This window comes from Lineus longissimus, chromosome 9 (assembly GCF_910592395.1).
Source record: "Lineus longissimus chromosome 9, tnLinLong1.2, whole genome shotgun sequence".
NCBI classification, from domain to species: Eukaryota; Metazoa; Nemertea; class Pilidiophora; order Heteronemertea; family Lineidae; genus Lineus; species Lineus longissimus.
The window spans coordinates 7,137,243-7,209,331 of NC_088316.1; the positions used below are offsets into that span (position 1 = coordinate 7,137,243).

Consider the following 72,089-nt stretch of genomic DNA (forward strand, 5'->3'; position numbering starts at 1 on the left):
TGACTGCCCGTTAGGGCAAAAGGAACAAGTGACGGCATGCCTCAATGGTGGAGCTGATATGAATAGGAAGGATTTCAATTAAAAAACACTACTGGAGCTCTGTATTCAAAGGGAAAAACATACCAGTTTTGACCATGTTCCTACCGTGCCCCAATTTGAAAGCACATGGTGATAGTGAGAAGAACAAGTGCTACTGGGACTATTCTATCAAGACTCAGACGGACTTGCTGCACTGTCAATTATATCAATACATAATTGACTAGAAATGAATTGGTCCTAAGCAACATTATCAGTGTCCTTCACTAGGTCTAGCGAGGACATAAGGGTCTTCACCCGCCTTGGCGCATTCTTGGTTTCTCGGATCTTGTAGATGAAGGTCTCCATGAAGAAATAAAATGGCTCCAAACATAGAGCATACTCCATACTGAAAACATATATGGCCTTGAAAAGCCTGTCAAATGCCGTAATGATGTTGTCACCAGCAGGGATGACATAATCGTCAATGATGATGAAAAACTCCTTGGGATCCTTCAAAGAGCCCCCTAAGCAGAAGAGGAGGGGCTGTTTATATTTGGATTTATCCCTTTCCTTCGCTAACATCGCCACATCACTTCCAATCTGCAAAAGAAGAATACAACATGAGATTACACTTTCTAATACTATCACTATTCTATAAAAATAGTGTGAACTAACAAACTCAGTCTGGTCTAAAAGTTCAAGCACTTACAATTCGGTAGATATTTGAAAATCAGATAGTATATGGCTAGAATGGTAAGCTTTAAAAACCTCAATGAGAGTACTTCAAACTCTTTACTGCTGACATGTCGTCTACTTGATTTTGACAAAATAATCGTCCTTAACCCCCTCTTGTTACGAACAGCTGAAGAAAATAACAGTTATTCAGCCGCCTATAAATTACAACACTGAAGTTATCAAGTCACTGAAGTCAAATGCTTACTATTTCCATCCCCATACTTTGTTAGCAGGTCTGTAATTTCAGTTGTCTTCTCCAATTTGGCAACCTCAATTATTTTGAGTGCAAATGAGTGGCGCCACCTAAGAAGGAACCACGCCGCATTATCAGGGAACATTGCCTCAAATTCGGAGTTGATCTGGAAGAAAAAAGTATGATCGTTTGTCAAGCACATTTTTTTTGTTCATGAGGGTGACAGTAACAATAATTAACACAATCTTTGATCTGAAAAGAGGCACACACATGTACAGTACATGTTTCGGTACTATTGAGAGTGATCTACTTTTGGAAAGGTTATTCAACATGCCAACTGAGGCATATCACGGAATCTTGGATATTCCTCAAACACCTCATCCAGAGATTGTTTTGCCGTCACCCCTCTTCGGTATGAATAGGTGTCGATTAGATATTCCCGTAGTTGGGACGGGTTTTCCTTTGTTGGTGGATGAAATTTCATCCACTCAATCTGTAAAAGAACATCAGGTTAAGTGGAAGATGAATCATTATCTATGTGCTTTCAAAAAAGCGGCAGAGATAGTTTTATCAAGTTCGGCATCTGTGTCACTTCGATCGTTCGTCAGTCTGTTGGTAACAGCATCTCCTCCAATACTGCACATTGCATCAATCCGAAACTTAGGTATATTTGATTTACCTACTTTTCAAGGTCGCAGCGCAGTCAAAGTGTCCTGCTTTAACTACCGTCAGACAATGGCAGCATATTTTGTAACCGCTATAATTACAGATACCAATCTTGCTACAGACAAGCCCCTACATGTAGGTGACAGTAAATTTACATACACAATCTTGGCCTGATATCATTCCTTTTTGGCCACAAGGGAGCATCAACTGTAACTCGCTTATTACTGGCCCGGGCAATATTTCTTGTAGTTGATATTTCTAGCAAGGATTCATCACATATCCTCTTGGGTTTCTTTATTTGACCTTGTACTTTTCAAGGTTACAGAGGTCAAAGTGTTGCAAAGAAGTGAAAAACTGCTATACATCGCATATTCTCAGCGGTATTGATTTCAATAACTCTACAAGGTCACAATGGTCAAAGCGTCCCGGCAACGCAGCCATACATGTACACAAAAGCAGAATGTTTCACAAGCGCGGAGATTGGTGATGGGCTCGGCCCATTGACTAGCTCTAGTTTGAATTTGAAAACATTTCTATTCTTTTTGAGCAATATGGACATGCCTACATGTAACAGTAAATGCACCATTAAAGTTAATATTTGAACCAATTATTAAAATAGTTCAATTTCTTGTATGACTGTGAGGGGCGTCAAGTTGGTTTCAACCCAGCTTTTGGTATAGCAGTCATGTAACATGATTCCTACAAACCTTATCCTTGGTATCCTGGTCAAGATCAATAGCTTCAAATGAGGGTCGTTTTGCAATGTGTGGTTCTGTTGGTTCTGCATCTGTTGAAGTCCTTTTACGACTTGAACTTGATGAACTTTCTTTCAAGGACTTTGACCCTTTCTTCTTCAACATGTCACGACGGACTCGCTTGCACCGATCTTGCAAGGGACCTTCCCCATCATGGTAAAAGCTCTCCTAGATATAAGAGAAATATTCTAATCTAATACTGAACTCTCTGTAAAAAAATTCCACAAATCAATCGCTAGAGCTCTCCCAGTCCCAAACTGGTTTTGTGCTTTGTGATAAAGTATTAATTGCATTTGTAATCATGTAGTTGCGCCAAGAGAAAAAAAACCCAGCTGCAATAAAGTAGTTATAACACTAACAGTGATACTAGTATGGGTCTTACAATAGTGAACTTTCGCAACCGCCCGGTTAGATACGACGACGACGTTTATCTATTGTTTGGATAAATAAAAAAACTACACTCATTTGAGCCACTGGTGCAGTTTTTTTATTTTAGCTTGTCATGTTCTCAATCTCATCACAGAGAATTAGTACAATAGTCTTTGGTTGAAAGGAGATTGGCAGCAGTCATGTGGGAACAATACTCTAGAATGTTTCTATTACTTTCCAATTTCTGCATCATTCTATGAATATTAACAGTGTAAACCTTTCAGTTTCGAATTTCAATAAAACGGATAAATCCTGACATGCCACATGTCCATATTACTGATGACAAATATCTCCAAAACATAATATTTTTTAACGTAAAACATCAATGCAAAACATCCCAACATCCATGTGTGCGTACAGCGTGTCATGAATAATCTGTTTTACCAATCTACACGTGTGTACAACAAATATTACTAACTTGTCCTCATATTACATGGAATAGATGCCTGGCTCAAGATTCATTCATACTTACAGTCCACACTTTTCCATAAGCTCTGCCACTATTCCCCTGGTCAACCTCTTTCTGGTAATTTCACTTAAAGGACCACGTGAAAGCTCGTCTTCCATATCTTGCAAAATGCCACGCTCACTTAGGATGTTGCGAATGGAAATATCCTGTAAAATAATCATGATACTTCATCCCATGTTAAGAATCCGGATTTCGGTCTATTCTTACAGGGTCTCCCAGTACTATAAAGAAATGACTTTGCATCTTGTTTGACGACTCCATTCATGCCATTCCACAAACACAATATCTTGTTTTAATTTGTAGCCCTTCATCGGTAATATTTTAAATTATCATAATATTGTAAATTAAAGCAATCTAAAACAATGTAAAATACATGTCGGTCAATGAATAAGGCCAGTTTAGGGCTCATGCATTATCATGTCATGAACAGTTTGCCATACTGTCAACTTACACCTGGTTTACTCCAGAACATCCAGTTTGCTTGCTGGGGAGTAGAAGTTGTGGATACTCTTTGCCGCACTGGTGTCGAAACCGCTTTCGGATGGCTAAATTGCATGTCATTGTCCAGACACTGGTTTGGGACATCCTGAAAAAATGAAACAGCCAGGGGCCATTGTGCTCACCGTAAGAATATTTAGTAGACAACTATTTCATGCTATTGCTAGTCATGGAAAGTGATACTGTATGTGGCCAAATGGAAGTTTTATGAGGTAAACTCAAAGACCCATGTGCAAGTAGGCCTAGTTACTGTATGGTGGTTAGATGGTCCCATGTTTATCAGATTGGTGGTGTAATACTGAATTAAATCAGTCATCAGGTCCACAGATTCACTGTTCCAATCCTTGTGACATTGTTGATGGAGGAAAAGGAAGAAATCAAATATGAGGAAATGTTTATATTAAAATCCTCTGACCAGGTCTACAACATGCATGTTCACAGTTCGGGATCCCAAGGCTCACTCAATTTGGAGGGAAACTCAGTAGACCAGGAAAACTATACAAACAATAATAGCTGATAAAGCATATGCAATGAAATGACATAAGGCTCAGGGACCGTGAAGGCCCAAAATAACCTGAGCTAAACCATTGGTCATAGCAGACTTAAAGGGGGAATAAACTCTTCAAACTGTTCAAATTGAACCTGTTACACATTCCCCTGTCAAGAGAAAATGGCTCCTGACATTTACCAAAGATAAAAAGAAATGTACACCATATATACAAAACATGTAACCCAAAATACCAGGTGAAACTCAAAACGAAACCGAGTTGAGAAAGATGCGAAACCAAAACCTTCAAACAATAAGAAGGGAAGAATGGAACCATCAAAGAGCAGAATTCAGAATCATTAAAGACAAAGACTGAAAAGTGAAAATTTCAATCCAGCATCCTGAAAACTGAAAAACACCATAAGGTAAAGAGCTACAAGAAATGGAATTATTATTGTAATTACAAATTAACAGTAAACTTCTAGAGTTCACACTGAAAAATAATTGTATCGCACGAATCAGAACGAGATTAAGGCGAATAGACAATATACTGAAATATATAAGTTTAGAATCATTATCAGAATACGGTACTGTGAAGAACTATTGTAGTATTGTTTGATTTACTGAAGATCATTGCAAGAAGATATAATAGAAGAGAAGGGGTAATGACCTCCTCAATCTTACCATCACACCACAAAACAACAATCAATAAGATACAAGATTGGGAAAAAAGGAAAATTGTAGGGAAATGACTTACAAAACATCTGGAAGGTATTAATTAGTAACTGTTTGACCAAAAACCCTTAGTCCAAAAGGGATTTACATTGATAAACTGTCAAACAAAACCTTGAATAACTGATATGAGTAGAGATGCAACAGAATAAGTACTGATGAATTATCTATGGAATCTATACAGACTCTAATCATACCGTACAAAATATCAATACCAAGAATTACTTGATATAAATCTCCACGAAATATCGAAACAAAAGAAGAAAACACACACTCAAGTAGAAAACAATCTCTTGATTGACATGGCCTGCCAAAACCAGCCAACATTCAATCAAAATGTTATATATATTTCAAACCAGAAAATAATCACGAGTCTACAGCAAAATTGAAAACCAACTATCATTCAATCCTTCATTAAAGACAGAACTTTGTCAAGAATAGCGGGATTTTGCGCAAACTCAGGCTTGCTTGCAAGCGACATAAAATAATCAACCTTGGATCGCCAAGGCTCAGGCGGCGCGCGCGGCTGTTGCTGATACATCTGATAAGGCTTGAAACGGTCAGGCGGTTTATGGTCCCTCTTAGATCTCCTCGGGGCTGCAACAGGGCTGTCCTCCGGAGCACTCTCTTCCTCGTCATCCTGGGCTGTGTGGAATTCAGCAGAGGATTCACCAGGGGGAATATCTACAGGGACCGTCTCATCCACTGGACCAACGGTTGAAAATTCCACTGGAGGCGGAACAGTACCATCAGCGATCGAAGTCTCGTCAAGCGCAATTCCTGACGGCGTATCGACATCTATCAGTGGAGGAGGAACGGTCACATCTGGAGTTGGAAAACTGGCATCTACGGCAGGCTGGGACGCGCTGACATCAACCGAAGACTGGGACGCAGGCTCAACAGCAGCATGCCCGGACGCACTAACATCAACCGAAGACTGGGACGCAGGCTCAACAACAGCGGGCTGGACCGGAACGACATCTGTAATGGATAATGGTGGGGTAGAATCGGTAGACAAAGTAGACGGAACAATATCAGAAGGAGGTGCAGCATCAGATCTGACGGATGTAAAAGATGGAAGTTTGTCACCATGTGGAACATCGGCGGTTGAAGCGGATGCAATAGAAGAAGGAACTTCATCAACACGCGGCAAAATCATCACATCGACATCCTCGTCATCACTCATCGCAGGCTGTACAACAACTTCCTTCTCAGGGCGAGTACGACTGGACCGGGCCGGAGTCTTCACAACTTCCTCATCTCTAATCTCTCCAACTGGCATCAACAAATTACGGTGTAAAACACGCGGATTACCTCCTTTCGAGGAGCGAACCGAAAATACCGGAATATTGGGGTTTGGTTGACCCACAACAGTATAAACATCGGTCGACCACTTGTCAGCCAATTTATGTCTACCGCATAAGTGGACATTGCGGACAAGAACACAATCACCAGTCTGAAGAACAGAAGCTTTCGCTTTGAGATCATATCTCCCTTTATTCTTACATGAAGCGGTACCCTGGTTTTTCATAGCCATAGAGAATGCATAATCAAGACGCTCCTGCAAAGATTTAATGTAGGAACTATAAGATTCACTAGGGCCAACATCAGGAGTACCGAGACCATAATTGATATCTACAGGAAGAAGTGGCTCACGGCCAAACATTAGAAAATGCGGACTGAATCCAGTAGAATCGTGACGCGTACAATTGTACGCATTCGTCAACGTGGAGAGGTACAGCGACCAACTACTCTTCTTGTCCTCGGACAACGTACCGAACATTGACAAAAGGGTGCGGTTATACCGTTCGCAAAGCCCATTGCCCATTGGATGGTAGGGAGTTGTCCGAGACTTGGTCATTCCAGCTAAAGCACACAATTCCTTTATAACAGCAGATTCAAAATTACGGCCCTGATCACTATGTAGCCGACCAGGAAAACCATAATGAACTATAAAATTCTCATAAAGAGCTTTGGCAGTAGTATGTGCTGTCTGATTTCTTGTTGCAATAGCTACAGAGTACTTGGTGAAATGATCTGTAATTACTAAAATATTTTCACAACCCCTGGAAGGTTCAACTGTGAGATAGTCCATACAGACCATCTCCAGAGGCTGCGACGTGGTTATGCTGGTGAGAGAAGCTTTTTCATTAGTAGGTGTCTTTCGGCGTAAACATCGACCCCAAGTTTGAATGTAATTCTCTATATCACTGACATAACCCGGCCAGAAGAATCTGGACTTTACAAGATCAATCACCCTATCCTTACCAAGGTGACCCATGTCATCATGCAGCTGCTTCAAAGTAGATGTGTGAAGAGACAATGGCAAGACGACACGATCAACAACTTGATCATTCAACATACTTTGTTTTACTAAAATACCTTTGTCGTTCAATCGATAAGAGTTAAAATGACGTAACCAAGGTTTCAGCTCCGGAGAGGGGTCAGGACGAATACCTCTGGCCAGAGAAGCAATGATATCTGAAATATATTTATCCTGCCCCTGATGATACTTAATATCAACAAAATCCGTAGTGAGCGAATCAACTTGGTATAGGGAATGTGAAGAATCAATATTGGCATTCAGAATTTCAACAGCAGAGAGATTTTGACAAGTGAGGGAATGTGAAATAGCTTTTACAACATCCTCATTGATCAGACTAGTTTCTCTTGGAAGACGAGACAACGCATCTGCAGCTGCATTGCTCTTTCCAGCAAAATATTCGATGGTAAAGTCATAAGCTGACAACTCAGCTAACCAGCGGTGCCCTGTGGCATCGAGCTTCGCACTCGTCAATACATATGTCAGCGGATTATTGTCAGTCTTGACTCTGAACTTTGCCCCGAATAAATAGTCCTTAAACTTGTCAGTCACTGCCCACTTCAGCCCCAAGAACTCTAACTTATGAGTGGGGTAGTTCCTTTCTGAAGCGGACAGTCCTCTACTAGCAAAATATATAGGTTTTCTAACATCATCCTGGTACTGGTATAATATAGCTCCAAGGCCATCTCTCGAAGCATCTATTTCTAACTCATATGGCAAAGAATAATCTGCAAAGCCAAGGACTGGGGGAGAGCACAATGATTCATTCAAATTTTGAAATGTGGTTTGTTCTTCCTCTCCCCAGGGAAACGACGGCTTGTCTTTTTGCCTTTTCTGAGTAGAATGACCTTGGAGTAAACAATTCAAAGGTTTAGCTAACTTAGCATAATCCTTGATGAACCTTCGATTGTATGATGTGAAACCGAGATAACGCCTGAGTTCATCAACCGACTGAGGAGGTGGCCAGTCTCGCACAGCCTGAACTTTGTCAGGGTCCATCTCAATGCCTTTTTTGGAAACGTAATACCCTAGATATTTGACTCGATTTAAGAGGAACTGGCATTTAGAAGGCTTTAACTTGAGTCCGGCTTTGTGTAACTTGTCAAAAATGATTTCAAGACGGTCTAAATGTTGCTCTACAGTAGAACTAAAAATGATGACATCGTCCAAATACACTAAACACATCTCAAGATTTACATCGTGCAAAGCCAGCTCAATGAGACGCTGGAATGTACTGGGAGCATTTGTAGCCCCAAACGGCATAACGTTACATTCATAAAAACCCAGCGGTCCCACAGAAAACGCAGTCCTCTCCTTATGTTCTTCCTCTAACTCCACTTGCCAATAGCCTGCCTTCAGATCAAGACAGGAGAACCAGGAAGAACCAGCAATAGAATCTAGAGTCTCATCAGTTCTAGGCAATGAAGATGAATCCTTGATGGTCCGTTTATTAAGTTTCCTCAGATCAATGCAGAATCTGAGAGACCCATCTTTTTTTCGTACTAGTACAACAGGAGAACAGTAAGGGCTCTTAGACTCACGGATGACTCCTGTGTCTAACATTTTCTGTAAATGAACCCTCACATCCTCGTACATGTTCGGTGGAATTCTCCTATGCCTAATCTTAAATGGCTTATCATCGGACAAATCAATACGATGCTTCAAGACATTTGTCTTGCCCATCTCTGACTCTGACTTGGCAAACACATGTTTCCATTTCAACAAACGATTCTTCAATTCAGAGAAATGTTCTGAGTCCATGTCAGACTGAAACTTGAAAAGTTGAAGAAAATCAGAATCAGGCATTTCATCAGAGGTATCGGAGACTTCTGCAGCAGTCTCGATCCCAGATGCAATGGGAAAAGAAGTATTTTCAATGTCCATAGTAGGCGGAGAAATATCTAAGTTGGCTTCTGAAATACTACAAAGAACGGAACGCTTTGGTATGGTAACTGGAGTATTCGAAACATTCTTTAAAATAACCGAGACTTTCTGAGATGCACTGCGAGAAGACACTTTCTGAAGAGAAGAAACAAGCACAAGTCCACCTGGAAGTGGCCTGGAAGATTCAGTAACAACATTGGCAGAGTGACCTAATTTACAACGAGTAATCCCCTTTATTGAAATCTGAGAGTTGCTGTTAATTGTAACGGACTTACATGTTGTAACATTCCCTACAGTAACATTCCCTACCAGTAACTGCGTAAAGTATCACGCCAAACAGAATCCTCAACGTTACATCTCTCCGGAGCCAACTCAGCAAGCACATTAGTTCCAAGTAGAAGTGGAACAAGACGGTTATAATTTGTATCTGGCACAACTAGAAGTGAAATGTCGAGGCGACAGGAACCGAGGGTCAAAGGTAATTTGACATAGCCCATATAGGGTAAATTATCTCCTGTCGCACTCTGTATATCTATAAAATCATCCAAAGGATGAATGTCTTCATCGGGAAAATTCTCTGAAAAATAAGTAGTAGAAATGGTGGAGACCACAGAACCAGTATCGAGAAGACAATCAACATTTGTCTCCTTCAATAAAACAGTGGTCTCAGACGCCTTTCCTATCAGAGAATTGTGGGGGTGGGGCTTTACTCTTTGTCCCCTTGACCGCCCCCGACCAAGGGTGCGTTGGCGTTTCCCAACCGCTTGTTCTTATTCTGTAGTTTGAAACAATCATCGATGTGATGACCCTTCTTCTTGCAGTAACTACAAATACCTGCATAATAGGACTTTCCACCTGAAGAAGAATGTGTAGAGGTGGTAGTAGAATCTGCAAAAGAAGAAGTTTGATCTGCTCTCTTAGCAGCCTCACGAGCTTTCTCTTTCTTCAAAGTGGCCAGCTCACCTTCAAGAGCAGTAACTTTCTTCAAAATCAAGTCAAGCTTGTTTACCTCCGCGGCAGTAGAGCTATTGCTAAGCTGTTGGACCGGTTTAGGTTTCCCTAAACCAATCTCCTGCTCCACCTGCCGGGCCGCCACTAAAAGCTCGCTATAACCACGACCTGCATCGTAAAAGTGCCTAGTTGCCGACTTCACATCCTTTGACCTGAGGCCAGACCAAAATTTTTGTCTCAACATGGCCTGGGCCTGAGGACCGGTACAATATGTGTCATCGGGGCACCTAGAAAGAATCTCCCTAATTCGGCAACCCCAAGCCGCAACGTTTTCATCCGGTTCCTGCGACGATGCGTAGAATTTCGCCAACACCTGTTCAGATGTTAATACCTCCCCAAACATTTTGTCAAACTCCCCAATGACCTCATGCGGGTCGAAGAGCCCCTCCCCAAACTAATGTTTGGCTGTGAGCCACTTCTTCCTGTAGATATCGTGACGCGTACAATTGTACGCATGCGTCAACGTGGAGAGGTACAACGACCAACTACTCTTCTTGTCCTCGGACAACGTACCGAACATTGACAAAAGGGTGCGGTTATACCGTTCGCAAAGCCCATTGCCCATTGGATGGTAGGGAGTTGTCCGAGACTTGGTCATCCCGGCTGAGCCCCCAAATGTAATACTGAATTAAATCAGTCATCAGGTCCACAGATTCACTGTTCCAATCCTTGTGACATTGTTGATGGAGGAAAAGGAAGAAATCAAATATGAGGAAATGTTTATATTAAAATCCTCTGACCAGGTCTACAACATGCATGTTCACAGTTCGGGATCCCAAGGCTAACTCAATTTGGAGGGAAACTCAGTAGACCAGGAAAACTATACAAACAATAATAGCTGATAAAGCATATGCAATGAAATGACATAAGGCTCAGGGACCGTGAAGGCCCAAAATAACCTGAGCTAAACCATTGGTCATAGCAGACTTAAAGGGGGAATAAACTCTTCAAACTGTTCAAATTGAACCTGTTACAGTGGCAATCGGGCAAGTGATTAAAAAAGCAATAATCACAATTCTCAAAGGCATGCGCTGTTCGTTTAAATGTTTGATATTAAAAATTTCCAATTGCAGAAATACGTATTAAATCCAAATTTCAACATTACTACTGTTGTCTAGACTGGTCTACAAACACCGTAAATACCAAGTTTCAGGAAATTTGTACAGGTGATAACTGCACTACGGCACTGTGTACAGGTGGATTTCTATTCATTGGACCACGATTAAATTGAACGGCCTATCCCTTTAAAGCTTTCGGATTTGGACCACAGGGGCAAAGTTGAGAATCAGATTGAACTGAAAATTGAAATGTGCTGCCTGAGGTTATAGGGCCATGCATACCCAGTTTCAGGTTCATAGCTTCAGTCGTTAAGAAACGTGCCACAGTTACACTCTTAACAGCCAATTTTTGCCACATATGTGACCTTGAAGAGAAGGTCAAATCCAAAAATGATGGCAATCTAAAGCACAATTCAGTGCATTTAAACTCACAAATACGGTGTTTTGATGATATTCAGATACTCACCACCACAATATCCCCATCCCCAACTTGTAATATACCAGTGGCATCATTGATCGTGCAGTCTACCAGTAGCGAGCCATCTGGCATGTCTGCTTCACTCGTAATCGCTGTTAATGGCCTTGCTTTCACCAGGGCGAGAGAGAGCTTTCGTCGCACCCCAAATTTAGTAACCCCAAGCGACTTCAGGTCATCCTCATTCATAGTGAGGAGAACCTCCATATCAATTTCATTGTCTGCAAAGAAATATTCAGAACATTACTATTAGTACTATTAGCGCTGCAGTTACAAATAACACAAGATGACAAAGATGTCTAGCTCTCCACCGGTGAAAATGCATACCTGGCACAAACCTAGACAGTCCAGCTGTAAATACTAAGTTGTGTTGTGGCTTACACGTTTATCTCATTCTGAATAATGTAATCATAGATTATATTTACTTCTGAAAAACTACTTTTTGAAACCGGCATACATTATATTACCTAGTGTTTCAGCTAGAAATCTGAAAAGGCAGGGCAGAAAGAAGGGCAGGTGCAGCGCTCTGCTTTTATGGAAAAGGGCAGGGACAGGGTAACCAGAAGTTTTTAAAAGCAGGGTGTTGCGCCCTGCTAAAACTCCTTAGCTGAAACACTTACCTTAGAATTTTGTGCCGGAGAGAGAGGTATATATTGTTGTCATCCCGTTCATAAGAGTTCATTGGTGACAATGGGATGTAGTCCAGTAATTCGTTTGAACTAATTACTTTGTGCACTGGCTGTTTCAACTTTACAATTACAAATGCATGGAAATGATCACTGAAATCACTAGTAGCGTACTCCTCAACAATGAAATACACCAAGTTATTGGGATCTACCACCAGAACATTGTCAATTTCACTGAAGACTGGAAATTCCTTTTCCTCATTCCATCCTGTCGCAAGAAAAGTCCTTGCCCTGTAGGTTGTTCCATACACTCGAACATCGTTAGCTACGAATACCTCATCTGTAGGGCTAACAAGAAGGCGTTCAATGACGGCGGCACTGCCAACCAAAGAACTGACCTCAGTCATGCTACCACTAGTGCATTCGAATTCAGCCCGTATGCCAGAACTACAGCCCCAATTGGCACACTGAAATATTTGGTGCTTAAATGCCACAGTCTTGCAGATGTTCTTAAAATTACACACTACGTGTGCCAATCTTTTGCTATAATTGTGTTTAAATTCATATTTGAGGGAAGACATCCTAGTGAATGGACCAGACATGTAAATACATCTCGGATAGTGTACCATATGGTGATGTTTGTTAATCATTCTTGCATTTGGAAAGGCAGCTCGGAAAGCAGAATGATGTTCTGCTATGGCATACTTTAAACAAACGAGATGACCAGGATCAAATCTAGGAGAGAAAATCAAGTCCATGCAACCAAGCAACAGCAGGAGGACATTATATGCTTCATGATCTGTGTCCACGACATCTCCAATTAGGAATGGTAGATTTCTAATAAGACACCACATTTGAGCAGCCTTTTGACCAACACCATGGTCCCCTGTATTCTTCAGACAAGAAATTGCTATTGCTGACGGTTTGTTTTTCCTGTCCGAGAACCCATATGAAAATGTCTTTAGTCGCTGATTGAATTGCTCAACCGAAAGTTTGTGTTCAATTATGATGAGTTGATTGAGAATCAACTTTACCTCAAACGGACACACTCCTTCAAGCAGATCATGCATGATATCAAGGTTGAAGTTCTCTACCACATGAAAGTTTTCTATAGTATTTAAGACACAGTCGCGCTTAACTTCTGTGTTAGAATCTCCATTGCGCATTTGCTTGGCTCTCTCCACATTCTCATCATGTGACAGGGGTGTTCACATGTCAAAATCATTTTCAAAGAACTTTGTTTGAATATCTTCACGACTTGCATCACAGAGACGACATAACTTGTCCGCCGACGGACTAAGAAATCCAAACATTTCATGCGCAGCAAGTGTGTCCACAGAAACAGATGTCAATGCTGCGTGACATAGAACTTTACCGCCTTCAAGATCAATCTCCACTCCCTGCTCAGATTCTAGCTGTTTCATTTCCTCAATAAAAGGGCGTAGGATTGGAGTGAATGTCCGCGATTTCAAATCAATAGCATGGCAAACAGCTAATAGATGAATACTACTTATCACAGAATTAACTTTGGGAGGCAGGTTGTCGATAGTATAGTAGAAGAGTCCAAGCTTGTGGACTTTTGCCTTGCTTCCAATTGGATTAGCAACTTCTACATCATCGCAGTATAATTGAAATCTTAGGGCATTGGGAAACATTTTGAAAAGTTTATGATTGGAGTATTGGTGTCCATCCCTGTAACTGACAATTACCTTCTCCATGCACTTTTCATTGGCAACAAAGTTCCTTACATCAGGGTTGTTCAGAATCAGCTTTAGAACTTCAATGATAGGAACATATTGAAATGTTTCTGTGACTAACTTTTGAGAATACTGTCCAGTTATCTTGTTCATAGATTGATCAAAACGAACACCTAGTGATTTTGCAATTGGTTCGCCTGATGACATGTTATTTTTCATAAATCTAGATTGCTGTGCTGAAGTTTCAAGGCCAGTAAATGGATTGGAAAACCTTTCAAATTTAAGCATCAATGCCCGGAGAGAATCATCATCCTTGGGAATATTGTGTAAGTCACACAACCGAACCACGTCTTTCTGTAGACTTGACAACGCTGTGCTATAAATTGTCATTGTTCCGTTAATAACAGACTTCACTATAGATTCTGTGACTGATGATGAGCTTCTGAGATTGACAATGAACGAGGCTGTAATTTTTGAAAGGTCCTCAACACTAATATCATCCAAGTATTTGTCATATCCCCCAGCATCACTCATGTCATCACCTATAGCCAGCACAGGTACGTCATCATCATGTAAAGGATTATCATTTCCCTCGAAGTCATGACCACCATCCTCGTCTACTTCATTTTCTAGTTCATCATCAATACAAGGGTGCTTTTTTCGCAAATGACCTAGATACGAGTTTATCAAGGTGAAGGTTTTGCAGCAAGCTTCTTGGGCACATATGATTGGTCTTTTGCTTCCATTGCCATAAATTCCATGCACACCACGAAGATGACGCCCAAAGTCTTTAACCGATTTGGATACGCGAGGACAAAGAGATCAGTGATAATCATGGGTTACGTATGCACAGAGTCACCCATGCTACCAGTACCACTACACCTGAACACTTCGTCTGAAATGATACAAATTGCACCAAAAGGTGTTACTTTTTAAAATTTTGTAAGAGAGCTAAAAACCTGTATCTATTTAGAAGGCATGTATAAGGAGCCCGGGGGGGGGGGGGGTCACTCTATACAACGTGTAAACCCATGTGCGTTCCAGCCTAAGGCCTGCCTTAAGTGTCTGGGGCATTTCAGAATGTGTACGCCTAGTGCAAATTCTAGTAAATTTGCAACCCCTTTTGCACAGTTATCTATTTCTTCTGCCACCCTTGTTGCACACTGCAATGTCACTAGCGACACTCAAAATTAATAGATTTTTCTATGATTTATGACAGATGATGTGTAAAAGAGTTGGCCCTTTTCAACGAAAGTATTTAAAACATCCATTTAAATCCAAGCTGTCTAAATGCGGCATTAAAATAGGGTGCATGACGTAGCAAGAAACACTTCCTGCGTCAGAACAAAACAAAGCAATATTTGGTTGTTTCACTATTAAATTCAACGAAGTCTTTGATGAAATAAATAGTAATTAACTGGAATTCTATGCAACAATACCAATGCGACGCAAGCTGGTGAATAGAATGAAGTCTGGCGTCTATCGCCAATCCGATTCCGATCATAACGCCAACGGGGCCGATTTGCTCCCCATCACACAGCACAATAGCTATAGCCTTTTGCACTGTGTATATATATTATAGGCGCTATTACAAGAAAAACATAGGCCTTTGTTCGATATTGCGGACAGCACTCAGGAGGCGAAAATGACATGCCTAGCCCTAACCGCTTAAATTGGAACGCACCATGGCCTGGGTTAACACTTTGTATAGATGGGTCAAAACTAAGCAACCTACCTTACATGATATACCAGACACTTCCATAGCCATAGGAGGAGCCTACTAAGTACATGGACAGGTAGGTAGGCTAGGCCTACAATGCATTGTAGAATGGTTTGTACATTCAACACTGGTCACTGCCACTATGGCACTAATGCTAATGCCAGTACATGTACTCCCAGGTATTGTCGAGACACTTCACTTTACTTTGTCTAGGAACAATCAAAACAGGCAAATGCTTCGTTTTCACTGACTTTGAAGCATGATGATGTTTATGATTATGCCGAATTTTGAAGAAACAATCGGCCTAACCCTCAATCCTCTCAAAAACGCAAAAACAAACACCCCGAAAAGCAACCTGGTCTAAGTTCAAAATCGAAGTGTCTTGTAAATTCGTACATAGCTAGCTACATCAAGTACCAAGGGTTACAAGTCAAGAACAAATGAACAGTCAGTGCTGGCATATTCCATCTCATCTCAACCAGTCGTGCCACCTGTCCGACTCAGATTTTAAGCGTACTTATGCTGTAGGTAGGCTTCCATGTGAAACTCAAAAAGCCCAAATATTTCTCGCCAACTCCTACTACGAAGGGAGTTATGGCCCCTTGTTGCCAATGGCAACGAAAGTGCCACGCCCACCTTGAAAAACACAAAAATCGTTATTACTCCGCAACTAGAAACGCTACAACATCCCAAATTGGTGTCCTGGAGTATTTTTTCATGCAGATTCTAAATCTGCAAACAGAATTTTTCTGTCATTAATATTTTCGGAATTATCTGTCAGTAACCCTTTATTTTAGGCCCTTTTTAAGACCCTTTGAAGTCAATGAGGGTCAAAATATTTTTTTTTCATTTTTGGGGTGTAGATGTATTTTTGCATAGACTTAATCACATCAAAAAATAGGCTAGGTGTTTTTCTTTATTTCTGAGATATTACGTCATTTGTAGAGTCTTGTATATCGTAGTGCATATACATGTACTAATCACCTACATATACATACCGGTATGTATAAGTTCGATTACACATTCTGCCTGACAGAGAATATAAAGAGCGAGCCACAGAAACCTCAACCTGTACTCCAGATGCTAACAATTCAAGTTAGAAGCCCTAATTTACAGGTGTCTACAGTATTTCTAGATGTGAAATGCATGGAAAATAACTAGGCATAAGAGGTTTGCATTTTGCCTGTTCAGTTCAGATTCCTCTCGACGAACTCATTAAAACACTGACCAATCTTTGAAAGTGTTTCATCACTCAGTCTGTACCACAGTTTAGCCGCTGTGGTTGGGGTTGGATCAGGAACAACACAAAGTATATTCACAACTGGAACGTCAACTTCATACAAGGCACGTGGCCAATACATAATACTATTGGAACCTTTCCGTTTATGCATGAAATTAACTCTTACATCACAGTATTCATCTGACCTAGCCAAAATGCACCCAACAAACCACTTGTCATCAAACACAGATGCAACATATTGCCCTGGTGTCAAATCATTCGGATCTGGATTGCTACTGCGTTCAGTACTTGACCCAACTTTCACACGGGTGCTAAGACTAGAACTATCCAGAGATAATCGTGACATCTTTAATTCGTAGTGTGACACAGGGACAAATCTGTGATGGCTCCTAGTGCCGGCCACAGTTTTAGCTGATGTCATCCTTGTCTCCAGCAACAGTCCATGTGCTGCAATATCCTTCTTTGAAACATACAACATTTTTATCCCTGCTATGTTTTCATCAGCCCACTTAAAAAGGGTCAACGGATCAAGGATGTGGCCATGCTCTCCTTGATCCATTGACCCTTTTTATATGGGCTGATGAAAACATAGCAGGGACAAAAATGTTGTATGTTTCAAAGAAGGATATTGCAGCACATGGACTGTTGCTGGAGACAAGGATGACATCAGCTAAAACTGTGGCCGGCACTAGGAGCCATCACAGATTTGTCCCTGTGTCACACTACGAATTAAAGACGTCACGATTATCTCTGGATAGTTCTAGTCTTAGCACCCGTGTGAAAGTTGGGTCAAGTACTGAACGCAGTAGCAATCCAGATCCGAATGATTTGACACCAGGGCAATATGTTGCATCTGTGTTTGATGACAAGTGGTTTGTTGGGTGCATTTTGGCTAGGTCAGATGAATACTGTGATGTAAGAGTTAATTTCATGCATAAACGGAAAGGTTCCAATAGTATTATGTATTGGCCACGTGCCTTGTATGAAGTTGACGTTCCAGTTGTGAATATACTTTGTGTTGTTCCTGATCCAACCCCAACCACAGCGGCTAAACTGTGGTACAGACTGAGTGATGAAACACTTTCAAAGATTGGTCAGTGTTTTAATGAGTTCGTCGAGAGGAATCTGAACTGAACAGGCAAAATGCAAACCTCTTATGCCTAGTTATTTTCCATGCATTTCACATCTAGAAATACTGTAGACACCTGTAAATTAGGGCTTCTAACTTGAATTGTTAGCATCTGGAGTACAGGTTGAGGTTTCTGTGGCTCGCTCTTTATATTCTCTGTCAGGCAGAATGTGTAATCGAACTTATACATACCGGTATGTATATGTAGGTGATTAGTACATGTATATGCACTACGATATACAAGACTCTACAAATGACGTAATATCTCAGAAATAAAGAAAAACACCTAGCCTATTTTTTGATGTGATTAAGTCTATGCAAAAATACATCTACACCCCAAAAATGAAAAAAAAATATTTTGACCCTCATTGACTTCAAAGGGTCTTAAAAAGGGCCTAAAATAAAGGGTTACTGACAGATAATTCCGAAAATATTAATGACAGAAAAATTCTGTTTGCAGATTTAGAATCTGCATGAAAAAATACTCCAGGACACCAATTTGGGATGTTGTAGCGTTTCTAGTTGCGGAGTAATAACGATTTTTGTGTTTTTCAAGGTGGGCGTGGCACTTTCGTTGCCATTGGCAACAAGGGGCCATAACTCCCTTCGTAGTAGGAGTTGGCGAGAAATATTTGGGCTTTTTGAGTTTCACATGGAAGCCTACCTACAGCATAAGTACGCTTAAAATCTGAGTCGGACAGGTGGCACGACTGGTTGAGATGAGATGGAATATGCCTGCTTGGACTTTATGAGGGCGGGATATTTGAAAAACCTGCCTTGTTTGAAAAGACAGGCTGCACACATGCACACGGGTATTCGAAAACCCTGGATCAACAAACACTGGACTGGACTGGACTGGACTGGATTCAACGTCACTGCTCACCATCGCCTGCATCAACATGGCGACAACAATGTATTGAGAAACGACGGGGAAATGGGACATGGTATCAGTCTGATAAACTTATAGTGGCCAATTCCATCTTCGCCGTGGCTATGCCATGTGCTCGAGTTATTATAAGCTCGGAGGTAAACCTCCATGTTATAAGGGCAGGCGGTATTTGCACCACGCCACCAAGGGCACCACGCGACCACCACACGAACAGGCGGAGCGATCATGATGACGATATCAAAACAGACCATCAGACCACAGACACTTGAGAGTTGTGGTTACACCTACCAATTATAGATGGCATGTTGGTATACTGCGTTGTTGCCTGACGGGATTTACGAGTATTTATTACTTGTTAATGACATTCGCAAAAAGCAGGGCTATTATTAAGCCGCTATACATCCGTGTCCAACCGTTTGTGATGAGAGATCTTATCACACCATTATTTTACAAGAGTTCCATTACAGAGGGCACCTGTTTTGGTTTGATACCTTTACTTTCTCATCAAACTGACTTATTTTGTAGATGTGTCATTAGTCACAGCTACAGATGACAGAATGCAACTTAGGCTTTGGTGTCCATTGAACAAAGGTCAGGCGGGCGCGTCGATAATAATAATATACAATGTATAATAATGATCACAATATTGAAGATAAGAAGAAGAATTCCCAAGCTTGTTGGCTTGCGAAGCCTAGTGATTCACCTTCCCTAAAGAATGCATAAGATTCGAGACATGTCCATTAAAGGGGCACTATAGGCAGCATCTTGGTAGGCAACATAAAGTTACACAAAGTAGCCAGTGAGTCTCTCACCTCTCACAGTTTGTCCTAACCTAGTCACGCCTGTAACAGGGATACATTCAGTGATGAATCAAATAAGACCTAATGCCCTTACTGTTACGAACGGCCACCCCTTTAAAGGGAGACTATATAACCCACTCGTACTCGTATGGTTTTTGCAGGTCAGTCGTCAGTTGGAGTAGGTCTAGTTACTCAACGGTAATTCAGTACGTATTTCCGTAGTTGGCGTACGCCTTTATTCCAATAATCCCAAGAACGGGCATCAGAGAAGCTAGGATAGCAGCCAACGCCATCTATAATTGTTCCAAGAAACCATGATCCAATGAATCGACCGCTATTTTGATATCGTCATTATGATCGCTCCGCCTGTTCGCGTGGTGGCGTGGTGGTCGCGTATGTATTGTGCTTCTATATGTTGGGTATTTACGGTTAATTAGGTATCCTGGGGACGTTCTCGCCAGTTAGGGTAGGACTCGAGGACTAGAAAATTCCACCTCGCATGTGCCGAGTCTTCCTTTTTCGCTGTCAATAGGGACACATACGATGGACAGGTACTTCTCTGGTAGTCCTATATGCCCAGGCCCCTAGTAGTGCCAGTTCAGTTGAAACAGACACCGCCATGCATGCCATGTACTACTTGCACCTCAACATTGATTGGATGTGAGGGAAGAGCTAGCAATGCATCAACAGAGAGGAAAGGGCAGCATTCATAATAATTTGCATTCAAGTGCAGCTGGAATACCAGACTGTCCCAATGAAGAAAGACTAAAATCATAGTTACTAGAAAACAATTGAAAATTACTTCTAATTGTACTGTGATCATTTGTACTTTTAGGATAGAAATACATTTTTAATTGTTTTTTAGTAACTGATTTTAATCATTACCCGGTATAATCATTCTTCATTTGTAATTTGTTGTTATTAAGTACATGTAGTTATTGTTCTTGTTGTTTACTTCTAATTGTACTGTGATCATTTGTACTTTCAGGAAAGAAATACAACAACAAGAACAATTAAAAATGTATTTCTATCCTAAAAGTACAAATGATCACAGTACAATTAGAAATAACAACAAAAACGATAACTAACAACAATATTACAACTGTAAACAGCCAGGGACAGGATCAAAATTAGTTTGACCCGCTTTGAACTGATATCAGCCCAAAATCATGAAATGGATCGGACTAATTTTAATCATGTCCCCGACGGGTAAAATGAACAAGATTACATGAACAGCAACAATAGATTACAATTGACTAACGTTTCAAGTTGACCTACCTTACAAGATAAGTAAAAGGATGAGACATGACAGACCAAAATAATTATATGTTTGCAGTAACCGAATTGCGCACTTTCAGAGTGTAAATGTATACATGTACAAAATGGAGGTTGGGTAACAATTTTCCTGGTCAAAAGGGACGGTTACTGCAAACATGGCAATTATTTTGGGCTTTATGATATTGATAACTGTCCAGTTATCATGGACGCCTCATTTTCAACACTCAATCAGATTTGATCAAGAAAGCTTCGAACACCTTTCGGTGTCCTTCGGTGATGTTCAGGTTTAAACCAACCTGGATATCTAACACCTGGAAATTTGGATGCTTCCTTCTAATACACTCCACATTTAGATGGTAGTAGGTATTCTGTCGTTCAGCAGTCACTTCAAGCTTTTGTGTTCTTGGGGAGAAGTAATGCCTGTAGTCTTTCTTCCTTATCACCAGGTCTTTGGGTGGCATCCTCTCATCTTCTGTGTATTTCCCACCACATCCGTAACAGACGCGTATAAGGCCTTGCAGATACGTCAACTCGAATGGGAATGGATCTGTGGCAACAGGCAGGACTGGTGTGGCTGGACATCTGCTGGCTTTGGTTCGTCGTGGCACATTTCCTTTTCTCCCAACACCTGCTACTTTCACGTTGTTGGTCATTATGGCAGTGAGATTGGTGCTTTTTTTAGATCGTTTATGCCACAATAGAAAGTCCTTCAGTTTCTCTACTTTCTTGGCAACTGCTACGGCATGAGAGCACAGGCTGTGAAACATGTACTGTGTGCATGTACATGTTACTTTACCGATTGGTGTCTGGTATAATGCCACTTGGTGGTTCTCACTAGTATCTGACATAACAGAGATCATTCGTACAGTTTTGTCGATTGAAGGAGCAATCATATTCATACCATCTTCCTCCTGTAGACGTTGAGCCTTCTTCAAAATTCCTGCCAACACTGGCACTGGAAACTGCACATGAGAAAAATCAGCACAAAATTTATCCTCCTCCTTCGAAGCAACATGATTTGGGTTCTTTGCTTCTGTGTGTAGGTCAGACATAGTAAGTGCAGCCTTGGTCTTCACCCATTCTTTTCTGTCTGAAGCTTGTAAATCGAGAAAAGGTTGGCAATGAAGAACAGACTTGAAGTCTTCACGAACTTGATATAAGTCAGAAATTCCTGCGTAAGCTAACCGAACCTCTTCTTGTTGGGCAGCAACGAATTCGTGCATAGATTTGGCAAACGCATGAAGGCCACATTCGATTCTCCCTTGCCAAGCATGAATTTTTTTATTCATGGATTCAGAGGCATTGGTAGTAAACTTCCTGGGTGGTAACCCCAGGCTCGCTGCTGTTCTGACACTGGAAATCATGGAGGATTTCATCATGGGAGCCCTCTCGGCAATGTACTTGAGAAACTTTCTACTTTGGTCACGATGGCACCATTCTTCTGTAAGGGACTCTAGTCGGATGTCCAAATCGGCTGCATTCTCTGCTTCAAGAAGGCCATCAAATATTTCTTTCAAGAATTGTGTTTCGTACCTCTCCAGCCCCAATGATTTCAGTTTCTTCTTTATATTCTCCTTCACGTGTTTGAAGCATCGCAAACGGGTCGAATTTGGCAAATATTTTCTCAATGAAATGTCTACCTCACACTCTCCATCTATGCCATAAGCTAGTATTCCAGTGAGTTGTGGATAGGCATCCACAAGGTCTTTCAACAACTGATTATAGGAGTCTTTAGTCTTAGCAAAATGAATGAGAGTTGGCCCGAGGAAGATCGGGCACCCTCCAGTCTGCATTGACTGGAGGTGGAGGTGCTTATAGGTGATCGGCGTGACGTTGAAAGGTCCCATGGAGAACGTAGGATCGATCGTGATTGGTTGGAAATCTATAGGATCTGTTGTGAATCTCAAGAGGTCCTCAACCTGCTCCTTGTTATACAATAGAAATGTTTTATGATCTAAATTGAGGTCATGTATGAATCCCTTAAGATCAGTTTCCATTGAGTTTGCAATGCACTTTATTTCATCACCCTGTCTGGCGTGTTTTCCATTTGCGGACTTCTGTACTGCTTTGTACAGATTGTTTCTCGATGGTAAATCTGCAAGTGATTTAAGCTCAAGAGTACCACCATTGCTTTTCAAAACAGAAGAAATTGCCTCATGGGTCGACTTCCCAAGGCGTGCCCTAACTGCACTTTCAACAACAGAAGTTTTCACTGCAGTGAAAGGTTTTTCCTTTCTTTTAGCATTGCCATGTGGCACTGGTCCAACACTATGTTCATCCCCATCAAACGAGTAGGAATTGATAACACGATTGTTAACTTTGTTGCCTCGACTGTCCTCCATGTATGTTATACTCCTGTGAAAATCAGATGAACTTTGGAGCTTGTATGTTTTTCTGAAGAAGTGGAAATGCCCAGATGCCAATGTCTTTGATCTCTTCGAGCAAATGATACTGAAGTTGTTGTCAAGAGTAAGGACACGTGTCCCTGTCTGAATGTACACTCCATTACCATCCTTGGTAAGGTCATCAGGATTTACGGAACTAATGTCCAACAAGAATGCACAATCTGTGAAATTCTGTATGGGACCACTGTGGACATAAACTTTGGTTGGATTGGTGAAGTCAGTAAGTCAACATCGTTATTTTTACTGTGTTCAACGTTCTTTAACACTGGAAGACGCTTATCATCTTTATGATAATGGTGAATTTTCAAATTGTCGGAAACTTTAGCGCTGACTGTCACGGCTGAATCCCGAAGGTCAGAATCCCAATCTGATGCTGAACCTGAATCTATAAGTATTGCTGAGGATTTGTCTTCACCCTGAAAACAAAACGGATAGAATTAACAAAAGAGCTCATTTGACTTAGTTCATTCTACAAGAGAGTACATGCTGTTTGTTCGATAGGACAAGTGAGATGCTGTTCTCCTAATCAAAAGACTATGAGCCTTCAACCCGACAACTGTTTAGGTGGCCAAATCCAAATTGAGTGGGTAGCAGAAAAGAGAGGGTATACTCCAACTATGCACACAAATCCTAAGCACTCCTTGTGCACATACGGCTTTGGAGTACAGTACAGTCAGTCTTCAGAAGATTTTCCCGGTTCCCATCAAAAGAGCTATAAACTTTATGCTGGACATAGAAAATGACAACAAATTATTAAATGACCTTACTGTAGTCATGGTATCACTTGATTTTGGAGTCTCAAGCTTCTTCTTCGCCCTTCCTGCTGCATGTTCAAAACCAAGGCTGTCAGAGTTGAGCCTATTAAAAAGAAGAAAATAAGCAATTCAAAAGACAGTGGGTGGTAAAACAGGTTGTCATATTATGTGGTGTGATATTTCAAATTAAGTTGAGGGGTTCGAGTTTAGAAGACTTACCTATCAATGGTATGACTCATGGCCGTGCTTGATTTCGGTTGCGTCCTTTTCCTCTGCTTTCCAGTTGAGCATTCAGAATCGGAGCTGTCAGAGTTGGACCTATAATAAAACGAATATCAGTAATTCAATCAAAAGACAAGGGTGGTTAAACAGATTGTCCTATTATGCGGGCTGATATTTCAGATTAGGTTTTTAGGACTTACCAATCAATATGACTCTGACTTAATTTTGGTGTCTTTTTCTTCGGCCGCCCAGTTTCGCTTTCAGACTCGGAGCTGTCACAAATCAACCGTCTCCTGCTGGACTCATGCTTGATCTTCTGACGACGTGCTTGGGATGAAGGTGCTTTGAGATCAGGGGCAATTGCATCCCGGTAGGCATCATGTTCTACCCTGCATAAAAAAGAGCATGCTATATACTAGGCCTCAAGGGTACAGTAGAAGCTACCAGCCTGTTCAAGCCAAAAGTAGGGCCTAAACTGGTCATGAAATTCAAATCTAAAAATGACTTGAAATAGATTTCTCATTTTTTAGTCATGAATGAGTCTAGTTAGTCTAAGATGAGAGTTGCTTGTGACCTGTCCTGAGGCATAAGCCTAGATGGACTTTATTCCTTTGTATTTTTATGTAAGTAAAACAAGTCTAACCAAGCTAAACCAATCACAATGCATTGCCAAGTGTATTAGGCCTACAGGTGCCTGTGCCTGCACGTGCTACCCCATGTGCGATCCGTCTATGCTACACTGTGCATGATATGTGCATGCTATGTACATGAGTGTAGGCGATACACTACGATGAATTATCGATATTATCAGGCCGGTCCGGTGGCACACATCTGCCAATTTCATCATGTTAATGGCGTGTCAAGACCCACAAATCACTCAGATGTCTAGAGCAGGCACTTGTACATATTTCTGTTTACATAATACATAACCATACCTATTCTGTCGTCGCCAATTATCGTAAAATCTACGATAAAAGCCGGGCGACTTTTCGGGTGACACCATGTTCATGATGTTGATGATGGAATTAGGCGGGAAGAGATTCGGCAGGGTTGTGGGAATTGTATAACTTTTAGAAAAATCCAGGTGGTGGAGGGCGCTGAGTCATAGTCCAGTCCAGTCCAGTCCAGTCCAGTGTTTGTTGATCCAGGGTTTTCGAATACCCCGTGCACACACACATGATGAGCATGCATGCAATGCAATTTCAAAGGAATGGAAAAAAAACGGGCAAAAAATGCCTGAAACAGAAAGATTATAGCAAAATTATTACAAAATCAATACATTACCTTCGAAATGAGCAATTGTCTGCTCATCCAGCCCATTTTGTTGTAGGAAATTTCGGGTTGGAGCGTCCATTTTTATGAGATATGAGGCCAAAAATCAAGCAGATGACATGCAGAACTGCAGCTGCAAATGGCTAAAACAAAAGGCTGGAGGTCATCTGATCGAAACGGCGGGAAAGTTGTTTACCACTTTGGGGTACCGTCTGACACCGCTACGGTGTCACAGTGTAACACCCCGTTGGGCAGCTTACTCCATGTCTAAATAAATGACACCGCTACAGTGCAAAAGATAAACGACACCATGGAGGATCAGAGAGACTTTGATTGACTCTTTTAGAGTCAAATGTGAATCAATATGGAGTCAAAAAAATTTGACACCATAATGGAGCCTAAAATATGACACCCTGGAATTAAGAGAGTAATGGTAGCTTTTCCTTTATATAGGTACACCCAGCAATGAAAAACTTTCAAACAACTCCATAGAATTCTTTGATTCTCTTTTCCCGGAGATGTACCTCTTCTTTGTTTTCAATGAACTTGCGTGCATGTTCACCAATAAAAAGATCTTCATCCTTCCGTTGCCCCAAATCAGTTGCAATATTAACCTGTTTCAAAAAGGATTTTGAAGAAATTGTTTAAACATATGACAAAAATAGGAAATTGGGGTCCATTCAGAAACAATAACATTTAAAGATTTCAAGGTTAGAATAAAAAAAGTATCAACCTGTGTTACAGTTTTCTCTATGGCAGCAGAGAAAAAGTTCCTATAACTTGGGGCAAGGAGGATACCGCGGTGACGTCACGGCTTTTCCAAGATGGCGCTGCAAACTCGATCCACGGCCAAGGGAAAATCAAGTCATCAAAAAAGTTAGATTTTTCGCATCAAATCAGAGTTATTAGTACTTTTCTGCTATGAAATAAGTCTTCAGACAATAAGCTATCATTTGAATAATGAAAAGTGCTGTTTTGATGGGGAAAAATAGGGTTTTTAAAACCAAATAGCCGGGCACCGATCTTCCAAAATTAGCGATGGTTTCAAAACAGTCTCCCAGATATGGGGCAATCTCTTCATTATCATAATGGATTTGGAGGCATGTTTACAGATTTTACAAGTTCGAGACCTGTAATACCTAAAACTCGCATAGATCCCCATAGATCCCCTCTATTTGTCGAGTTAGCGCCCCTGTAAGATCATGCATTTTCGGACACTAGAACGAAATCTTCCTGCAGATATCGCGGTTTCGGTGATGATTTAAGGAGAAATTGACTGTTCTTAGAGTTGTATGGGACAGAAATGAGTTCATACTTCATGAATACATGAATATATTATGATATGGGCGGGCTTCTAAGTCAAAACAATAACAAACTCAACTGCATCTCTACTGTATATTGCGTAGTGCATTGCCTAGTGTATTTCGTAGTGTATTTTAGCGGAGACATTATTTCCGCACTTTGGCCACGCCAAACGTCTTTTTTATTCGTGGAAGTTAATCTGCTCTGTAAATTTTATTTTACACAGGAAGAATCCATACTAGGTATTGCAATATTTCATGTCTATTGGTGTTTTTGTGTACAGGAGCGCACCAGACAGTGAGACGTGGAGATGTGTTCAGTGCTGGTGCTGTCAGTAGACTGAATCTGATTGGCCATAGCGATCACTAATATGGGTCGGGATCACGTGATGTGACGTCACCGCGGTATCCTCCTTGAACTTGGGGGTTCTTTACAGGAGGGAATCAAATATGAATAATTCAAGTTAAGAAATAAGTATATTAACCTGTGTGACAGTTTTTCCTCTTAAGGCAGCAGGCAGTTTGTACCGCAGTAGCAGGTCCCTCAGCAACTTGTGAAGTTCTCGTCTTGATACATGTATGAGCGGGCTCTGGTAGGGAGTTCAATGAGAAAAATGAAGATTGGAATTAAATATCAAATGAGATTTATTTTGAAAGAGGACACTTAGACGAAGCAATACCCACAAGAAAATCGCCCCAGCGGTTCAGTCTCAGCGTGAGATTGAAGATTAAGACAATGGCCCGCCGAGGCCGTTAGACAAAAGGATTAATGCATTGGCATTGTTCTAGTGAATGGCACCCTTTTTAAGAGTAAAGGGGTCTATTTTGAAACTGCAAATACTGTAACAGCCATGTTTCTTGGTCTTTGATGGTAAAAATCGGCCATCTTGAAGAATTTCACCTGACGAATCTAAAAATCAACGTCAAATTTCATTTTGGGAAAGCAGGCGACCATTTTGACCGCCATTTTCCAATATGGCCGACAACCATTTCTAGAATGGCTACCATGATGGGCATTTCCATACCAGTCTCAACTAAATTCCTGTAAAATTGCCAAATAATAGCTTCTCATCTTGATAGTCATAGTCTAAGGATGTACTTCTACCGTGGAAAATGTCATCATGGCAGCCATTTTGAATGGCGGCCATCTTGAAAAATGGCAATACCGCTCGCCATAAGTTATACGGAAGTATGTCATGTTTGGTATCAAAACGCAGGTAATCAAATACATGTACTGATAACAGATATGGAGTCTATTTTGGAAAAAAATGGCAGCCATTTTGAATGGCGGCCATCTTTAAAAATGGTGTCTACCGCAAAAATTGGTTGTATCAAAATACATCGAAATATGTCATGTTTGGTATCAAAATGAAGGTAATCAAATACTGATAACAGATAAGGGAGAATATTATTAGTATGTATATGCACATTTGCTCTGTTCTTAGGACAACCCCCCCCCCCCCCCCCCCCCCCAGTAGATATAGATAATATACAGCAAATACATTAGAGTACGCATTTTGACCCAATTTTTCTGGACCCGCTCCCTCCCCTTCCCTCCATCATCAAGTCCTTTTGAATGGCCTGCCATCTAGAAATATTTCTTCTTATAAGCATCATAATGATCCTTAACATCACGTGTGGTGGCAGCAGTTGGTAGGCACCAAATCCTTAAGCTAGAGTCTCGTGGGACGATATCCAGGTTGTCGGAAATGACGAAGATCGCATCAGTCTTCTCTATATTGGGTGGTTCAGGCCACTGAAAGTACTGGTGTCCAACCCGGTTGAGATACTTAACAGTCGCTGCCTCTGGATTAATTACCTCAGTCACTTGTCCCAGGTACCATGTGTCATTAAATGCCACATCAATGAACGTGTTTTGTGACCTCTCACTGAATGCAAACTTTGGGCCTTGTGGGGTAGATGCAACATCTGGTCTGGACTCTACCTTTCTGTGCTTAGTATTGGCTGCAACTGCAACATCATCAGGAACATTCTTTTTTTCCCGCTTCCCTATGACAGACTTGGCTCTTTTTAGAAGATTTGCTGCAGCATTAGTTTTGGCTTGCGTCTCATGAATGGTTGGCTTTCTTTTAGGTTTGGTACTGTTTGCTTTCTTCGTACTTGTATTTTCCACAAGTTGCTTGGAAAGGAGTTCCTGTCGCTCAGCTTTGTCCCTCAGCAGCACAGCAGGCATACCATTCACATTGGGTGTTGAACTGCTTGTCTCGGACAAGATACCACTAGACAAGCCTACAGCAGATATCAAATTTTTGCAGAGTTCATCTATCCCAAAATTGGTGCCTCCGGAAGAAAATCGAAACAAAGATGCATGCTTGGTTTTTTCATTTTTATGTTTCAACTGTTGTTGCTGCCACCTGAGTTGAACTTTTAGGTTTTTCATCAATTTGTCTTTCTGTTTCATGGTCTTTGCATCCTTCAGCGGAGTCTTGATCTCCAAAGTGCTCCAAACGCCACCATTTTCTTCAATTCGTTCAATGAGGTCTTCTCTCGCTTTGGCAGCCTTGAGTAAACGTCGTTCTTTTTTTGCCTTGTTTTCTTCTAAGAACTGTCTACGTTCTGTCCGGACTTGTCTCTGACGTTCCCGGTTTCGTTTCCGTGTTTGGGGAGCACGGAGTGAACTGATGGCACGCACCATCAGTTCACTTCTCCTTGCATCTGGTAAGTTCTGGAAGTATTGCCAAGTTTTATTATTCCGGAAACAGACGGTCCCAGAAATGTGTGCTGCGGCACGCTGAGGTGCTCTGTTGACTTTGCGGTCAAGGTCACTGAAATCCTTTTCCCCAATTCTATTTGTTGTAGGACAGGATTTTGTTTGTTCTAACAGTAGGGCAGAAGGTTCAGCATACAGTCCTCCAGGGAGCTGGTCTGCCAGTTGACGTTTTACCAATGTGTGCATGTGGAAACAGAGAATTTGCAGGCACTCTTTCGTCAGATCCTAAACATCTTGCGGCACTGGACGAAATAGTTCCTCAAAGACTTGGTCTTTATGACCCTGGAAATCAGGAAACAGGCATGATCCTTCAAGAAGATCTGAGGTATCCTTTGAAAATGCTTGAAGATAAATTTCCAACTGAAGCCACTGTGCATTCAAGTCGAAAACATGCACCTAATCGCGTTCGATCACCCTCCACAATGGTTGGGTAATAAGGACGGCAACGATTCCCAGGGCTCGCAAGCCAGCAATGCAGACAGGTGAGTCGAAGCTGTCCTTAATACACAACAAGATTTTGTTTGTTCCATCAAGGGTATCAAGAAAGTTGACTATATGATCTCGATGATAGTATATGCTAGCTCCATCAACAAACACTATGTTGAATCTATGACGAAGAAATGACAGAATGCGTTTTTTTCACCAAGACCTTCCAATGTTGCTCCCATTCTGCAAGGCGGCCGAAGCGCTGACTACCACTTACTGTCATCGTTTGCGAAATTTCAAAAATCAAATCGAATGTTCTAGAGTTTCCTTTGTTGAGTGCATATTCTGAAATCTTAACTGAGTCTGGCAATGCAATCTCTTCATAAATTTTCAGAGCCTTTGAAGCGGCGGTTCCAAGGTTGGCAAGGACATGAAGCCCACAGAACAGACCACTGACCTCAGTCAACTGACTTCTCTGATCCTCAGGTAATGTATCAAAGTCCTTCAAGTTTTTTTTCGAAGAGATTTTTTCGAAATTCCTCAAGTTTGTCCTTGAAAGCTCGGTTAACAACATGTCTGTCCGTCATAAGGTTCTTGATATTAACCATCGTTTGAGCAGTGGTTTCATTAACAATCCCTATATCATCACTCATTGTCTCAGCTAGGTCCTGAAGGACCGAGGAGAATGTCTTTACAAAACTCTCCGAGTCTCCGCGAGTCATTTCCCGTATGCCCATTGACAAGATTTCCTTTTTTGTCGAAGTAGGCTGTAGTGTGTGCGAAGTTTGGAATGAGCCATACTCCCTGAACTTCTTCTTTGGCTCATCCAGGGAGAGTGTCATGTTTTCGTTTTGGACTAGTACATCTGCGACATGCATCTGTGCCACAGTTTCACATTCAGACTGGAAACCACTGACTGTGGTCTTACTAGGAAGTTCTTCAACTTCAAGATCTGTAAGACCATGCAAAACATCTCTTACCACACCACTACATTTAGCAACATCAACACCTGATGACAGTAAATTCATATAGAGTAGGCAAACATTTTCCTTATAAACTACATGACCATTGCGAACTTCAGTGGTCTTCACAATGTTGGCGCATTCATCACAATCCTTGTCCTTGGGTTCAGTATGAGAAGACAAATCTTCCTCCAGGCTATTTTTCTCATCTTCCAGTACCCGTACAGAATCATTTAAATCAGCAATTTTGGAAGTTTTCAACTGACACTTGTCACAACGCAGTGAATTTACTTTCATTTTCCACTTTGACCTTTGCTTTAGAGCATTGTCTCTTTCCTTCTGCAAAGTAGCCATCTCCTGTTTTAAGTTTTCAAGTTCTTTGTTTTTCAATTCAAGACTATCCCTAGCTTTCTTTGCCCGCTGATCACATTTGTACACATTCTTTGTGTTATATCGACCTACCTTCTTTTGCATTTTATCAACTTTTGCCACTGCACTCTGAATCTGATTTTGCAGAATAGGCAAGTGCACTCTACCCATTTCAAATTTGTGTTCTATTTCATCTAAATTACTATCATTGACCACAGCTACCCTTCTAAAAGCATAACCTGCCAACTCTTTCAGCGTTGGGAAAACATTTTCACACTGTGTGCTTTGGTGAACTTTATCTTTGGTTACAGTAGATACAGGTTGTACAATGGGATTGTCATTAGTGTCAGAAGTCACATTTGTTCTTTCTCTCTTTTCAGTTTGATGTTTCGAAGCAGCCTTGGAAGGTGGCAAGTACTGACGTAGTAAGTATCGTTCCCGCTCCTCCTTGTTTCCTCGGATGTCTCGAAAATGTACGGAAATACTCTCCCACTGCAGGCGTATACTTGCATGAGGAGGAGTTGACTCTAGGCTACATAACCGCTGCACCCAACATGCACTCTGAACATCACTGACACCTTTAGATTTCTTAAAAGCAAGTAACTCCAGTATCATACCGTAGGTGCACTGAACCTGACCACTAGTAATGTCATCACTATGAAGCAACCAGTCCACAGTGACTCCAGCTCTTTCACAAATGTCTCCTACAATAAGCCTTTTCGGTTTCAAGAAGTCAGAAACCTCAGATAATTCAGAAAAGCGTTCTTTTCTAAAAGCCTTTTGTACATGATTCCTAATAAACCGTAAGAATGACGACATGTGGTCTGGAACACCAAGTCCTAACTTCTCAATGAAACGGGGTAAATCGTGTCGAAGATTCAGCCATTCAGATGATTCAATGATTGGCTGGACAGGCAAAAAATCAGTAATGCTCCGATTATGTTTGGCAGCACTAGCCCGATATTTATGTTTTGCAGAAGCTTGGTGCTGCTTACTGTCATAGGCCCCCGAGTGAGAGATAATAAAGTCAACATTGCAATATGCACAGTGTGCATGGGACCTACCGTGACGGGATGGTTTTATACCAGGAAAGTCCTTCGTATAAGATTCAATATAAACCTGGTGTGCTGCTTTCCGCTTCTTTCTTGGAGTTTCAACAATATCATCGTCACTATCATCTAAAGTTAGGTCCATAGATCAATCGACAGCATCCTCGGCACCCAGTGGTTTTCCATATGCTCCAGCTCTCGCTATTACAAACCCCTGGGGAAATCCATGCCCTTCAGACGGATTGTAGCGGTAGAAAAAAGCGCCCAATCAGAGCGTCGGTTGTATTTGAGTCTCGGAAATTCGTAAACCACGGACCCAGGAATTAATGCTCTCAGATGCACTATCAATTGTATAGTCTTTTGCGCCATAGGGCTCGGGTCCGAGGTAGGTTAGTTAAATTTCCATGAAACGCGTATTTTCATTAGCTGCTATTTTTAGAACATCCGGGTATTTATGAAAATTCTGAATTTTTCAGTGCTGTTCCTTCGTATTGCGCGCACCCCGCTGCAAATTTATTTCATTACTTAATTCAAACACAATTGCACGTCTACACAATGTTTAACAGCATAGAATCGATGAAGTATAAAACGATTTAACGATAGGATTTCTTAAACTTTATTCATATACATTTTATTGTCATATAAAACACTATATATACATACATTACGCACAGTGTATCAGGTTATCAGAACAGCCATCCTTCGCTGTCGATTCTAATGGATTTTCTCAGGGTTTTGTATGGGACGTAGGAGTATCAAAAACCTGAAGCTCAGGATGGATCGACAGGAGCAGATCCGTCGGCAGAACCACGATTGCACTGTAAAAAAAGGTTGGGTGAATATTACCCACGCAGAAGGGTAAATGGCTTGTCCCCAGTATTACGCACGTCACGCGGGTCTTCATTTCCTGCGGCAATGTATAAATAGACCTCGGGATGATATGTAATTATTGCCTAGTTAGTAGGTAAGACGTCAATGACTTTGGGTCAAGTCTATGGGCGGTTATTACCGCAAATAAAGACAAACCAAAGCAAAGACACTTGTGTAGCATATCAAGGACACGTAGATTGATACTCCTGGGCGGTTATTACCGCAAATAAAGACAAACCAAAGCAAAGACACTTTTGTAGCATATCAAGGACACGTAGATTGATACTCCTATGTGTGCCACATCAAAGACATCTGAACCATACACCACGTCAAAGATAACGATGCGAAGTCAACAGACGGCGCCACTGTAGATTGCTGGCGGCCGTATGCCTGTTGACGTTGTTGTTATTCGCCACCTCTCTCCCCATTATTCCAACAACTTGTTGAAGGAGGTTGACACAGTTTTCTAACTTATCTCTATCCATGGTTATGATATACTAGTATGATTGATGATGTTGAAAAGAAAGGGGATCTCAAAATACGACAGTCTACTACGAATAGATGCAATAGTGACATAACAACACATGTTCATTTTCCCGCTAGTCGCTTATATCAACAAAAACCTATAGTTATCGAAATCGTTTTTACTTTTCCCAAGACGGTGGCGCCGCCTGTTGACTTCGCATCGTTATCTTTGACGTGGTGTATGGTCCAGAGAGGTATTGCGGTCATGTCTTATCTCTGCTGTGTATGGCTCATGAAAACAACTGTCTATCCCAGAGAGGTTGCGGTCTAGTTTTATCTATGCTGTATCAAACAAAAACAAAACATGCATTCCAGATGTCTTTGATGTGGCACACATAGGAGTATCAATATAGGTGTCCTTGATATGCTACACAAGTGTCTTTGCTTTGGTTTGTCTTTATTTGCGGTAATAACCGCCCAGGAGTATCAATCTACGTGTCCTTGATATGCTACACAAGTGTCTTTGCTTTGGTTTGTCTTTATTTGCGGTAATAACCGCCCAGGAGTATCAATATACGTGTCCTTGATATGCTACACAAGTGTCTTTGCTTTGGTTTGTCTTTATTTGCGGTAATAACCGCCCATACAAGTCCACCTGTGTGCATGGGCTGATTTTACCCATACTCCCGAGTAAGAAGTTACTACCAGTCGGTGAAGACCACCCATGGGCACGGTTTGATGTTACCTGAAGTCATGAAGAAGAAGTCTATACCTTTGGGTAAAGACCACTCGTGGGAATGGGTTAAGATGATCTGATGTTTCAGGTAAGAAATCAGTACCTTTTGGGTCATAAACACCCGTGGGTACGGGTTAATGTTACCCACAGTCCCCGAGGAAAAAGTCAGTATCTTCGGGTAAGGTCCACCCGCCGGCATAGGTAAAGGTTACCCCAAGTCCTGGGTTGTCATGGGTTCACTGCACCCATCGCCATGATATCCAGTAACTTGATACCGTGGGTTATCTCCAACCACAAAGACGGTGTTTCTTTCCACATCAACCCCTGTGTAATGTTATCTTCACCCTTGGGAATGGGCTAGCAGTACATATTTGGGCTGGTTAACGGCTTGTCCCCAGTATTACTCACCTCACGCGTGTAATTGTTACCCCTGGGAGTGGGTGAGCCATACTCGTTTAGGTAATGTGTTTTCCCTATATTAAAATGGGTAGTAATTACCCATGGATATGAATGGGTAGTAATTACCCATGGATATGGGTGAAGAATGCCCATTGCATGGATTTAGGAACTGGTGCTCATTTTTGGCTCACCGTAGGGGAGTCTATGTAATACCGCAGTGTCCGTCGTCCGTCGTCGTCGTCCGTCGTCCGTCGTCTGTCGTCCGTCGTCCGTCGTCCGTCGTCGTATCCTATTTCAAAAAAAGTGGCACGTTTCTTAACCGCTAGGGCTATGAACTTGAAACTTTGTACACAGCACCCCCAAGGTCAGGTGACCTCTGACACTGAATTTCGGTCTGATGTGATTCTCAACTTGGCCACCAGGGGGCCAAATGTTGATATCTAAAAAGTGTGATATCTCGCTTATTAGACCATATCCACAACTCCGTGGATATGGTCTATTGTTTTTACTGAGCCGATCGCCAGGACCCGAGGGATGTGGTTTTCGACACGTATCTCCGAAACTGCCGCACGGAACGACCTGAAATTTGGTTAGGTTACGTTTCATAACCTGCTAACGAACAACGTGTACTTTATTTTTGCAGCCGTTGCTTACTTTTTTAGTTTTCGAGTGATTTTTGATGAAAATCGCCGGTTCTGAACCGTTCCGGTAATAACACTGCCTCCCGCGTTTTTACCGATTAGGCAAGTTGCTCAACGTAGATCTGTCCCGACCTGAACAGGTGGGAGAATACCCGCTACATGGAAGAGCCAACAGACATTTTGTCTCCGCATTCTAGACTGGGTGAGTGTGAATTTTTCGTGATTGTAATCGCCCTCAAATTTGTGTTGAAACACTGCATCAGACAAAATTAACTCATCAGAGGTCAAGAAAAGGATCTTAAGAATATATATTCGCTGTTAGTTTGGGTGATTATAGGGAGCACGTCCATTTTTTTAGGCAAACTTGTCATCCGAAAGTTTCCAGATCCCCGCAATGGCGGATATACATTCATCAAAAAAATTACGAATTCGGGCAAGTTTAATCAAACTGTGCGCCTTAAACACCTAAGAATGTCTCAAAATCACCCAGACTCTACACATGAGATATACCCTCACTGAAAATAATTGCTGAAACCTCGCTTAACGTGTCGCGAGTGCTGAAAGCAACAGTTTTGGAGATCGTTTTTCTGTACATCCTGCTCACTCCTGTAGAAATGTACAGTAAAGCACGTATACACGTGCAGTGTAAATGGACACACGAATGTATACACACCTTCTGAAAATATTGTCAGCAAAGGTGATAAGTGTTTGTTCTGAATTATGACAATGAAATTCATAGACTATTAGCAGGTAGTCAGTGTCTGTTGGTCTGAATAATGAATGATAAAACTTCTGGTGAAGTTAAAATATTTCCTCGCTCTGTTTTACAGCCTGACGGGGATGATCAGCATCTGTTCTGTTCTGCGACCGCATCAGTCACGGATATAGGAGCCTTGACCACGAGGAGCTGATGAGGCTAAGTCGTATAACCGTCTTAACCTTGACATCGGTGCAGTGCTGAATTTGCCGTCCGAAGACAAACCAGTATAATATTCCAGCCGTATTTCGTTCTTTTTCACTGTAATACTTTTACTTCAAAAAGACTGAATAAATAAACCTACTGTGGCAGTTAGTTTAAAAAGATATTATTGCATGTTACGTTTTTACTCTTAGTGCTGATCGGTCATACCCCTTGGGCCTGGCCGCAACCTTGCATACTGGTTGTCTCGATGCCGTATGCTATGACCATGTATATATCTACTGGACTGGTTTGTTGCACCATGTCGAAGGAATTTTATGTAGAGATCAAGACACTTCCCTCGCATCACAATCTACACCTCAAAAGAATGGTTGTAAAAATCCTTGCCATGAATCCCGGTTGCCCCTATGTTGTGACCATGCATGCATCAATGGCCTGGGATGTCGCAACCTACACTTCAAAGGAATGCGAAGTCTAAATCACATTTATTTTTTGTCCCCAGGTTGTGACTTTCCTAACAGCAATTGCAGACCATATCCCTGGTGATAGTGTTTTGTCATCTTAAAAATGAGCACCAGGACAAAGCACCAAAAACCTGCCACTTAAGATCAGATCAGAAGTTACCTACGTGGTGCCAGTACCCACAAGTGCATGATTGACACCTAGATCATTTGAAGAAAAAATTGGCAGCAGAACCATGTGTGCATGGAGGGAGGTATTATAATATAAATACTGTGGAGACGCTATGTATTATTGGTCGTCCCAACATTGGGAGCTTTCATCCCCACCAGCCATATCGGATGGCCAACTGGTTTCCCTCGCTCGACCAGAAAACTCATCAAAAGATACGAAAGATGTTGAGATTCAGATTACATTTGCTTGTTGTCTGCTGGATTCTGACCATCCATGCTGAGTTGTTGCAGTCCCAGAACCATCGCTAATTCTAGTATTTATGATGCACCTACTGTCACAACCTAATTCAGCTGGTTATTCAGGTTATCTGGTTATATCCTGGTGCAAACCTAATTTCTCAACATGACAAAATACTTTCACCAGGGATATTATGGTCTGCAATTTGCTGTTAGGCGAATTGCCCGATACTAGTTAGTGACTTGTTTTCGATGAAACTTGTGTTGTAGGTACTCATAGCAAATATACATCTTATATCATACGGGTTTTTAATTTGACCTACTTTTCAAGTTCACAGAGGTCATATGGCGTGTAAACTATGGCACGTTTCTTAACCACTAAAGCTATGAACTTGAAACTTAGTACATATAACCCCCTATATCACATAGCCTCTGGTGCTGAATTTCAGTTTGATCTGATCCTCAACTTTGCCACCAGGGGGCCAAAAGTGGAAATCTAAAAAGTGTTATATCTCGCTTATAAGTGACTTGTTTTCGATAAAATTTTTATGGTAGGTACTCTTAGGAAGAATACATCACATATCATACGGGTTTTCAATTTGACCTACTTTATAAGGTCACAGAGGTCATATGGCGTAAATTGGCCGTTAGAGTGTAAACTATGGCACGTTTCTTAACCACTAAAGCTATGAACTTGAAACTTAGTACATATAACCCCCTATATCTCATAGCCTCTGGTGCTGAATTTCAGTTTGATCTGATTCTCAACTTCGCCACCAGGGGGCCAAAAGTGGATATCGAAAAAGTGTGATATCTCGCTTATAAGTGACTTGTTTTCGATAAAATTTTTATGGTAGGTACTCTTAGGAAGAATACATCACATATCATACGGGTTTTTAATTTGACCTACTTTTCAAGGTCACAGAGGTCATATGGCGTAAATTGGCCGTTGGAGTGTAAACTATGGCACGTTTCTTAACCAGTAAAGCTATGAACTTGAAACTTGGTGCATATAACCCCCTACATCAGATAACCTTTGATGCCGAATTTTGGCCTGATCTGATTTTTTATTCGGCCACCAGGGGGCCATAATGGAAAAAGGAAGAAGTGCAATATCTTGCTTATTTGAGTGAATTGTTTTCGATAAAATTTTTATGGCAGGGACTTCTAGCAAGGATACACCACATGTCCTACGATTTTTGGATTTGACCTCCTTTTCTAGGTCACAGAGGTCAAATGGCGTAAATTGGCCATTAGAGTGTAACTATGGCACGTTTCTTAACTGCTGAAGCTATGAACTTGAAAGTTGGTACATGTAACCCCCTACATCAGATAATCTCTGACACCGAATTTTGGCCTGATCTGATTCTTGATTTGGCCACCAGGGGGTCAAAACTGAAAAAGTAGGACGTGCAATATCTCGCTTATTAATGACTTTTTTTCGATGAATTTTTTATTGCAGGGACTCTTAGCAATCACACGATATTGATCTTGTTGATGTCATAGACAATTATTGGTTGGATCATAAACTTATATATACTGCCCTGTCTTATTACTTGACATCAATACACATCTAAAAAAAGTCTTCATGCCTGATTGTGTTCACCATATTCACCTCTAAACTAAGCATGATCCTGCCTACTAAAAGATGTATACGGTGAGCACAATGGCCCCTGGCCGTTTCATTCCCATAATCGCAGGTCAATCAGATCTGTTGTCATGGGTAATTTACAATTCTAATGGTAACAGTTACACGCTGTCATAGTTAGGCCTATCCCAACAAAGAACACATAAGAATATACTGTGGCCGCTCAGTTAAGCGGTCTTCTAGTCTAATACCTATTTATAACATCGCCAACCCATAGTTCCCTTGCTGGCAGGGGATTGGGCACATAAGTTGAGTAGGTATGGGTCAGTGCCCACGGATTACATTAACAGACGTGATTAACATTGTGAGTGAAGCTTGGGCTGACGTATCACTTGAAGCGCCAGATCGTGCCTTTCAGGCAGCCCAGTTGTTAGGGGATGCTCAGCCTGCTGAAGATCTGTTGCTCGCGGAGGAAGAATTGTCAGATGATGATGAGGACACACGGTTTGATGTTGAACCTGATATGAGACAGTGAAAATGAGGACTTGAGAGAGTGCGCTTTGATATTGATATCAATAAAGGTTGTATTAATATGGATTCATTGCATTAGGTGTTTTTGTCTTCAATTGCCAAATTTTATTTGTTGAGTTTTTGTAGGAGCTACCCAGAAGCACCTTATGTTTGAAACGATCTTGGTCAAATAGCAACAAAACGTGACACATTTGTGGAGGTTTTCGAATGTGACTTCTGACCTTAAAAAGTAGGTCATATCAAAAACATAGGTAATGCTTATATCATTGTTCTCATGAGAGGAACCCAAGAAATCATGATTGTCGCTAGCATCATTCATGAGACATGAGATTTTACAAAGCGCCCCCCTACAGGCCAAAGTGTGATTTTATTTGCCTGGTTTCTGGTTTGCAAGTTTTGGTGTTACCATAAGGTACCCTCACACCAAGTTTTAAGTTGATAGGTCAATCGGTTAAGAATGTGAACAAGAACCCGTACCTCAGCAGAAAACGAATTCGAAGTAAAAATGCTGCAGCTGTGATTGAAGGGTTAATTTGTCGAAGATTTTGTTACGGAGGACATGGATTACTCCTCCATGACATTTGCCACAAACCTCACATGGCCAATTGTATGGAAAACAGGGCCCAATTCCATAAAAGCATTCTAACTTAGCATAATATTAGGCCTTATAATGATTCTAAAACCCTAGTTACATACTTGTTAGCAATCAACTTATTTCTATTCCATAAAACCATTCTAAGAAGCATTCTTACTAGTTGCTTGCTTAGACTTGGCTAGAATGGTGTCTGCATGGGACAACCACAAAACCACAGGGTCAATTTCTCCGAACAATAGGTAGTGACAGGGAGAAAGCTAAATTTAGAGCAGGGTGAGGGCTGTGTTGGTCAAGGCATTTCAGTGTATTCTATAGGCCCTGTACAGAAAGTGTTCAAAATGGCGACTTCAGCTAATGCCGCATCAGGGAAGAGACCACGAAAGCCAAATTATTCGGCGCAAGAAAATATGTTTATGGCCGAATGTTACGAGGAATTCAAGGACACACTAGACAGCCAACACAAGGATGCTAACACCAATGCCCGGAAAAATAAAGCATGGGAAAGCATACTTAATCAGCACAAGGCAAGATTCCCTAATGTGTCGAGATCTTTGGATGACTTGAAAACAAAACTCTCCAAACTGAAAATGGAGTATCGTACAAAGCTGAATGAGCAGAAGAAGTCTCGGACCAAGACTGGTGGTGGAAAGCCAACAGCCCATCCCACCCCCGCCCAGCAAAAGATCATTGATCTTTGTGAGGAAACCCCGGGGTTCAAAGGACTGGAAGGAGTCGAAACGCCAGCATGCCAAACTGCTGCAGCATCAGTTGCACAGGACAGTTCAGGTAGGAGTGTTTGCAAATACATGTAACACAGTTTGGTACCAAGTAGGCATTATTTAATTCAAACCTGAAATTTGCAGAGGTCTATCAGGTAACAGCATCAGAGTAACTTACAAAGCGCTAAATCTAATTACTCCATCCTTGCAGTATTTACATTGATACTGTGTTCATGAGTATCATTTTGAATGAATTTTAGGCATGATACTCAGTATAACATTAATTAAGAATGCTTTGAACCCTATCTTTTACACTGTAGGTGATGATGATAGCGGCCTCTCTAATCCAGCCATAGTGCCGGCAGTTCATGCAACAGTGTCATCTGGCAGTTCGGAAATTCAACCAGGCAAGGTTCCAAGGAAGTATGCCTCATTTGATGATTGTGGATATTGAGAGAGCAAATGCACTTCTTAAGCAAGAAAATCTTCGTTTAAAACAAAAGAAATTAAAACTGCAGATTGAACTTTTGGAACGTAAAGTAAATGCAAGCACGCCTTAAGATGACAGTGATAGTCATTCACCAGTATATTTCCAATTGTAATGTAGGAAGTTTGCCTCAAGTCAAAACATTAAATCACTGTCAAATCATTAAATGTTCTTTTTCATTTATCTTCATTATCAAGAACCTATTCCAGAATTAAGTTTGGAATCTATTTTGTATAAATAATGCTCGTGCTCTATGTCCGTTTAACTGTCCTGCGTATTCGACCAAATCCGGTTGTGGCTGCCCTGGTTCGATATCCTCAACCTCTGGCTCATTTCGATCGACTGCTATGTTGTGAAGCACTGCTGTTGCTGCTATCACTTTGCATGTATCCTCAGGATTCCTCAGACGACTTTCAAGGTGTAGTGTGTGGAACCTTCTCTTCCATCTTCCGATAGTTTGCTCTATCAAAACTCGAGTACGCTTATGAGCTGAATTATAACGTCGTTCAGATGCTGTTTGTGGGTTCAGAAGAGGAGTCATGAGCCAGCTGCGGCAAGGATACCCGCTATCTCCAAGAATGAAGGCATCAACAGCCCCACCCTCCATTAGATCCCATACTTGGCTAGTTCTCAATATCCTGCTATCGTGAGCTCCTCCAGGCCATCGTGCCACAATATTTGTGAATTTTCCCTTGTGATCACAGATAACTTGTACATTAATCGAATGATATCCTTTTCTGTTCACATAGTCAGCTTCGTGAAGGTGGGGAGTGGCGATCCAAATGTGAGTCCCATCAACGCAACCAATCACACCTGGGAAGTGTACGTTTCTCATCCTGTAGAATCCATCCTTGATGTGGGCCGTATTTTCTGCATTAGAAAATTTCACATAATCAACAATCCTTGCTGCAAGAGCATCTGATACACGATGAATCGCACGCCAAGCAGTTTGCTGGGACACTTGCAAAGGGTCCCCAACAACATATTGGAAAGTGCCCGTTGCGTAGTATTGCAGGGCTATCATTACCTGTTGGGATGGTAATAAGGCATGATTTCTCCTGGTAGGATGGGTAATGTCATTTTTTACAATGTCACTTATCAGCAATATGCCTTCTCTGGAAGATCCGGTATCGTTTTACCAGTTCCGCATCATCAAAAATGTCCAACGGATTCCTTCTATCACGAAACACTCGTTCCCGCCGCATTGCTCTGCGGAGTTCCACAATTTCTAAGATTCTCCTGGCCATCCTTACACCTCGGAGGTATGAGCAGAAATGACTTAGAATGATACCAGTGATTTAGAAGTACTCCAGACCTACTCTAACTTTAGCATGGAACTTAGAAATATACTAGGCTTAGAATGGTTTTATGGAATAGATATAGTATGCAACTAGAGATAGAATGAAGTTTAGCAACCAACTAGGGCTTAGAATGCTTTTATGGAATTGGGCCCAGGTCAACATACGGCCACAAAGGCCCTAGATGTTAATTTCATGATTATAAACCAAGGGCAGCCTGTCCATACTAAACTGTGTCAATTTTCGTGAGGCCGCCTGCCAATCCATGTCTTCTATCTTTGACCAATGTCTACTCAAATAATCTGCCCAATCCCGTGCCAGCAAGGGAACTATGAGTTGGCGATATTATAAATAGGTATTATAGATTAGAAGACCGCTTAACTGAGCGGCCACAGTATTACTTTTCAAGGAATGAATTAATGTTTTTAACCAACTTTTAACATTTAAACATATAAGTGATATTGAACATACACTTATGCATAAAACCGGGGCAATGATCAATGATCTATTCTTATGAACAATATCATTCATCATTTAACAAAATACAAGTACTACAATAGTGCTCAAGTATGACAATCTTTCCTAAAAATAAATCATGTCATGACACAAGATCTATTAAAGACCAAAATCATGTGAAGGAAGTGGTAGATTCACAGGCCCTTGTCTCGGTTGGTGGGTTTTACAGTAGGAGAGGTGACAGAGCAGATCATGCAGTCCTACAGTGTATGTGTGTATGTCTTGACTGTACCAATATGGCCTCTGTGTACTGTTGGCTCTCCCCTGTCCCATCCCTCCTACCGATAAGTATTTCAAACCCAACCAACCATGAGACAATTAGGGTATGTGGTAGATCACGACAAGGTTAGAAGAATGAAGCCCTAATTGCAGTGGATTAAGATGCTTTGCCTCTGGCTTGAAAGGCTAATTATGTTGCCTTGCAGACACACAGATAAATCTCGGGTACATGTAGTATTACCGACAGCAAAGAAAGGATATTTTTGAGAAATGAATTACTGAAACATACACTGTTTCCCATTGATTACAAGGTTAACTTTTTATGTTATGTTGTACAATAAAATTTGCATGTACAATGTATGTATTTATCTGTAATTATTTATCTTCCAATAGAAATTAAAACTAATCAAAGAATAAAGACAAAAATAAAATCAACAAGCCCTTCGGCGGATGTTATTCACTTGGGAATGGATTGGTCTAATCAAATCACTGATTTATATCAATACGATGAAATGAGAATGAAACGAAATAATATTATTTTGCCGAAAACTATGTTTTGCCATATCACTCTGCCACCTGCGCGACCTCGTCACAATCGTCATGTGGTGACGACTCGGATGAAATTTTCAATATGGAGTCGTCCAACGAATTTAGCAACTTCCTTTACACGGATAATAGTGCAAAGTCGTGAACTCTTTCAAAACACCGAGTAAAGGAGTCTCTCTCACTTTTTACACCATCAAGAAGATATTTAGTTGTCGCAGTTGTTGTTAAACAAAGAATACACCTCCATATTCGTTTTGTCTGGTGTGCAGAGCAGCTGGTCATATTTCAGGAAATTGTTAGCAGTTCTGGTACTAATATGCGTGAAGCTGCATTGTGAGACATGTGTTTGATAGTATTGATAGTGATGTTTAGGTGGCAAATAATATTGGCAGTGGTATTCTGCTATCAATGTTTGGCAGGTCTCTAGTATTGTAAATGGTGATTATTAATGATACATAATAAAGCCAAAATATTTGTAAATATTGTGTTATTTAGTTTGTTGTCTATTGTAGTTGTTGTTCGTTGGATGGGTAGTTGTCTGTGTGAATTGATCAGATAGATTGGACTTGTTGTGATGTAGATTGGAGGGGGGGTAATTTTTTGTCACAATGTATGAATAAAGTTCATTTGAGGTTGGGGGATGGAATGGTTTTGATAGGGGACAGAATATTGATGTACCACAGGTTGTGACATTGTTTGTGTGGAGTTCGAGGGCAGGTTGTGACATAAATGATAGTGTTTGTGGGGAGATTGTCTCAAGTTTGTTGGATAGAATGGTTTCAAGTGCAGTGGACAGGTTGTGACATGCAATTAGTTAAAAAGTGATAATTGTCATTTCTGGGGAAGAAAAGAAGTTATTCGCATGGATTGGAGACATTCTCCGTTGAAGGATGACAGCCGAAATACACCCTGGCTATCTCATGGTGTTGTCTTTTCTTTGAAACGGAGGACTCGTGCCCAAGACAGAATTGTCAACACTGTTGTAGGAAAATGTGTCCTTCAGGTAATAGTCACAATCTAGAGGCTGTAGTCTGGGAGTTGTCCTGATCATGGAAATGTTCGTTTCAGGGCAATGCAAGAGAGGTTGCTTGCTATCATTGGCGAGATCGTTCCGATGCAAGCAAGGTTGTGAATTTTGGCACTTAAATCAATGGAGAATCCTTTCGGTTCGCGAAGCTGTTCTTGTCAATGTACATTTATTGTGAAGAATTCAAGGAAGAAGAGCTAAGATGGGATATCAATATGAACGATGTGAGTTTTATTAAAATCAACTGATGTTAAAGGAGAGGAACATAATTGCATATACATTCATTTTTAACAAGTAAGAGCAAATTTGATATTATGACTGTTTGAAAATGACAACAATGGCAGGCATTTGGCTTATACAATGTTCACGAGATTGTGAATTCATGAGATCTAGGGTAAAAATAATGTATCATTTCTAACTATGCACATAATAAGTGACTACATTGTATCATTGAGGACTAAGTGACAAAATGGACGTTGTGAGTGACCATGATATGATGAAACCTCAATGACGACAATGGGTGGCAGAGTGGGTTATACAAATGAGTGATAATTGTGTTGACTAGACGCAAGGGCCCAACGCGCCGCGTAGCGGCAAAAAAGCGAAGCTGGCGAAACATTTATAACGGGTCACCGTCACTTATTATTGGACTTATAGCGCATTTACGGGGTTGCAACTATTTTGCTTTATAGTGTCACCAGGAAAGAAAAGCATGCGACCTAACGCCGATCTATTTGTATAAAGTGATAATTGGAAGGTATATAGTAGGAAATATCAATAAAATAATCATTCCATGTCGTCTTTTGAGGGCATTTTTGATTGTAAAAAATATATGTGTACGTCACCGTAGTCTCTGCAATGATAATTTTATCAGAGCAGTCTCGCGCAAGTAGAAGTTCTTTACCTATTAGTTCTTCACTTATAAGTCTCAACGTCTGGCGCAAAGCCAGACGTTTTCCATTACGATTTCAATACGATGTTTGACAAGAAGGAGCAGTGCGCGAGATATGCTAATGAGCAGACTTCCCTCGCTTGAGTTTCTGAAGAATGTTCCATATCGCGCTAAGCTCATCACTGCTGATTTATGACAGGCGTGCAACGGTAGGTATCTGCGCCCCAACTTCCACCCGAATACGGTACAATAAGTTCCCATTTGATGGGAATGGGACAATGCCCTCACTGTGTATGGAGTCATAGGGATAAGAAGACATTATTCATTAGTGTTGGTACAAGTGATTTTGCCCAAAAAGCATGCGCATTCAAAAAACAAAATATGCAAGGTATCACACATGACCATGACGACGTGCAGAAAGTGCACTGGCCAGTGCATACCCTATGGCTATGTACTAGTAAACATGGTAAACATGAACAACATCATTATTCATCGGCAGTTCATTTTACTCCGAGCTTTTCCTGAAACATATAGCCATGATGATTAGGCCTACCATGTACCATGACCAATAACAGCACTAGATCATGTAGATGTCAACAAGTTCACATGATGATGATGAACCGTATAATCCCGCATGGCGCATGTGGGGCAAGCGTCTAAACCAAAGCCCCAAAATCACTTGTTTTGGTCTATTTCACTTGTGTTTCCCCCCTCTCCCAGTCCATAATACATTTACAGTTTACAATCCCCGATCATGGCCCAACAAAAGGTCATCGGTTGACTAAAGGAACACAACTGTTCAATGGATTTATAGTTGAATGCGATCAAACTACGTCTTTTCAATCGTGGATTGTAAATTTAACCCCATGGGCCTAGGGAAGGCCCTATAACAATACTTTCGCCACCTAGTCAAAACAGGACATATGTTCTTCTAGGAATAGATCTCTTTCCAATATTTCGTCATTCCACTATCGTCATCACCTCATCATACTTTCATTGACATTACAGGCACACATCCACAGAGCACTCTTCAAATCATCTACACAGTGGTTATCCAACTAGGATTATAAAGGTAATTTCTTAGCCCCGCACAGTGGGTTTCAGTCTTGATAAAGGGGCACTATTGCTAGCAGCTAGGTAGGCAAGATAAAGTTAGCCGAAGTAGCCGATAGGGGTCTCTCACCCCTCAAAGTCTGTCACAACTATTCAAGTTTGTACAAGGAATACATGCAGCGCTGACTCTAACAAGACCCAATAGGAATGTCGCACAGTCATCTGTCATCTGCTCTCTAAGCTCATCACTACTGATTATGACAGGCGTGCAACGGTAGGTATCTGCTCCCCAACTTCCACCCTAATACGGTACAATAAGTTACCATTTGATGGGAATGGGACAATGCCCTCACTGTGTATGGAGTCATAGGGATAAGAAGACATTATTCATTAGTGTTGGTACAAGTGATTTTGCCCAAAAAGCATGCGCATTCAAAAAACAAAATATGCAAGGTTACGGTATCACGTACATGACCATGACGACGTGCAGAAAGTGCACTGGCCAGTGCATACCCTATGGCTATGTACTAGTAAACATGGTAAACATGAACAACATCATTATTCATCGGCAGTTCATTTTACTCCGAGCTTTTCCTGAAACATATAGCCATGATGATTAGGCCTACCATGTACCATGACCAATAACAGCACTAGATCATGTAGATGTCAACAAGTTCACATGAACCGTATAATCCCGCATGGCGCATGTGGGGCATGCGTCTAAACCAAAGCCCCAAAATCACTTGTTTTGGTCTATTTCACTTGTGTTTCCCCCGTCTCCCAGTCCATAATACATTTACAGTTTACAATCCCCGATCATGGCCCAACAAAAGGTCATCGGTTGACTAAAGGAACACAACTGTTCAATGGATTTATAGTTGAATGCGATCAAACTACGTCTTTTCAATCGTGGATTGTAAATTTAACCCCATGGGCCTAGGGAAGGCCCTATAACAATACTTTCGACACAGTTATTATCTCCGCTGCCTCCACCATGTTACACACAGTGCTCACTGCTGATTCTAAAATGCGCCACCTAGTCAAAACAGGACATATGTTCTTCTAGGAATAGATCTCTTTCCAATATTTCGTCATTCCACTATCGTCATCACCTCATCATACTTTCATTGACATTACAGGCACACATCCACAGAGCACTCTTCAAATCATCTACACAGTGGTTATCCAACTAGGATTATAAAGGTAATTTCTTAGCCCCACACAGTGGGTTTCAGTCTTGATAAAGGGGCACTATTGCTTGCAGCTAGGTAGGCAAGATAAAGTTAGACGAAGTAGCCGATAGGGGTCTCTCACCCCTCAAAGTCTGTCACAACTATTCAAGCTTGTACAAGGAATACATGCAGCGCTGACTCTAACAAGACCCAATGGGAATGTCGCACAGTCATCTGTCAAAAACAAGACCTATGTTGCAGTATGATCTCTTGCCAATATTTAATAATTGCACTATCGTCATCACCTCATCATACTTCATTGACATTACAGGTACACATTGACATAGACCACTGTTGCAGTCAACGACACAGTCGCTATCCAAGTAGCATTATAGAGGTAATTATCATTATCATACCTCATTAGCATGTGAACCAATCACGTCGCGTCCTTTGCGATCACGGCAAAGCCTCATGGAATAATGTCTTTCACCGTTGAATAATTTTTCATATTCCATGCCTACAACTTCAATTTCTTCATATTCCATGGCTAGAAGTTCAATACATGTACTAATATAATATCCAAGATAAAGTTACAAGAAGTAGTCAATAGGGGTCTATCACCTCTCACTGTATGTCCACACTATTCACGCTTGTACGAGGAATACATTCAATGCTGAATCTATCAACACCCAGGGCCCTTACTCTGTATATTAGTCACTGGAAGATGGCCCATTTCACTCCTTGCTTCTACTTCACCTATAGTCTCATTGCAAACGCCTCAGTTCTATGATATCACATTCACTTTCAGCTGTCATGCAACGCAACAACTGTGCTATCTGCCATCGCACATCAACGAAGAAGTGCAGCCGCCCACATTCCACTTCACGTCTGTCCGACCAGCTGCAATCCTCGAGGACGCCCCACTGTACCACGATTTCACTACGATGTTTGACAAGAAGGAGCAGTGCGCGAGATAGGCAAATGAGCAGACTTCCCTCGCTTGAGTTTCGGAAGAATGTTCCATATCGCGCTAAGCTGACCACTGCTGACCATGACAGGCGTGCATTGGACTGGTACAGGTTGGAACTGAACATTGAATATGCTGGTGGTGACGCTTTCTGATGAGAAGTTGGTCGTGACTGATGCGGTATCCTTGGACTTGTCCACAGCATCGTTCAATCATTGCTCTCTGTGCTGCCTTGATTCTGTACTTACCCAAATACTAAGACCAAATGCCTGTTGACTGTGCTTTAAGAGAGACTGGCGCCATGACTAGAGATATGACTGACCCCTATTGGCAAATTTGTATGACTTTATTTTATTTATTTATTCGTGTAAAATACATGTACAATATTTGATATAACATGACAAGACATTGGATTATGAACAAAATAAAACGTACATGCATTACACTGGTAACCATGTAGGTCGAGACCTATTATATGGCACCAGATAATATGGGTTGTGTCGTCGGGGTGCCGGCGACATGCGCACTAAGTGGGCCGACAGTTTGCACAACGGCAGAAAGTGACGAAAGTGCACATGTCGTCGACATCCAAACGATCCAACCTGTCAAAATAATAAACATTAAGGGACGATTTAAAATGCATTTTTTTCAAATTATGTAATTGGACCGGGAGGCTGTTCCACAGCTTCGGTGTCCTCACCCAGTATGAGGCACCGAACGTCTCCGAGTGGAATCTCGGCTGCGCCAGTCGTAAACCGTCGCCCCTTACAGCCGGGGTTATATAAAAACGTGCATTAAAATCCAGGACATTATAATAAGAATCGTGCATAAAAACTAGATCCTTGATTTCCCGACGGTACGACAGGGGCAGCAGAGACAACGCTCGCAGACGCTCCACATATGGCATATCAGGGCCTAAAATGTGACGAGTCACCCTCCGCTGGACACGCTCTAAAGTTTCAAGATCACGTCGCACATGTGTGTCGAATACCACCGTACCATATTCAAGGCGACTACGCACAAGTGATTTATACAACATGATATTCAAATTAACGTCTGCAGTACGCCCGCATACACGCCTGATCATACCCCACATTCTACTTGCACTGCTTGCAATACCATTGACATGAGATGACCATGACAGGTCCGAAGAAAAGACAATACCAAGATCCTTGAATTTATCAACCCGACACAATGCAAAACCATTGATATTGTAAAAGAAGTGTGTCGGATTTAACTTCCTAGTAACACTCATGACCATGCATTTGCTTGGGCTAAATGTCATGCCCCACCGTTTACTCCAAGCGTACAATTTATCAAGGTCGGTCTGAAGTAGCAGACAGTCGGTTACAGACTCTATCTCCCTACACATTTTGGAATCATCAGCAAAAAGATCCATGGCAGTACCGTCACTAACGACCTCAGCAATATCATTTACGTACAATAAGAATAAAAGAGGGCCTAAAATTGACCCTTGCGGCACACCAGACAGTACATCTAAAAGTGATGACTCCGAGCCATTAATCACAACTCTCTGCTTCCTATTTGTAAGATACGACGTTAACCAACTCAGAAGACGTCCACAGATTCCAAAGGAACGAATCTTATGTAATAAGAGGCAATGGGGAACGGAATCGAAAGCTTTAGCAAAATCCAAATATATAACATCAGTTTGACCCCCACTATCTAAGACCTGGCCCAGTCTATGCTGGAACTGAACAAGCTGAGTGGCCGTTGACCGCCTGTTACAGAAGCCATGCTGGCCTTTATAGACTGACGGACTTAAGACTGGATAGATACTGTTATAAATGCAACGTTCCATTACTTTAGAAACCACAGATAGGAGAGACACGGGTCTATAATTTGAAATCAAATGCTTGTCTCCCTTCTTGTACACTGGCACAACGTTAGCGATTTTCCAATCGTTTGGTAAAACACCTGTCTGCATTGAAACGTTGAATAAAAATGCGAGTGAAGAACACAGTGTAGAGGCACACTCCCTCAGAACACGATTAGAGACCCTGTCAGGCCCACAGGCCTTAGTCTTGTCCAGCCTGTTTAATACCGATTTCACCTCAACTGCTGTAAAGTTAACAGAATCAAGGTTATAATTATCATACATGGTAACATCAGGTTTTCTCAAGTCGTTGTGATGAGAAAAATTGGAATAAAAATAACTATTGAAGGCTTTTGCCTTGCGCAGAGGAGTCACAAAAGACTCATTGCCCAGCTTCGCTGTCTCTGGTACAGAGTTTGATTTGGTTTTTGCGTGATAGAAGTTCCAAAAACGTTTTGGGTTTCTACGCACTTCTGATCCAAGATTGTTTACATTCGCTTTGTATTTGTCACGGGTCAAATTTCTGAGTTCATTGCGCAGGCGCCGGTATTTCCTCCAACAAGAGTCACTGTTCCTGTTTTTTGCGCAGCGGCGGGCAGCATTCACTTTTGTTGACATGCGTCTCACTTCGCGGTCAATCCATGGCGGATAGCTTTTGTCACGAATAGTTTTCCGCGGAATAAAGCGGTCTAATCCAGTGTTATACACACCTAGCCACTCTGAACACAAATTGTCAATGCCGTCCTGGCCATTTTGCAAACAGAAATCAGAGTTGGGACCAAGCTCGTCACAAAGGAATGACCTTAGACCTGTGTAGTCCGCACGCGTAAAGTCATAAACAACGCGCGAAATTCCAACACGACGGGGCATTCTAGTACGGAAATTCGACACTACGGGAAAATGATCAGAATCGTACATTCCTGGCCATGTTTCCGTGTCACTGAATCGCTCTGGTTGATTTGTCAGGATTAAGTCGAGTATGTTTCCATGCTTATGAGTAGGGTTGAGGACGAGCTGTGTTAGCGAGAAATCGTTCACGATATTACAAAACTCCCCAGACACATGAGAGCCATTGACACTAGACACAGTGTCCCAATTGATGCTCGGAATGTTTAGGTCGCCTGAGAGACAAATATTGCTGAATTCTCCTTCACAACTTTTGAGAACGTCCCTGAGGTCCCCCAGGAACGCCATCTGCTCATCGACATTATCCGGTGGATTATAGCACACAATAAGAGCAAAAGGCTCGTCAGAATCTGGTTTGACCTCGCACACAAGAATCTCGGAGTTTTCTTTTTCCAGGTCAGTTCTACGGTACGACGGCATGTCCGATCTACATGCCATTTATCTTGCCTACCTAGCTGCTGCCTATAGTCTCCCTTTAACTGCGGAGCACTTCAAAGTCGATAAAATGCCATGTTCCACCTTTTAATGTGTTCAGACAGCCATTTTCAAAATAATCAAGTCAGGACACTGCCTTCTAGTCTCATAATAAATTTTGCTTTCCTCAATAATAACATTTCTTCTTCTTCAATGCTTTCATCATTCCAAACTTCTCCTCCTCTGACTTTTACAGGGGTACAGTCATGGCAATCAAAACCCAAATACTGAGACCAAATGCCTGTTGACTGTGCTTTAAGAGAGACTGGCGCCATGCCTAGTCTCTCTTAAAGCACAGTCAACAGACACCAACCCCCTCAGACTCAGAAACCACAAACGCCCAACCCTTCCTGCTACCTTAATACTTCTGGATTCGGTATAAATTACCTTTATACCGTTCTAGCGAAACCGGTGATTTGTATCGACATCGATGCGCTACAACCAAAGCGATACAGCTACGCCGCATTAGAATTGCAGTGTGACCTCTTTATTAGTTTATTCATCCACATATCGTCTTATTTTACTGGTGGCGGCCTCTAGTCAGCCTCGTGAAGCCACCAGTAAAATAGACGATATGTCACGCACAAGAATAGTAGCGTGAAGAATACATCGATTCGATAGATTATGAATCGAGGATTAAGTAGAACTACTTAGTTTGAGCAAATGTGTATTTATTGGGTAGATTTTGATGTTTACATTTTCAACTTTGAGGTTACTGGGACACGCTGATGCAGTACCTGTTTATATATACTTACTAGTACCAATTTATGGGGTTTTTATATGAGACCTTGATATCTGGCAATTTTTTAAAACCCAGTTATGTGGCATATATATATATGCATATATACTAGAAACGTCCACAGTGTGTATATGCCTCGGAGTAATGCAAGTGTCAAATATACCACGTTTTGGACACTAACTATTTCACTAGCTGCTGTTCGAGACAGTGAATTGTGTAAATATATTTCATTGTTTCCAAAATAGGAAAACCTCACCTTCTCAAGGCGCTGTAATTGTTGGGTGTCACCTACCACTTTTATTGATTAATCTGTAAAAATATTGTATTTGTATTCTGCACCATTTTCTCCTGTTGTATGTCTTCTTGTCTTATCTGTCTGCACTGTATTTTCAACCGATATAAATGTATCTATATGTCCAATAAACTTAATTTGAATTATGAATTTTTGATTTTTTTGTTGAGAACCGGAACCTTATGAGGAAATGCTATCTGTGACAAAAGACAAGTATAAAGACGGCCTAACTCTACCCTCGGGTTCTTCCTACATTGAGCCACTTTGAACTGTATTACACGCCAAGACCCGACTGAATTTCCTTTTCCGACGATAAAGAAGAATATCCAGAATTTTGCAGTTAAGGCGTACCGATAAAATATATATACCCCAGTATCAAAATTGCCTCCTCACTGAAAACACTTGGATATATAATATAATGTGCCATGTATGTTTGCACACAAGGTTATGGTTAGTGTGATGTGCTGCCATCAGACTGAGATAGTAGAACTAATTAAACGTAAAAATTGTTGGGCTATGTTACTCTAAGGCTATATATCATACTGGTAGGCCGCCGCCTACCATATAAATCTATATATCAAGCCTGCATAAACGTATGCCTCACAATGATATAGCATGCCACTATCAAAACACATCAACATATAGGCCATAATTATATATGGACTACAGTTTCCATCCGAACAATTTGTTTGGATAAGAACTTATTTCTAGTCTGTTTGACCATAATGTGCTGCCATCTGGCTGAGGACAGAGGTAGCTGAACTCAGTAACAAGTTTGCCTGAATGTGGACGTCACCCCAAGGTCCTGCGAGAGAACTCAATGTTTTTCCTCTTAAAGGGCGCAGCCAAACAACTCAATAATAGCCATAGTCAAAATAAAAACCCAATTAGTTGGCTCCCTAATCAACAAAACTTGGGAGGAATGATACAGAGGTTATCACTCCAGGAAGGACAAAGAGTCCTGGTTATCAATCAGGAAAGTAATTCATCAATAATTATCATTCTTCTCTTTCACAGGAATTAGGGTGGTAAAACAGTGGGCATGTGTTAGAAGTTGTTGGCCATGACATGACAGTAAAACTTCAATGCATTTCATAAACATTGCCTCTAACACAGGTGTGTCCCAGCCAGGTTTTCAGTAGGACATATGCGTGGGAGTTCTCAGGCTTTGGGGTCGAATCCCAAACAAGTGCACATGGTCTGGAATGGATCCCCTGCACTATTTGTTTCCAACACCGCTTTCTATCTTCCATTGAGGCTATATTTATCATTGTACAGGACTGGACAAACTCTGGACACAAGAAATCAATGAACAGCATTTATTATCAAATTAAAGCTTTTACATGTATATCACGTACATGTAGATTGCACATCTGACATATCTTAAGCAAACAGGATTAAATCATCCTAATATCAAGCATTTGAGGTGGCACTGTCTGTATTTAAGATGGCACTTGGCCCAATATTCTCAGGACAATCGATGGTCTTACTCCACTGACCAGCAGGACACTGCTACTTTAATTGGAAGCTGCGCAACAAAATGATTGGTAATAGACTGGACGAAACCAGAGCACACAGTCGAATATTGAATCTCCAATATGATAAAATGAACACAACCTTTTTGGAGCGAGCAACAGATGACAGGGCTTTCATAACCTGCTTATAGACGTGATTTGAAAATGCGCGCATGAAATTCAGAAGTACTTGCCAAGTAAGCTCTCATTAACTTCCTCACGTTGTAATCCAACAAATCAGGATAAAATTGACCCTTGCTTATCACAAATGTAATGACAAAACATCATCCACAAAATAATTCAGCAACATACTCTGTGCTTATTAAACAAGCCTATTATAAACCAAGAACTATTTGTGTGCCTTTTTATGTGTTTTGGGTTTCAATAATTGTGAATTACATGTAAAGTTCTATGCAAAAAGTAAGATCAAATGGAATGAAACTGAACCCTATCTCCAAAACACTATCCTAAATAGAAAAAAAATTGAAAAAATGCTAAAGGTTATGCACATTTCTTGGTTTACAGTATTGTTATAATTACTCAAAAATAATGGAAGCATTTGGCTTTTTGTTGATGACGTATTAGGAGACTGGAGTATGCGACTTGCATACCATGTTTGAGACACACCACATCATCGATGACGTGACCACACACATTAGGCCACGAACACATCACTTCTAGTGGCAAAGACAGGTAAGTGATACCAATACCAAAATTACTTAGGTGAGAAACACAGCTTTGTGTCAGGATTACAATGTTTTTAAGTTCAATGTAAACAAAACCCATTAGAAGATATTCACAGCAGCAGCACCAAGTATGGGGGGGGTCGAAAATCTGTGAAAGAATATTTTAGCAACTTACAGACACCTGGCGAAATTTGTAAACATGTTCTGCAAAAGAAATTTTCACGGAATACATTATTTCCCACCAGAGAAATATGCCCCACAACAAAGGTTTCATTTTAAGAATACTCCACAACTTGATAGTAGAACAAGACGTTGGAACTTCCTTGATTGAGCTGAATGTGGATGTAACACACTTTAGATATACCTGGGGGGGGGGGCTCAGTTAGCAAATCTAATCTTTGTTATTGTCTGCTCTCATAGCCTCGGTGGACTTTGGCAAGACGACTTTCTGTTTTCCCGTCACCAGGTTGTTCATCTTTGTTCTTATCTGAGCTGGAGTCCTTGTTCCTCCAAGTTTTTCAGCAACAGCTGCTATTTCAGACCCTGGGGGATTCTTCTTTGCTTTTATGTATTTATCCATGTACCTGAACAATATGCCATTTTCTTCTTCAGACCATCTTGCTCTCTTAGTTTTGAACATGCCGTCATCAGTGGAAACCATCTTTCTCTTTTGACTGCCATACTTCTGATCATCTGCAACCCCAGTAGCTGAGCAGCTTGGTTGTGGTTCTCCATCAAATGGACTGCTTCCATCGACATCATCACAAGTAAGTTCCCTGCTCTCTAACTGGTCACCTCTTTCCAGCTGATCATTTATGGAAACCGGGGGAGGAAGTTCTTCAATGTTAATGGCATCAAGTTTTTTTCCCTGGAACTTATTGATGACACCATTCTCCATGGCAATCAAAACACGTGCAACCTTTGCTCGTTCAAGCACTGAGCTTTGCAATCTGTACACGTCAGTGTGGATGTTGACATTATGGCCCATGTGGTCTGCTACCATCTTCAATTCATTGGCGGACATGTCAATTATTTGTGCAGTGGTGGCCATGTATTTCCTTAATCCCCTGGTTCGGATACTCCCTGGATTTCTGAGCATAGGGCATTTGCTCGTTACCACTCGGATTGCTTCACAGCCATCTATGGGTGAATTAATTTCTCTCGGTCTTGAAAACACATATGGGCTGATGATCTTCCTCTTTTTTATCAAATACTCAATCTGTTCTACCATGTCTGGAGAAAGTAAGATGAAGACTTTGCGAAGTGACCTGGTACTCTTCCCCCTCACCTCTATCAGTGCCATTCTTTTTGCCAGGACTCTTTCACTGACATCAAGAGATGCTAGTATTTCTTCATTATCCTTCTCGCTCTTTCTCCCTAGGAAGTCACTCACTTTCAACTCTTCTACCTCGCTCACTCTGCGCTTATTAAACAAGACAATTCTTGTCAACACTAGCTGACTTAGCCATTTCAGATCATCATTAGATTGGTTTGTCCTCTGCATGGCTTTGCATATAACTGTGGAGAGCCAGTCTTTCAGCCTGACCAAATCCGTTGTAGAAGGAATATTTTCGGACTTATTGATCTTGAGCAACTTCTGTTTTCTCACACTAACAGAAGCTACATGATTATTCCAATGAGCTTCATATTCTTCCTTGAAGCATCTGGCTTCTCGCTGCATTTCCTCCGAGTCTTCTCTCATGCCCAAGCTAATCTTAAGAAGATTAGCCTGTTTGATGTAATGGCCGAGCACAATTGCAAGCTGTGGGGAACCACTCTCTGCTGCAAGCTGCTTAACAGTTTTCACAACTAATTTGAAATGTTTAGCACTTAAAAAGTAGGTTAATGGTTTCCGAAGAGCCCCCAATCCTTCATTAAGGGCTTTCAGTAGTCTGCCAAGAGATCGCACCTTTTGGCGAATGTTCATGAGATCTTTTCTCCTCTGGTCTTCGATTTCACCCACTTTACTCAGAACAGATGCAGCAAATTCCCTTATCAAGGGATCATCAAAGCATATCTTCCTAATCCCTGGGTTAGATTTGGTTTCTTTCATGGCATTGATGAGATCATCAATCATTTCACTTTCTTCGTCAGTTGAAGATGTGCGCAGAAATGGTTCAAGCATGATTCTTGCATTTCGGAGACAGTTTGTTTCAGGTTGTTCTCCACGTGGTCTGATGGGACAGTTTTTCATATGAAGCCATAGAGAATCCTTCAAAAAGAAGCCCACGCAGTATTCACATGGCAAAAAATCGTGCGCTTTTCTGTCACGTTTTTCACTTGGCCGCCTGGAAACAACAAATTCTCCCTCACCCAATTCAATGCACTTTGCATTGTGCTTGAAGTTCCCCCTATTCTGCAAAAGAAGGAGGGCATTTTTTCTTTCAACAGATTTGACAGGAGCCATGAGTGCTGATTTTACATCCAATTCATTCCAATGAACTGCAAGATAGTGAACTGAAATCTTTGATTGGTATCGCCTCTCGCAATAAAGGCAATAGTCACTTTTACTATAATTTCTCTTTTCACTTTTGCTATCGCTGTGCTGCGGAACAGTTATGTGTGCAAACTGCATTTTCACCTTGGCCTTAAGTGCCTCCCCAACATGATCTTCCGCAGCTTCATTTAAATCCATGTCTACACTGTCTGCACTATTTTCCAAGTCACTGCATTGTCTCTTTATATCGCTTTTACCATCTCTGTACCGTGGAACACTTTTCTTTGCCTTACGTTTCTCCCCATGATGATCATCAGCTTCGTTGCAGTCCATGGCTTCATCATCTGCACTATTTTCAATGATCACAGTATCAGATTCAGAGTCACCATCCGAGTCCGTTAAATCATCGTTCGGTCCCTGCTTATAATCAGGATCCTTTACAGAATCATCGTCATCATCATGTTCATTGTAACCAACTGTTGAACCATCACTCTCTGTGGCATGTCCAGAATCCATTGAGGTTTCAACATCAGGTTCATTATCTTTATTCCAATTAGCTGCAATACAGTGAAGAAGACAGATTAAAAGACAAGTGCAGAAAAATTACCCAATGAGGTGCAGAGTGATTGCTCAGGATGGGCAAATGAAATAGTTCATTTAGCTGAAATGGGAACCATTATAATGCCATATTTGCCAGCAAAACTAACCAGCACAAAAATCCACCATTCATTATCAATCTCTGCTCCCTTTTAACTCTTTTGCAAGCACAATGCTCTAACCTTCTGCTTTACCGCACCCGGTACACTTTCCAGGCATCCTCGGATCCAGGCCTTCTCAGGGAAGTTTTAGGTCAACACATGCACATAACATGTAAATACATGGAAGTGGAGCTCATAATTGTGGGGCATTAGCAGTTTATATATGTCCCACACCTGAACTATGCCCCAAATGTAAGTCTCTCTGTCAGGGGCCAAGATTCAGCAACCATAAAACAGTATCTCTACCCTTGAAATTGAATGTAAAACTAGATTGCCAGATACTCATCGTCCCAGAACCAGGTCATACACTGACTGACCATGTATCTTTGTAATGACAGCAGGTAGTGTGTGGACTCATTTTGCTCGATGATTAACTCCCTCTAGTCTACAGACACAGGATGCCCCTGGCCGAGTTCACCAATTAATCGAAGTACCTGTTGCTTTCACATGATCACATGGTCATGAAAGCGGTGAAAACTACAACCAAGTTTCCATTGTTCGTGATTCATGTGGAAATAAATCAGATGCTATCTATTCTCCAGCTTGAAAAGGTTTACACCACTGGCTAGGAATGTCTCTGGTTAGGGTGAGACAGATCACTCAATAGTGCAAAAGCATTCTGATGGCAAAAAAGACTGAAGGCCACGGTGAACCTGCCACGGCAACAGAGAGGATGAGCAAACCATTCAGCGAATGTAAGGTGAGTTATGTGCACGAGGGAATTGAGGAAATCTTGCTGGTAGACAATATCAAGTGGAATGGATGGATGGAATGGGGTAACCAACCCATTAAAACCACTGTCCAGCTATTGATGGTGGATGAATAGAAATGACAACCTCAACAATGCCCTAGACACGAATTGGAATACATCTTTGAGAACCCACAATTGTTATAACAACAGATTTATCCATCAGGGGAGATGACACAGCATGGGGTGGAATAGTCTGGAAAGAAGGCAATACCGTTTTTCAGAAAGTGAAGTGCTACAAGACACCCTAGTCTGGTTGTCACGTAACACGAAGTTATATGAAATGTCCAGGGGACATTGTGCTCACCTGGGAATGATTAAGTGGGAGACAGTATTCAAGGCCTACACCCCCTAAAATTCAAGGTAGAATGTAACCATGACAACACAAATTGGAATCAAGATCAATTGGCGATGATTTTTTGTATGTCAAGTCATGTTGTTATAAGACAGCCACACACCAAGTTTCAACTTCCTAGGCTCAAAGGTAAGCAAACGTGCCACCATCATTGTTGACGGATGATGATGACGCCGACAGACTGCTGTGTACATAGCCACTTCAAACAAAAATACCTGTAGACCTAATGGAATGTCCAATTAACTTCTAAGTAAACAAAGGGCTAGCCCAGGAGGCGAGATCAAAATTTTGTGGCCAATTGTCTTTTCTCTGATACATACTGGTAGGCCTATGGATATAATATATCATTTAAGTGCTGGCCGATGGCATGATGGAAAAATCTAGAAGGTTGGAGAAGAAAGCAGAGTAGAGCTGTGCTTGCTTCATGTCTCATAGTCTTGCTGATGAGCGAGCACCCATCGCAAGTGCAAGAGTTGATGTAGGCACATGGCTAGGGCAATTAGGTTAAACCACATTTGGATTGAAAAGGTGATCACAGGCACAGATCTATGATAACCATTCTTCCCTTTGCAGATACTTCTCTTAGTAGGACACCCTCTCTACTAGGGGCAGTAGTGATGGTCCCAAATTGAATAATTTCTATACAACTTGACTTCTGTAATCAGGACACCTCCCTATCAAGGACAGCATTTCTCAGTTGCAGAGGTGTCCTTTTTTAAATAGAGAGGATCTGCTGTTTGCCACTCTGACTGCTTAATATAGCACTCAAAAACAAACTCACCATGTGTGTCTTCAAGCTCCTCATCAGGGCCATCAATGTCCATATCATCTGCAGAGATGCCAGCAGAGGCTTCCAATGGTTGCTTTTCATCTGAAAATATTATAAACTCTAAATAACAAAACAGTGAAATGGTCAAAGCATTTATGGTAATCTTTCAATGAATGAAACCTTCCTTGTGGGGCATTTCCAAATGTGGGGCATATATCAGTAATGGGTGGTTTAAAACACAAGGACCACAAAGGTCTGGAGCTCAGCTGAAGCAGTTGAGACAATAGGTGTAATTATTGGAACTTCCCTTTGCAGACACCTTTCTTAGCAGGACAGTCAGTCCTGTGTACAACTAGGGGCAGTAGTGATGGTCCCATATTGAATCATTTCTATACAACTTGACCTCTGTAATCAGGACACCTCCTTATTAAGGACAGCATTTCTCAGTTGCAGAGGTGTCCTTTTTTAAATAGAGAGGATCTGCTGTTTGCCACTCTGACTGCTTAATATAGCACTCAAAAACAAACTCACCATGTGTGTCTTCCAGCTCCTCATCAGGGCCATTAATGTCCAGATCATCTGCAGAGATGCCAGCAGAGGCTTCCAATGGTTGCTTTTCATCTGAAAATATTATAAACTCTAAATAACAAATCAATGAAATGGTCAAAGCATTTATGGTAATTTTTCAATGAATGAAACCTTCCTTGTGGGGCATTTCTAAAATGTGGGGCATATATCGGTAATGGGTGGTTTAAAACACAAGGGCCACAAAGGTCTGGAGCTCAGCTGAAGCAGTTGAGACAATAGGTGTAATTATTGGAACTTCCCTTTGCAGACACCTTTCTTAGCAGGACAGTCAGTCCTGTGTACAACTAGGGGCAGTAGTGATGGTCCCATATTGAATAATTTCTATACAACTTGACCTCTGTAATCAGGACACCTCCTTATTAAGGACAGCATTTCTCAGTTGCAGAGGTGTCCTTTTTTAAATAAAGAGAATATGTTGTTTGCCACTCTGACTGCTTGATATAGCACTCAAAAACTAACTCACCATGTGTGTCTTCCAGCTCCTCATCAGGGCCATTAATGTCCAGATCATCTGCAGAGATGCCAGCAGAGGCTTCCAATGGTTGCTTTTCAACTGAAAATATTATAAACTCTAAATAACAAAACAGTGAAATGGTCAAAGCATTTATGGTAATTTTTCAATGAATGAAACCTTCCTTGTGGGGCATTTCCAAAATGTGGGGCATATATCGGTAATGGGTGGTTTAAAACACAAGGACCACAAAGGTCTGGAGCTCAGCTGAAGCAGTTGAGACAATAGGTGTAATTATTGGAACTTCCCTTTGCAGACACCTTTCTTAGCAGGACAGTCAGTCCTGCGTACAACTAGGGGCAGTAGTGATGGTCCCATATTGAATCATTTCTATACAACTTGACCTCTGTAATCAGGACACCTCCTTATTAAGGACAGCATTTCTCAGTTGCAGAGGTGTCCTTTTTTAAATAGAGAGGATCTGCTGTTTGCCACTCTGACTGCTTAATATAGCACTCAAAAACAAACTCACCATGTGTGTCTTCCAGCTCCTCATCAGGGCCATTAATGTCCAGATCATCTGCAGAGATGCCAGCAGAGGCTTCCAATGATTGCTTTTCATCTGAAAATATTATAAACTCTAAATAACAAATCAATGAAATGGTCAAAGCATTTATGGCAATTTTTCAATGAATGAAACCTTCCTTGTGGGGCATTTCTAAAATGTGGGGCATATATCGGTAATGGGTGGTTTAAAACACAAGGGCCACAAAGGTCTGGAGCTCAGCTGAAGCAGTTGAGACAATAGGTGTAATTATTGGAACTTCCCTTTGCAGACACCTTTCTTAGCAGGACAGTCAGTCCTGTGTACAACTAGGGGCAGTAGTGATGGTCCGAAATGGAATCATTTATATACAACTTGACTTCTTTAATCAGGACACCTCCTTATTAAGGACAGCATTTCTCAGTTGCAGAGGTGTCCTTTTTTAAATAGAGAGGATCTGCTGTTTGCCACTCTGACTGCTTAATATAGCACTCAAAAACTAACTCACCATGTGTGTCTTCCAGCTCCTCATCAGGGCCATTAATGTCCAGATCATCTGCAGAGATGCCAGCAGAGGCTTCCAATGGTTGCTTTTCAACTGAAAATATTATAAACTCTAAATAACAAAACAGTGAAATGGTCAAAGCATTTATGGTAATTTTTCAATGAATGAAACCTTCCTTGTTGGGCGTTTCCAAAATGTGGGGCATATATCGGTAATTGATGGTTAAAACACAAGGGCCACAAAGGTCTGGAGCTCAGCTGAAGCAGTTGAGACAATAGGTGTTCATACATCACCCCCTATCTTACATAAATGAAATGGTCTTACACCAACAATGGCATGAAGAGGAGAGAATCACCAATGGACAATAACTGCTGCATTTGTACTGGTACCAAGTTTGAGGTTTGAAGCGACAGTCAGGTAGTGGTCACAAAACATACACTCTTTGTCCAACGAGGTTGCTGTTTCAGAAGACTTTGACCTCAGTGACCTTGAAAAGTAGGTCAAATAAAAACCCAAAAGATATGTGATGTACCCTTGCTAGAAGTACCTACTACCGTACCATATATTTTTTCAAAATATTCGAACAAGTATCAAGGGAGATATCGCACATTTTCACTTTTCACATTTGATGGCTCCCTGGTGGCCAACCTATGAAGCATATAAGGCCGCAGTTCGGTCTCCGAGTAGGGGTCATTCAGGGGCACATTTGTACCAAGTTTCAGTTCAGTGGCTTTTGAAACGTGCCACCCATGTCTAACGATGGACCCTTTGTCATGGTATTAAAAGGCTCAAATGAGAACACTTGCGCAAACCTGAGAATAGTGTTTCGCTGATTAAGTGTCAGACAGTGTTCGTTTTGTGCCTGCCATCTGTGATTTACTGGCTATCAAGTATAAATATGCTATTGTAAAAGCATATCAATTGTGCCTGACAAAGTGTTACATGTGTTTAGCACTGGCAGCAACTGTCCCATCCATGACAAATCACAGTTCAAAATATTTTTATCTTTATATACCTTCCTCCAGATTGTTACTGTCCGGTCTATTCTTTGATTTTTTAAACTTCACAAGAAGGATTTCGGCACTCTTCCTTGTTTCTTCATCGTGACTTTTTGTACACTGTAAAAGAAAGGACAGGATTTCCCAGAAATTTTCTCGAACTTCTTAATTTTGCAGCCTTTGCGGAATGATGAATGGAGTCGAGTGGAGTATCCTCCAATCTAAATGAAGCGCGGGAGTCTACCAGTACCAGAACTGGTAATTTTATTACCGGTATTGATTTTCTGACGTTCGGTCGGGTCATGTGGCTGATTTGTGCTAAACCTTTTGTTCAACCTCTGCGATTGGAACAAATAACACTGGGCATGACCCCTTAGTATGGGCACATAAATCGATACTGAATCCAGATTCGTTTTACCTGGGTGCATTAGCGTAGCTTCTTCTCTCAAGCTTTATTGCACGAGAAGTGTGTTTAAGACAGTTCATTATGTTTACATCAGAATCAGATCTGAATGCATTCCTTTCATCTGCCATCTAAATGGCCCTTTTATGACTCACCTCGTTAAATGTTAACAAGAGTTGAGGGACGTTTTCGAGGCCAATTAAAAATTCTGGTGTTGCTTCTATTTGTTGGATTATCATACTTAAGGTCCTCCTGGTAAAGAGTTTTGCCTGCAAGTACAAAAAGGTTAGGTATGATTATAAAACTAAACAGAATTAACAACTTTTAATAGGCTTTGTGGAGAGGAAATGTTGACTATAAATGCTATAATTCCCAGTAGAAGGTTCAATACACCGAAACGTCGGACAGATTATATTACATTGTGGTGCTTGTTTATTTATTTCAACATATAAATGCTATAATTGCCAATGCCTATGAGATTACTTTTTTTCGGACTTAACTTTAAATTTTATGTCAGTGTTCAGGCTAGCTGATCATGACCATTAGTGGAGTTGTGGACATTCGGATGATTCATTCGGACTACATTCTCTGATCCAGAGGAATGATAATTTTGAGGGTTGAGGGTGGGGTGGAGGACGACTGCGGTCGTCGGGAAGGATGGTATGAAGAGGCGCTGTGGTATCTCCACTGAAGCCGAGACTACCACAGTCTCTCTTCAGTGGAGATAACTAAGCACGTATTCATCTAGGGTTATACTGCTTTAGATCTATAGAAGCAACAATGAGTGAATAAAGGAACACGATCGCCTAGCTTACCCGCTATTTGCGATTCACGATTTAAGGGGAGCTTTGCGAACATTGTTGGGGAAAGAGGGTCTGTGCCCGCAAGGCGAGAACCACGTACTCTTCTGGCATTAACGAATCGAAACAAAACGATGCAATGCGATATTTGGCAGATTTGCCAGCAAAACGTAAATGGGCCAGTAGACAAAAAGTAGAAGTCATAAGTGACCCGATTTCGGCTCAGATGTTTCTGGGTAGTTTTAAATGCTCGCTGTGAGTGTGACTACGCATAATGCAACGCAGTGTGGCTCTAATCTACTGACTCTTTAAAACTAAAGACTATAAATAAATAAAGGTCAGACACTGACCTGTTCAACTCCTTCGGCTCCCTGTTGGCTAATGCAAATGGCATGGCTGATGTCATGATTGAGCTGGATTAGAAACAGCCTCCCTGAAAGTGAAGAGCCCACTAGAATAGAATATTCACACCAGGCAAACTGCATGAATCAAAACCCTTGCACCACAAGAAGTGTTTGATAATGTCATCAATCAGGATTTTAGGGGTGGAATGTTGAAATCGAAATGAGTCTGGCACGATTCAAAAACCTTGCACCACAACAAGTGTTTGATAAAAGTATGATACCATTTTTACAGAAGTTGATATTGATACCATTTATAACGATAAATTGATCTTTCAAACTTGGACAACCATATTTTTCATCTTCTATTCAGGTGAAGAAGCACAAATATTCAAAAAATTTATGTCAAATTTGGGGTCAACCCCGTCTTAAAATGCCGAATTGAAATTAATCACCGTCTTACTTCACCTATATGCTAAGGTCATTATAAATCTATGCCATGCGGCTTCATGGGTTGTTTGCAGGATTGATAGAGATAACAAGCAATTTCCAAACTGTGCCAAATCACGCAAAATTGCCACCTAAAATTATGTTGATTAGCAAAAAATGACGTCAGAGTGGTCAGAGAATTCACCTGAAAGCAGCCCGTGGCCGGCTGACTGTGTTGTATAATACAACTATTATGACAACGTTCTATTATAAGCACTTTTGCCAAACTGTTTTAAAAGCTGAATTGATTATCTGAATATTAATAATGCACTGTTGTCAGCACTCGGATCATGCTCGTCACATCAGCTTCTCAAGAAGACCAGTTTCTTATGCTACACTTCTCTATGCCAAAATGCATTTTTGGGATGCATCAAAAATCCCAGCTAGAGCTCTATAGGGGGCAGTTGCCCTGAATATCCCGATTATTTTTCATTAGGGCCTTTATTTGGGGGTACCATGCCAAAACTATTACTTGTACTTACAGGAATCAATATCGTCAATGGTTTTTCCTGGCTCCTGAAATTAAAATGAGTCCAATAAACTAGTGCTCACAAGTTCAAGCGTTTTGAGGATAAAATATCTTCAAGCTGGGAAGCTGGGTGAGTGTCAACCAAACTATCTACTGTGCACAATCCATAAGTTTAGAAGTATTATGAGTATGAGTATTTCGGTTAAATAAACAAAAAAACCAAAAGAATCAATCTCCCAACTGAACACACATTCAATTTGACAATGTTGTCATCTACAGGTGCACAGGTGTCATCTTACTTGTAAATTTACCAGATTCCCGGCCTAGGAACGACACAAGGGGAAGGGAGCCACCAAGCGTCTTAGGGGGGTAAACTAGACAAAATTGATTTACAGAAAATGTGAAAATCTGCGGGAATATAACCACCCATACTAATCATCTTTGGATCCACAACATACCTTTCTCCACTCCAAATCCTTCTCGCCGTAATCATACGCAACTTCATCCCCTTTCTGTATTTCTTTTGTGGAATACAGGCAGAGATGAGGCTGACCATTTGTTACCATCTTCTGCACTTTGGCATTCCTCTCCCTCCCTTTGGCATCATTCACTAGTCTCGCCAGGCACACTTCTGAAGTGGCATCAATGCTGAGAAAATCGACATAAATCATTTGTAATCATGGTGGAAGATGATGATTTTTGGTACGGCAGATTGTACTTAACCCCATGAGCTTGCTAACGAACTCGCCAATCGGCAAGCACAAAATCGCCATAATTTTTTCCAAACTCACTGTTTGGCAAACGCAAATTTTCTAGTCATCTATAGTCTGAAGTCACACATTTCCTTGTACATGTTCCATGTGTAAACAGCTCAGGCTGCACCTGTAGTGTTTATTGCACAGTTTACTGGATTCAAAATGACGGAAAGACCCATATACGCTAGTCACTACTAGTGTCGATAGCTTGGCTAATCAGCGCTAGTGTCAGTGTGATTCCAACCTTTAAGCTATCCAAAAGGCAATCATGTCATATGTATTAAAAAACTGCCTTACCAGCATTCTTTTCCACGGTGGGAAAAAAAATATAGATAGTTGCCCAGTTGCCTTTTTTTGTACTGGAGCCCTCTACGGTCACCCTCATCACTTGTAATGAGTTCGCCAGAGTACCGCAGCAGAAATGTTCCTGATTTTATATCGTGTGTGGCAGTTATACCTCTACCTGAAAATGTACAATTTTGAAGAAATAGGCCTAATTGTAGTTAGACACTTTCTGTTGCCTGTTGTATGGTTGTAAACATATCCCAAATTTCTTCATGGGGCATTAGGGTAAAGACTGACTTTAGACTTAAAACTTTCAGAAATAAGTTTGGTTTGTGCACTTGGATTAAAGATGTTCTTTGCCCAGAATCACAACCTGTATGACCTGAAATGAATGATGCAAAGGAATTTGAAAATGTGCTTCTTCCTATCCATGCACTTGATTGGGGACAACGTTTACATGACGTAGTGTTGGCCGTCGTCGTGTCACCATGCATTTTACATTACCGTGACGCGACATCTTCGAAATGTTTTCCCCAATCAAGTGCATGGATCTATAATCCTACCTTTTCTCGGACCAAAAAAATTCATTTGGAGACTACTACAACAATCCAGCATTTCCTTCTTTTCAAAATCAGCACCATTTTCACCTCGCCTTCCCCTCGTCTGTATTAAGAAAAGAAAGTTCAGAATAAGTATTTATTGATAATCGAAGTATGGGATTAACACACTGAATCATAGGGCAGGTTGAAATTAGAGGTGGACGGAAAACAGAGCATAGGTGAAGCTCCCGATGTGCACCGCCCAACCGGGGTCTGGTGGCCCTCCCCAGACATGCCAGAAATATTTGAATTTGAGAAGGCTCTATATGCGATTTCCAAGCATCTGAGAGTGAGACCCAATTTCTATGTTGTTTTATCTGGAAAAAGGCAAATACGGCAGCCTGCTGCGTTGTTAAAGTGAAAGCGGTGCGTGCCACCGTAATGCTGGGACTGGGAGACCAAATACTTCATCGATGATACGCAGCGTATCGGGTAAATAGCCCGTAGATAATTTATGCGGAGTGATCGTTGCGCCACCAAACGATTTCCAGCCGCGGTCAACGTACTGTAGCCATGGTAGCACGACAGGCAAGATATAGGCAATGAATAAAATGATATGACAGTAGCTCGTGTTTACTATACGTTCTACAAATTATATGGTCATCATTACCATTACATGTATTTATAAGAGGTTCATTCATCTGATCATTATGCGCGAAAAACTGACTCCACTGCACTGCGCATGAATTTGATCGATGGTGGCTCTCAGTTTTACCGTTACAAATCTGTGAAAATCACGGGACCCAACTTTTCGGATGGCTCAAAAACACAATACGCTTGTTCTTTTTTGTTTTTTTACAATTTTTGAAACTTGGCTAAAACAAAAGTATATTAAGTGGACAGATTTTCCTGTATTCTGCCAAGTGGTGTAGTGGACAGGGTCCACTGCCGACCACCACTGGCACCGGCAGAACCCTGAATCAGTCTCTAATTCCTAAGGCAGTGCCACAATGTAACTCTCCCCCTCTCAAGCTACGTGAACAGGTGTAGTGATGTCACAACATAATAAATTGTTATTTGTAAATTGGTTATTATTAAATTAACATAACATGTTTCTGAATTTCCTTGCATTGGCTATTAATCTATTCTATCTGTCATGTCAGTCAAAAGTTGCCATCCACTTTATCTTACCATCGAGATATTACTCGGACGTTTACAGTGTTCTCCAACTCCTATTAGTATTAGCAGGGTACCTGCCGCCACCCTGACCCCAGGGGCCGCCATCCCAAGGAGGGGGCTTTTTGGGGCCACCACCCCCAAAATTTTTTAATTTTTTTTTTACTAATTTTTGGTAATTGAGGTGGCCGCACAAAATTTAGTTCCAAACACAACTAATGAAGGATGTTGGCCTTGTCCTGAATCATTTATACTACAATCAAGATGTACAGACCGGGGGAGCTGGCTGTACGTACCCATAAGTCTTTGCGGTAGTCTCGCGCGTACCGGATATAACCCATCAAGCTTTTCTCCTTCAGAGAAATACTGCGTTGCGCTCAAGTGCCTTATAAGGCTGTGAACAAAATTAACGTTCGACCAATGAGAAAGCCACATTACCCTGCATACGAGGTTGGACGCGTGATCACTAAATGACAAGTAAAAATAGAATCAGACCACATGTTTCTATATGTCAGAATGCTGCCGTTTGCGCTGTAGTACACGTGTGTTGTCCAAATTTTCGATTTCAAGCAAGTTTAAGGCCAACCTCGTGTCCACCAGACTAATGCATAATTGGCAGTTGAGCGCAACGCAGTATTTCTCTGAAGGAGAAAAGCTTGATAGGTTATATCCGGTACGCGCGAGACTACCGCAAAGACTTATGGGTACGTACAGCCAGCTCCCCCGGTCTGTACATCTTGATTGTCGTATTCTTACCATTTCGAGTACATGCCACAGCAATAACTTATTGTTGATGCAACAGTAATAGGATTGACATCCCAGTGTCAATGAGCCAATCAACAGCCAGAAGAAAGTCATCAGTATCAAAAAAACAAATGCAGTTTAATCCGTGGTATTCCAAATCGGTGAAGTCATACTCTATCTGAGAAACATTGGTAGCTTGCAATGAACTCTTCTGGTTCAAGAAATAAAATCAGCATGGTTCAAACTTCTACACTGGTCGTTCGGGCGTGGCCATAGCTGAACACTACATCATATGACCTAGTATGCTAAATCACATGCATGCTCCGCGCATATGACCATGCATCACTCGCGGGAGAATGAGGTGTGGGCAAAGGGCTTGGATACGGGAGAGGCCTACATATAAAAGTGGGCCGTCCGAAATTATGGGGTTAGCCGAAAGTTTGGCGTCTGTAGGCGGTATTCATAGATCTGTAGTGAGTTGACCCTACTGACTGAGCATTGAGACAGCAGCCGGCCTCGCCCTCGCCCGGCCTCGGCCATGTCGGCTCGTGTTTTTGACACATTATTGAAAAAGGTGCATTAGATCTAGGCTTAGGCCCTACTTTTCGATTAAAAAACATTATGAACATACCGCAGAGGATTTGATTGTTATCATCGTCAGGCCTGTGGCACATATTAAACAGATGGCTATATAAACAATCAGGAGCATAACCAAAACTTACCTTCATGCTGCTTCGTACTTCCATATTGGATGCATGCATCGTGTTTGAGTGGGAGAGTCGCGGGGATCGTCTCATTATCTTGCCAGGTAAAAGCTAAATGGAGGGGGCCGTCTCAAACAGTCGAGCGTGTTTTGATGCAAAAAACGAAGTGACTTCATCTGGTTATGGAGCTAGCTCATTGTAGCTCCACAGTAGGTCCATTGTCTATTATAGAGGGAATTCGCGATTTGGGAAGTCAGCTATATACTTCCATGGGCTATGGGCAATGGGGTATTTTTACTGGGTCTATAAATCTATACTTATGGGCTTAATAGTAGGCTATACAAAGTCTATAATTCGGGAAGGAAGAAGTGAAGTTGTTTTTGTTTATTGCTGACTGACTTCACCAACCAACATTGTGGAGGCATGTGATGGTCATAACCACCATTGTCGGCGAGAAGGAGACGACATAGGGACTGCCAATATGGCCTGATCGTATCAGACAAAGTCACAACCACCATTGTGGGTGATAGGAGGAGACAATACAGGGACGGTCAAGACCTTATCGTATCAGGTATAGTCACAACCAACATTGTGGGTGAGGAGGAGACGACACAGGGACTGTCAATAGGACCTAGGCATAGTCACAACCAACATTGTCGGTGAGGAGGAGACGACACAGGGACTGTCAATAGGACCTAGGCATAGTCACAACCAACATTGTCGGCGAGAAGGAGACGACACAGGGACTGTCAATAGGACCTAGGCATAGTCACAACCAACATTGTCGGTGAGGAGGAGACGACACAGGGACTGTCAATAGGACCTAGGCATAGCCACAACCAACATTGTCGGTGAGGAGGAGACGACACAGGGACTGTCAATAGGACCTAGGCATAGTCACAACCAACATTGTCGGTGAGGAGGAGACGACACAGGGACTGTCAATAGGACCTAGGCATAGCCACAACCAACATTGTCGGTGAGGAGGAGACGACATAGGGACTGCCAATATGGCCTGATCGTATCAGACAAAGTCACAACCACCATTGTGGGTGATCAGGAGGAGACAATACAGGGACGGTCAAGACCTGATCGTATCAGGTATAGTCACAACCAACATTGTGGAGGCATGGGATGGTCATAACCACCATTGTCGGTGAGAAGGAGACGACATAGGGACTGTCAATAGGACCTAGGCATATAGTCACAACCACCATTGTCAGTGAGGAGGAGACGACACAGGGACTGTAAATATGACCTGATCGTATCAGGTATAGTCACAACCAACATTGTGGAGGCATGGGATGGTCATAACCACCATTGTCGGTGAGAAGGAGACGACACAGGGACTGTCAACAGGACCTAGGCATAGTCACAACCAACATTGTCGGTGAGAAGGAGACGACGTAGGGACTGCCAATATGGCTTGATCGTATCAGACAAAGTCACAACCACCATTGTGGGTGATAGGAGGAGACAATACAGGGACGGTCAAGACCTGATCGTATCAGGTATAGTCACAACCAACATTGTAGAGGCATGGGATGGTCATAATCACCATTGTCGGTGAGAAGGAGACGACATAGGGACTGTCAATAGGACCTAGGCATATAGTCACAACCAACATTGTCGGTGAGAAGGAGACGACACAGGGACTGTCAACAGTACCT

The 72,089-nt window shown here is 41.5% G+C and overlaps 3 protein-coding genes across 3 annotated transcripts; all 3 read right to left on the minus strand.

Moving 5' to 3' along the window:
* Positions 1 to 362: 362 nt before the first annotated feature.
* LOC135494179 (uncharacterized) lies at positions 363 to 11,798 on the minus strand. Its single transcript, XM_064782020.1, has 6 exons — positions 11,725 to 11,798; positions 3,717 to 3,851; positions 3,269 to 3,411; positions 2,320 to 2,535; positions 959 to 1,112; positions 363 to 618 (listed from the first exon to the last, which is right to left on the minus strand). Exons 4-6 carry the CDS (start codon positions 2,470 to 2,472, stop codon positions 608 to 610), a joined length of 318 nt encoding a protein of 105 aa, XP_064638090.1. The 5' UTR covers positions 2,473 to 2,535; positions 3,269 to 3,411; positions 3,717 to 3,851; positions 11,725 to 11,798; the 3' UTR covers positions 363 to 607.
* Positions 11,799 to 55,700: 43,902 nt separating this feature from the next.
* Positions 55,701 to 57,251, minus strand: LOC135493889 (uncharacterized). The gene has a single exon (XM_064781530.1). The coding sequence runs from the start codon at positions 57,240 to 57,242 to the stop codon at positions 55,953 to 55,955; it is 1,290 nt and encodes a 429-aa protein (XP_064637600.1). The 5' UTR covers positions 57,243 to 57,251; the 3' UTR covers positions 55,701 to 55,952.
* A 6,472-nt stretch (positions 57,252 to 63,723) lies between these two features.
* On the minus strand, positions 63,724 to 70,461 carry LOC135493602 (N-lysine methyltransferase KMT5A-A-like). Its single transcript, XM_064781070.1, has 8 exons — positions 70,438 to 70,461; positions 67,820 to 67,919; positions 67,269 to 67,434; positions 66,675 to 66,864; positions 66,230 to 66,263; positions 65,268 to 65,350; positions 64,273 to 64,386; positions 63,724 to 63,834 (listed from the first exon to the last, which is right to left on the minus strand). The coding sequence occupies exons 1-8, from the start codon at positions 70,459 to 70,461 to the stop codon at positions 63,724 to 63,726; spliced, it is 822 nt and encodes a 273-aa protein (XP_064637140.1).
* Between the last annotated feature and the right edge of the window lie 1,628 nt (positions 70,462 to 72,089).

Bases quoted from the DNA above. Each gene is read 5' to 3' on its own strand.
- LOC135494179 (XM_064782020.1), bottom strand. From the start codon at position 2,472: ATGTTGAAGAAGAAAGGGTCAAAGTCCTTGAAAGAAAGTTCATCAAGT. The intron at 1,113-2,319 runs GTTTGTAGGAAT...TTTTTCTTCCAG, and splicing joins ACCAGGATACCAAGGATAAG to ATCAACTCCGAATTTGAGGC.
- LOC135493889 (XM_064781530.1), bottom strand. From the start codon at position 57,242: ATGCAGCGAGAAGCCAGATGCTTCAAGGAAGAATATGAAGCTCATTGG.
- LOC135493602 (XM_064781070.1), bottom strand. From the start codon at position 70,461: ATGGAAGTACGAAGCAGCATGAAG. The intron at 67,435-67,819 runs GTAGGATTATAG...GTACATTTTCAG, and splicing joins TTTTTTTGGTCCGAGAAAAG to GTAGAGGTATAACTGCCACA. The intron at 63,835-64,272 runs GTGAGTCATAAA...TTTCTTTTACAG, and splicing joins TCTTGTTAACATTTAACGAG to TGTACAAAAAGTCACGATGA.